We start from the raw sequence: 72089 nt of genomic DNA, 5'->3' as shown, positions 1-72089 counted from the left end.
TCAGCGCCCAGGCCTGGGCGCCGAAGACTTCGGCGCCCAGAGCCAGGCGTTGAAAATAGGGTCTGGGCTGTTTTCCTTAGTCAGATTCGGATTCCTAGAATCCGGAGTATTTGAGATTTAATTGAGTCCTTTAGTGCGTATTAACCTTGTGACGGGATGCGTCTGGGCCCGTTACGAACTCTAGGTTCGTTAGGATTTTAATTATTACGTGACTCTTACTTTCGAATCATATTACTAATAGGATTCTCTCGCAATTTTTATCTCATTTAGGATTTATGTGGAGTGCAACACCTAATTCTGACAGGTTTCTATCTTTTATGACTTGCCACTTTTAACAACTACCTATTATGGCAGTTACTATTTTTAGCAGGTTTCCATAAATAGCGAGTTTCGGGTGAAATGAAAAGGGGATTTGAGATTCATTATTTTATAGGAGATGCGTTGTCAAGTGGAGATTTATGTTCTCATCATCGAACCTTCCCTTCCGGGAATGGGGACAAAAGTAGGTGTCTACAGTTAGCCCCCACTTTGACTGAGTCTTGGAATAAGACGATGGTCAAAGTACTAGACGGAGTGCGTTGCATAAGCCATGGTGTATGTGACCTGTTTTGCGAGGGTCTCACGAGCCCCCGAGTGATAACATTTGACTTAAGGGTCATCACTTTGAAATGTCGACATATCCCTCACGTGTCATTGGGATTTGTCAACGGATAGTATAGAATACTCCCTCACTTTGTCATTGGAAGTATCTAAAGAGGCGTAGAAACGCCCTCACTTTGTCATTGGGAGTAGCTACAGATGTTTTCGAAATCAAAGCTATAAAGTGTAATTGGGCCTGGCCAAGCCCAACCACGAGGTAAAAATATTTTTTAAAGATTCTCATTTTCAAGGCTAGTTAAACGAGAAAACCCCATTGTTTTTATGGGACGTAAAACGAAGGAAAATCCAGCACATCGTTCTTTTTTGGAAAAACGGAAAACCAATCCTTTAATTTTTGGAAAAAAGGGAAAACCATTTTCATCGTTCTTTTTTGGAAAAACGGAAAACCAATCCTTTAATTTTTGGAAAAAGGGGAAAACCGATCCTTTAATTTTTTGAAAAAGGGAAAACCGATCCTTTAATTTTTGGAAAAACGGAAAACCGATCCTTTAATTTTTGGAAAAAGGGAAAACCGATCCTTTAATTTTTGGAAAAAGGGAAAACCGATAAAGGTTATCGCTGCAGCGACTAAGGACCTGCGCGGTTAGTCACGCAGACCCCGCCGGCTAAAGATGGTGAGCCTGTCCGCTAAGGGTAGACACCCCGTCCGATAGAAGTGGACGAATCTGTTTTTGAAATTTGAAGATAAGGACCTACGCGGTTTGTGACGTAGACCCCGCCGGCTAAAGATGGCGAGCCTATTTTGAATTTGAAGACTTTATTTTTCGAAAACTGAGGACCTGCGCGGCTTAGTGACGCAGACCCCGCCCGTTGAAGGTGGGCGAGCCCATTTGAATTTCTTTCTTTCTTTTCATTTTGCCTATGTAGAAGGGCTTTTGTGATTACAACCTGTTAGTGGGTCGCAATATTTCCTGATTAGGTGTGTCCTATAAGTGGGCCCACACTGAGTATATTTCTATTAGCGATATTTTTAAAATACCGTTTTTTTTCTTTTCTTTTTTGAGATTATCCAGACACGGGACTTGTGTATAGCGCAGCCCGGGAATGTGATTTTGATCGCGCGCTCTCTGTTGGAGTATACTTTTCGCGAGCCCCCAAGCACTCGGGCTTTGGTGGTCATTTTTCGCATACTTCACAACGTTTTTTAATCATGTTTGGGGTCGAGCTCGTATGTGCGAGCGACCTTTCATAGTGATGTGCTACTTTGGCGAAGTCATGGGGTGCGACTTCAGTCTTCGGGCGATGAAGTTTAATATTATTCAGTTCAGCTTGGCCCGATTTAACCCTATGAAAGACAGACATTTTTTATTTGAGAAACCAACGACTTAACAACATTTTTTTTGGTGTTTCGAAGAATGACCTTGATATTTTTTTTGTTTTGAAAAGTGTACATATATGTTTCTTGAGACAAGTCTAAGTTTCGACCAAGTTTTACCATTCATTTTTGCTATTTGGGAACTTAAGGGTGCTTTTGGGCTTGATCTTAATCGTACATAGGGCCTCGTGTCTAGCAACATGGTTTTAAGTCTGTTCCTATTCCGCGTTTTGTGAAATCTGGGCCTTGGGCTGCATTTTCGGCGCCCAAGGCTGGGCGTTAAATATTTCGGCGCCCAGCTTCGGGCGCTGAAAGTCTTTTCCTGGCGAATTTTGACTTTCGGATTTCTTAACGCGTTTCCAAATGGGGTCAGGATGTCACTTGATGCGTTCAGCTATATATAGGGGCTAGATACGTCCCTTATTTTCCATCACTCTCAATTTCCTTCTCTCTTTGCTGTGTTTTAATTACTCCCTCCTTTTGTCATGTCAATTCCCACTTTCTCACTCCAACGAGCTATTAGGCGTTAGCTACGGGCCCTTAATCCTACAGAAAAGGCTTTATTGAAAGAATACCACTTAGAGGCACTTTTAGGCTTACAACAAATTAACATTGACTATAATTTTCTGCACGCAGCCCTAAGCTTTTGGGATTCTGATCATCATGTTTTTGTCTTTCGGGGCAACGAAATATGTCCTTTGCCAGATGAATTTGCTGCGATCCTTGGTTATCCTACTAATGCTACCCCTGCCACTCCTGGCACTATTGAAGAGAGTAAAACAACCATAGGGGCTTTCCTAGGACTAGATGCTAACATGCTTGCTGAAGTTGTTGTAGGTGATGAAGTTAATTTGGCAAAACTTGTAAAACACCACTTTAGGCCTAGTAAGAATATGACCGAACAGAAATTGAATATTCGAGCCCTTGTATTTTGCTTGTTGAATCATTATTTGCTGTCGAATAACAATGGCGAGTTTGGTGACATAAGGTTGATCCCCTTGATTAGCCAGATGGAAAGTTGTTATTCCATTATGCCGTTGGTTGTTGCCGAGACTTTGCTGAGTGCGGATGAGCTGAAGAAGGATGCCAAATCTGAACATTTTAAGGGAAGCCCCCTATTACTGCAGGTAATCGATTTTTTCTTGCGCACGTATACACGTTTTTGTTTTTGTGTACACATTTTTATTCGTCCTGCCTTGGGGCTAAGTTTCAGCGCCCAGGGCTGGGCGCTGGAATTTTGGGCGCTTGGTCCTGGACGTTGAAACTGCGCCCCAGGAACCGTTTTCTTTTATTATTATTATTTTTGATCGTACCCGTTTTTTGCAGATTTGGCTCGTGGAACGGCTTAGACTCTTGGAAGCTCCTGCGGATCCTAAACATTATCGCCCTATAACCTTGGGTAACCGAAAATACTTGCACCAAGGCCAGGACGAGGCCGAATGGACCTCCTTTTTTACTTATGGCATTTGTTCTATTAAGTGGGTGGTACCATGGTGGGGTTTGACTACTATGACGGGGGGTTCTGATGTATCGGTTTATGTTTCTTTGTTGGGGCCATCTCGTCCCATTTATATTTTCCCTTGCCGAGTCATGCGTCAATATGGTTTAAGGCAGACTATCCCCTTTTCTGATACGGTACCACCTAAGGTAGCGGCCTTTTCACAAGCACGGGTTCTAGCGTGGGCTAAGTATTATGATGGTCTCCCGCGTTGGGCCGTAGCTACAAATGGCTTTGTGGGTCTTTCTGAAAACTACAAGTTGTGGATGAGCTCCGATGATAAAGCTGTGAGGACCGAGGCTCGAAATGGGGAGCCGGCTGAGCTTTTGATACCTCGTATTCGTGTTAAGTATGAGGGTCCTGATTCTGCCAAACCTCTTACCTATAGTATTAAGACTGTGAAAGCTCGTCCTGATCGAAAGCGAAAGGAAGTTCCTCGCCGTTCCAGTTTCAGGCCTAAAAAGATGCCTAACATGAAGGGGCCTGCTGTTGTCAAAAGAAATGCAAGCTCTCGCGGAGATCGTCGCCGGAACAATGTATGGGTTAGGAAGGCTCAGCCGCCTGTAGAAACAGTGGCTAGTCTAGTTGATGATGATAATAATCCTTCTCCCACCATTGTCTGTGCCCTTGAGGCTGAGCGGGCTATAACAGAGAATGTTTCTGAAGCCTTGGCATCTTTGGAAGTTAGTGTCCAGGAGCCGGTTCTTATGGAGATTGATATTGGGGTAGCGCAGAAGACTGTGGGGGTGGATCCTGCGAACATTGCCCTCTACAAGACCTTATTTGATGATCCGGAAGAACTAGAGTAGTGTAGTTCTTGCTAGGGTGTAGGTGCCCTTTATTTATTTCAGTTGTGTTTGTTTTTTCATTCCTTAGCACTTTGTTTTCCTTCTTATTATTTTTCAGTAAAGGTGTATTTTGTTTTTTCATTTTCATTTTTTGTTTCTCCTTCTTTTTATGTTTTTGCATGTCTAACACTTTTTGCACAATTTATGTATGTTTGTTTTTTGATTGGACCGAATACTTGGTAAGGATTGCCTACGTATCTTGTCAGAATCAGGTCGCGCGTAGTTCTGGCTAGAATAAGTTCTAGGATGCCAGATTTTAATAGATATGCCCTGAGGTGGTAGCATATTACTTAGTCCGTCAAACGAGTGAAGTATTATCATTATTTTCGTCAGCCGTTTTTTTTTTGCCGTAAGTCGCGTAAAAAATGAAATTCGACTACTTTTTGTATGGCTATATTTTTTGGTGAGCCTATTTGGATACGTGCTGTACCCCCAAGTGTTCGTTATTTTTCCATTATGTGCGGATAAAATGACGAGCACTTCTAAAAAAATTTAGGCAGGCAGAGAGTTTCAACGCCCAGGCTGGGGCGTCAAAGATTTCGGCGCCCAGCCCTGGGTGCTGAAAATGACTTGGGCGGTCAGTTTTGACGCTTTGCTTCACGTGTTCTTGGATTTATTTCTTTTTTTCCTTTTTTAGTGCTTTGATTTTGCTCGTATTTAAAATCAATTTTGAGGCTAATTCGGGGGCTTTTTGACTGTTAGCGTGAGATGCATTTTTGTCCGGATTAATTTTTTCTATCCGTGACTCGAAACGGTTTTAAAAATGGAGTTAGGGTGTGGAAGATATGAAAATCTTTGTGTAGGCTTTTTGGGTGGATTGAGGTGCGCGTTGTTAGTGAAGGGTATGATGGAATTATGTTTTATGAATCTGTTTTTTTTTGGTAATATTTGCATTGTTTTGGATTTTGATTTCTTTTGTTTTTTGTTTTTTTGGGTTGCATGGATTGACTCTTGTGGCAACACTGGTCGACTTTTTAGGTTTTTGGGGATATAAATGGGATGGTGCGGTTTATTTTGTGGGTTTCGGGAACTGGTTCCCATAGCACTATTTCAAGACCGAATGGGCCTCGTTTGTTGGGCCTTAGAGTGGGCCGCCTCTTTATTTTTGTGTTTTGCAAGTACATTTGGTGTTATTTGGTGTTAGAATAAAATTTTAGGAGAAATATTACGCCGTTATTAATTTGGAAAGTAAGGAAAACACACTGAAACAAACTTGACCTATATTCTAAGGGGTCTTAGGACCATCTAAAGTCTTTATTATTTTTCTACCAATCTAAAGAACTACGAGGCGCTTTTTACTACGGTGCTCTATGTGGCTCAAGCCTTGGGTTTAGTCTCGTAAAACTTTGGTCCTTCACCGGTACTCATCTTGAATTCTATTCCTTTTGCATTGACCCACTGATATGTCTTCACCCATCCGTTCTCGATCTCTTCTAGTGTTGATGCAGGAGCGATTAACCGGGTTGGATCGAAACCTTCATCTTGTAAAGCTAGGGTAGTCGTCACAGTCTCGTCCTTCATAGGCCTCGATTCGTTAAACAATGTCCATAGAGCCTGGTCGTCCAATATTTCAGTTGTTTTAGTCTTGGTGAGGTGGGGTGCCTCATCCAAGGTGTGGCAGTCATGGAAGATTTCAAATCCTAGTTTTAGCAAGCCATCCTGAACGAAGGGTTCAGGGAAATCACAACATGGGTGTCCTTCTCCTTCCCGAACGAACATCCCGTTAAGGGTTCTTTGATATGGGGAAAGGAAGGTGGTTTGTTTGGCCTTGTTAAGGCGTAGCCTAGACAGGCGGTCAGCAATATCTTCCTCCGTCGGTTCATAGCCTAAGCCAAAGGGAGTAGATTTGTTGGGTAAAGGATGGAATGTGCGTTCCTTCTTTCTTATGCCCAATGGGGTTCTAGGGAAATAACCTTGAGCTAACAGCATTCTAGGGATGACTCGGGATGCATGCGGGTCTAGGAATGCTGGATCATAATCTTGGATGAACTGGATTGTTTCTTCCATTTGAAACCCATAAAGGTCGTCTGCAGTTTCGGCCGTTCCAACCATAGTACAACCGACGTCGAGAGGAGGGGCGCGGATTTCTAGTATTACCCCGTTATGGTTAAGTTTAACCATTTGGTGCAAGGTAGAAGCCACACCTCCTAAGTCATGGAGCCAAGGTCGCCCCAAGAGGAGGTTGAAAGTGGGTTTGATGTCAATTATTTGAAACTCCGTGGTGCGTGCCACATGCCCGATTTGTATGGTGAGGTTGATTTTTCCCAACACAGGCATTCGGGAGTTATCATAAGCTCGTACCCCTTGCGTGGAGGTTTGGAAGTCATCATTTCCTAGTCCCAAGCAATGGGCGGTTCGCAATGGGCAAACATTGACCGCCGAACCGTTATCTATGAGTGCTAGGGGGATGTTTTGTCCTTTGCATCCAACCACTATATAAAGGGCTTTGTTGTGAGCACCCCCCTCTTTGGGCAAGTCTTTGTCAGTGAAAACTATGGCCTTTTCTCCGGCATCTCTCGTGACATGGCTAACCAGTGAGTCAGGTGTGATATCTGTAGGTACTGAGATGAGGTCGAGTGAGAGAATAAGCTTTTCGCGATGTTCCTTTGAAGTACACATGAGATTCCAGATGGTAATTTCGGCTTTGGTTCTTTTTAGTTGTTTCAAGAGAGGATTTTCAATGACTTCCGCGACGGTGGTGTGCCGTCCATTCTCAGGAGTTTGCCTAACTGGAATATCGCCCATAGGAGGTGGGTAAATATCCGGTTGATATATCCTTCCGGATCGGGTGAGGTTGTCAACCTCGGGCTCCTGAGGGGTGGTGTCAATGAGAGCATACCCGGGCCAAGTTTCAGTAAAGAGGTCCTGGCCCGACGCTTGAGATAGGTAAATATCTTCAACATCATCATCCCACACACCGCACACTTCTCTCTCGATTCAATCCATAGGGACCACAGCGGGTGGTGCACCTTGGGGCGTAATGTACACCGTAGGGTCGAAGTTCTCATTCTCTGGTTGGTCGAGAGAGATGTGACAAGAGCCGAGTGGGCTCTTGTTGTTGTTGGGTTTGCCAACGTTAGGGAGAGGTATCACTTCATCCTCTATCATGTCCTGGATCGTATGTTTTAGATTCCAGCAGTTTTTGGTGTCATGCCCATTTCCTTGATGGAATTTGCAGTAAGTACCTTCGACCCAATATTTGTTCTTGACAGGAGGGTCACGGGTGGGGCCTATAGGTCTCAACTTTCCTTGATTGGTTAGTCTTTCAAAGGCTTGTACCAAAGTCGACCCGAGTGGGGCAAACTTTCGGTCTCGGACCCATCTTCCAGGGCTTCTTCGGGCGGGAGTCTCTTCTACGGCATGGACTTCTTGGGCTTGGGATGTGTTGCCCCTGTTGTAGGTATTGCTTTTATATGCGGGTTTACTTTGTATTGTTTTTTCGAGATCATCCTCGATCTTTATTCCCACATCATAAACTCTTTTGAAAGTGTCAAGTCCCAGGTACCTAAGGTGCTGTCTGTAGGCCGGGTCCAGGTTGTCAATGAATTTTTGGACCAATTCTGTTTCGGGAGGCCTATTGATTAGATGGGCCGCCTGATCCCTCCATCTAGCAAAGTAGGTTGTGAAACCCTCATTTTTCTTTTGGAAGAGAACTTCCAGCTCGCGCATGGTGACTTGAAAATCCATGTTCGACGAGTATTGCTTGATGAAGACATTGACAAAGTCTTCCCAAGTGGGGAAGAGCTTAGGGTCCTGGTGATAGTACCATTTGAGCGGCACAGGTTACAAGGACAAAGGAAAGGCAGGTAAATACATGGACTTGTCCACGTCTTTCAAGTTCATGGCATTCACAAAGCCCAATAGATGATCACGGGGATTGTCCATGGCTTTAAACTTTGGTAAGTCAGATGGACTAATCTTTTCTGGTAGTTTGCCAGGAAAAGGTTCAGGATCGAGGGAGAAGTACTTGCTCCCCATGGTTTGCTGTAGGACCATTTTTCCAATCCTCTTCTCGTTATCGAGGTCATTTTTGGCTTGTGCAGCCGCTAAGGCTTCGTTTTCCATTTTCAGTTGGCCCATGAGTCGGGTCATTTGAGCCATCTGCTCTTGCAATTCTTCGATGGACATGTTTGAGGGTGCGAATCGAGGTTGGGGGAGCGGAGATCCTTGAAATGAGGGATGACGGACGGAGCTTGGAGTCACTAAACCTGGTGCTGGCGATGTATCTTCGAGGCGCACTAACCGTTGATTTCCTGATCGGCACCAAGTGGCAGGACCAGTCCTATGCATAAGATAAGCTAAAGTATAGGTCCCAAAGTTTCAAGTGTTACTTAGTCTAGACTTCGACTCTCTCTATTGGTTTTTCACTCTTTCTTTTGTTGGTACACTTTTTAGTTTTTTCTTTTGGTCATTCTTTGGATTTTCGAAACACTTGCCCGTGTGACATTCATAATTATTAGCATGTTCGGCTTTTAGTGCCGAGCATTGTCGTCGTAGGAGGCCTAACAACGACGCAAAGAGTTATTAATTTTTTACGAGTCGCTTTTGAAATCGAGTGCTTTTCTTACGTCCTCGTAGCAATTCTTTTTACGAACATTTTTTTGTGCTACGTATTTTCCTTTTGCGCGGGCACCGAGGCTCAGTGCCTGACCAGAAGGCCAAGCAGCAACTTCAGCGCCCAGCGAGGGGCGTGAGAAATTCTGGCGCCCAGCCAGGGGCGTTGAAAATGCGTCCCTGGCTGGTTCTCGTTTTCTGTTTGCGTCTACTTCTGTTTACGCGACTTTGATTTTGCGTGTTTGCTTAATAACGTCCTTTACGCGTTGTGCAGCGTTTGTAGGATTCGTTACAGGCCATCCCGAGCGTCGCTTATTTTTGTGGCGATCGTTCGGGTTTGCGGAACACGTGTTTCGGTATAACTCTTTGGCAAATTGGTTTATGAATGTTTGGGCAATTTTTAAGGTCGTTGGTTTTTCTAGAACGGTTTGTCACACACAATCACATATTTCGCTACACATAACTAGCATTCCATCATGAGGCAATAATAATATATCACGTAGTTTATGATAGGCTTCTACGGGTAGTTATTTGCGCCTGGCTTGGTACCTCTTCTATCGTAGATCCAACACATGCCCCGGTCGAGGTAGTGTCTTCAGCAGACGAATTTCGCTCAAGAGGCCAACCCGCAAGTGCAAGCCAAGGGTGCATGCAGGCGAGAGGGACCTAATGGGAGAGCGATTTGGTTCGGGATAGGTGTACTACCTGCACAAGTACCTAGTGGGCAACATGCGCGGCGTGTGCACCCCCCTATTGGCGAAAAAAGGTATCCTTAGTCCCAACTCCCGAGGGAGCCGAGCTTCGTTATGCGGTTCTGCCCGTTCACATTAATATGCTGATTTTCAGGTCGTCCCTAACTTGATTGGGAAATAAACGCGGGGTAGGATCGTTTCACCCTTCGGCTATTTTGATTACCTACAAGCATGAGTATTTCCTTCACTATCCCCAGTGGAGTCGCCACTGTGATGGGGTCGAAAAAGCACGAGGCTAATGCGTGACCTCGTCCCTCGTGGGCGTGACGTTTCTTTTTGTCAAATCAAGTGTAATTGGATTTCCTGTGAGTTTACACCCAATTGACTAGTAATATAGGAGTCGTCATTCAGTTTTTAACGACAATGAGAAAAACTGACAAAACCCGGTTATCGTGACATAAATGGAGTGCAATTATGTTTGACCACGACGGCCGTAGGTTCCCTTGTGATCCCTGGTGGTGGGGATCGCTCAACGTACACCTGCAGGGTAGAGATTGAGGGTTCGGGGGACTGTAACTACCGAGAGGAGTACTCGCTCTTCGATAACTCCAGAGGCAGGATATCCTTACTAGCTCAGCATAAATAATTGAAGGGACATGCGTTAACTATTAAACTAATCTGAGTTGATTTTATCAATATGCAACATATAGTACTAGATCGAACGCGATTATCTGATTTAGATTGTTTTAAGGGACCTAGCATGATAATCTAATTTCCCCAAAATATCATATTTATTAAGCGTGATCGAACAATTAGATTTTAGTTAGTTTAACAGTTCATAAAAGGGCGAGGAAAGCAATTAAACCATGGAAAAGGGACACATTACGACGCACCCTTGAGAGGTGCGTCACGGTTCTCAGACAACTAACCACTTTGACTTTGCTATATCTCCTTTTATTTAGCTAATCTCAAATTATGGGGCAGGATACGTTCTGTTCGATTTATGGATCGATTGCGACAGAACGCGTGATCAGTTTTGCAGCGTGAGGCTTAGGCTTAGGGGTTTAGAGTCAATACTCAGAATATAATTATGTGTTGTTGTGTGTTCTTTTCACGTCGAACTTAAGGGTCTATTTATAGGAAAGAGTTCGTGGAAAGATAGAATTGCAGAGCTCTAATCCACGAGGAATAGGAAAAAACACGTACCAGGTATTTTCAGCGCCCAGGCCTGGGCGCCGAAGACTTCGGCGCCCAGAGCCAGGCGTTGAAAATAGGGTCTGGGCTGTTTTCCTTAGTCAGATTCGGATTCCTAGAATCCGGAGTATTTGAGATTTAATTGAGTCCTTTAGTGCGTATTAACCTTGTGATGGGATGCGTCTGGGCCCGTTACGAACTATAGGTTCGTTAGGATTTTAATTAATACGTGACTCTTACTTTCGAATCATATTAGGAATAGGATTCTCTCGCAATTTCTATCTCATTTAGGATTTATGTTGGAGTGCAACACCTAATTCTGACAGGTTTCTATCTTTTATGACTTGCCAATTTTAACAACTACCTATTATGGCAATTACTATTTTTAGCAGGTTTCCATAAATAGCGAGTTTCGGGTGAAATGAAAAGGGGATTTGAGATTCATTATTTTATAGGAGATGCGTTGTCAAGTGGAGATTTATGTTCTCGTCATCGAACCTTCCCTTTCGGGAATGGGGACAAAAGTAGGTGTCTACATGACCATATACACATTTATGCATCTGAACATGTAACAATTTAACATAATCAAGTCATAGATATTTATGTCCAAACATACTTCGAGGACATACAGTTGGCATTTACACTTACTCATATGGGGATCAATATATTATCTTTCAATTTTGCAAACTTATTCTAGCTCGTCTCCCCCTAAGTTCGGAAAATATTTTTAATATATTATGGGGCATAAAATCTTTTACCAACTAATAATACACTTTTCAGCGTGTATTTTAATAAATGTTTAATACTTTCGTTCTTTTCTGGAGATCAACATTGATTATAGGGAGTAATGCAATATGCAGTTGTTTTTCTTCATATTTTATCTTTTCGTGCTGACGTATGATTTACCCAATCAAGAGATTTATGATACTTAAATCAATTACAAAACACTTGTAAACTTCTTGGTGATCTTCAAGTCACCTACTATCATTATGGTGAACTTCGGGTCACTTACTATCATGGTGAACTTCAAGTCACCTATCATATCATTATACAAGTTTTCAAAGTAAATAATATATCTTGTATTTATATTCTCAATCGATTCATTATATATATTTGATTGAAATACAACTCAACCTCATCATTATGTCTTGCCTTTGAATATATACAACATATGAGGGAATGTCAGCACATAAATTTTTATTTGACAAGGATTTTCAAATTCTCATGACGGGTTATCCTAAACCCGGATGGCCTAATCGAATTATCACATCGTACGTATATAATATCATATTCAAATACTTCATTCGATAACTACTGGTTATCTTCCCAAAGTGATCACTTTAATTATAAAATACTATAATTTGAACATATTGTGATGTGATATAACGACACAAACTGGTGTCTCATTTCTAATAGCAAGACAATTTAACAAAACTTGTGGAAAGATAGCGTGTACTCTTCTGGAGTATACATTGTAAATGTGGTACATATCAATTTCAATAAACATATACATCTTTCTTCATCTTCGGGATGATATCAATATCATAAGCTCATACTCGTATTCATAAAAGGAGTCATTGATTTATGAACAAAAACTAGTACCACATTTAACATCCATGTATCATTTTAATCCATATACCACTATTTTTAAACTAAAAAGCTATCTCCCACTGATCTTTATATATATTATATTCTTAACTATTGTAAGAAATATTGTTTTCCCCACTAAATACATCTCTTCATAATTATTCTCATTGATGTATGAGGGGACATTCATAAACTTTAATAACCAATTATTTTCTTCAGGAGTGGTGATCAAGAAATCAACCATGATCAAATGGTTCCAAAATCAATTTCTCCAAAATTACAAACATGATTTATATATCATAATATAAACCACCCAAAATAATACAATGTCTAACTTATATAAAAACATAAAATCACAATACAACCATAAGACTCACAACATAAAACCACAATTAGCGTAGGTAAACTATTGGTGTTTCATACTTAGAATTCAAGTGGCGGACTATTTTCCTTTTCAAGGATAATAGCAGACTAGTGGCGCATTATCACAAGAATTCACGATGAACAACTAAAAAAAATCAAAACTATGACAAAATTAAAAATAGTAACCGCAAATTATAAGAATTGTGAATACCGTAAATTAATAGCAACTTGGTATCAAAAAGATAATTACGGAGTAACTGCTTGCAATCGAGAAACATAATATTGGCAGTCCTAATGCACAATATTCTTGCAATATGATATTACCATCAATATATAATTGAACACAAGTTAGAGCAATCAAACAATCCACTTGCAATCCTATCCCCAAACGTAATTAGTACTTTCATACTACTTGTATACTAATACCGCCAAACAATTGCCGCAAGATATTAAGTGACCAAAACAACGAATCACATAACAATATCAATTGATTATTAATTAAACGAAAGATATTGACTTACAATTGTAATGGTGTTTCCTTCTATTTCCACTTTATTCAATCGAAGAAGATTTGCTTAACTTTTCCGACAATGAATTGGCTATGGTGCTGATAACTTATTATGAAATTAGGGAGAAAGGGGGAGAAAGGAAGAGAGAAACAGGCGGTTATAATCTTATTTCCATCTATATAATATGTACATATACATATATTATATAGGATACGGATGTCAGGGGTATAATGGGCATCCACAATACAATATATTTATAACAGGTATAAACTCTATCGCTAACTGCTGTATCCGGGTACAGCCAGCTCTGGCTATACCCAAAAATGACGCGCTCATATTGTTTGTTCATTCTTGTCGATTGTTTGTTCTTTTTTATTGTACGGTTTGTTCATTCTTATTGTACTGTTTGTTCTTTCTTGTTGTACTGTTTGTTCATTCTTGTTGTACTGTTTGTTCTTTCATGTTGTTTTTTAAATTTATCATCAAATTTTCATAATTGTTGTATTTTATGTTCTTTTTTATATTGTTTGTTCTTTCTTGTTTATTTGTTTGTTTATAATAATCATATGGTTAATGTTCATAATTAAACTCTTCATTAATATTTTATTCTTTCTTTTTGTATTATGTGTTCTTTCTTGTTGTACTGTTTGTTCTTTCTTGTTGTTTTTTAAATTCATTCATCAAACTTATTGTTGTATTGTTTGTTCTTTCATGTTGGCTTTAAAATTCATCATAAAATTGTTCATAATTGTTGTATTGTTTGTTCTTTTTTCTGGAATTTTATGTTCTTTTTTATATTGTTTGTTCTTTTTTGTTGAATTATTTGTTCTTTCTTATTAATTTGTTTGTTCATAATAATTATCTGCTTTATTGTTTGTTCTTTCTTGTTGTATTGTTTGTTCTTTCATGTTGGCTTTAAAATTCATAATGAAATTGTTCACTTCATTGGTCTTTTATGTTTCTACAAGCGCCTATATTGTTTATTTCCAAATAAATAAATAAATGTTCATTTCCAAAATAGTAAATGTTCATTCCAAATAAATTAATAAATGTTCATTTTCGAAATAGTAAATGTTCATTTTTATAGTTTATTTCCAAATAAATAAATAAATAAATGCTCATTTCCAAAATAGTAAATGTTCATTCCAAATAAATAAATGAATGTTCATTTCCGAAATAGTAAATGTTCATATTTGTACCAGTATTTGTTCTTTCTTGTTGTACTGTTTGTTCTGATCTTTCATGTTGGCTTTAAAATTCATCATAAAATTGTTCATAATTGTTGTATTGGTTGTTCTTTTTTCTGGAATTTTATGTTATTTTTTATATTGTTTGTTCTTTTTTGTTGAATTATTTGTTCTTTCTTGTTTATTTGTTTGTTCACAATAAATATATGGTTAATGTTCATAATGAAATTGTTCACTTCATTGGTCTTTTATGTTTTTACAAGGGTCTATATTGTTTATTTCCAAATAAATAAATAAATGTTCATTTCCAAAATAGTAAATGTTCATTCCAAATAAATAAATAAATGTTCATTTCCGAAATAGTAAATGTTCATTTTTGTACCAGTATATTAATGTTTATTTTAAACAACACAAAACGACATCGTTTCGGATGGGGGTACAGCCAGCTTTGGCTGTACCCGAGTATAGCCAAAAATTTGCGCAGGTATAAATATTTAGCCCATTTATTGTTTTTCAAAAGCCCAAGTAGTAACTTTCTTTTTCTATTTAAACTATTTATTCTCCTTTTTATTTTAAGTCAAATAAAGGTAGGCCATGGGCCTAGTTTTTATAAGGTAAAAGATGATTCATTCGGTTAAATGAAGAATAGTTTTCTTTATAAAACCCATTATCTATTTATAAATAAAGGTTTTCTAAAAATACTTTATTAAAAACATATTTGTTAGTCAAGAGTGTAATTGTTCGGTTATTATGGATAGTTTCTAATTATGGGTTCCTATTATGAAAATTATTAGAGTAATGAGTTCGGGAAGTTGGGTGGCCGTGAATAATTGGGATGAATCAAAGATCGTTGGAGGATTATGTCAAATGTTAAACGACGGAGGTAACTATTATGTCCAGCAATTATGTTTATATGCCCGTATATAAAAGTATTATATTATGTTATTGTAATTATTATGTCTAGCATTTTATCTTATATGCCCGTATATGTTATGTATTTTTTATGTCCATCATTTAAGTTTATATGCCCGTATGTGAAAATATGTAATTATATGTTTATATGTGATTATGTGACTATTATGTGACTTAAGTGCTACATGATATGATGTATGATTTAAAGTATTATGAGTATTTTATGATGATTGTTCGGAAATAATGATATTATTTATAAAGTTATTTTAAAGAAATACGATGTTGCTTTTGTCGGCCTGGAAAAGTGAATTGAACTAGTAAATGGGCGAGTTACAGGTAGAGGCAAGTTAAAGTTAAAGTTTGGGAAACAGTTCCCCCCTGAATGATGTAAGAAAAGTTCCGCCAAAGCCTGTACTTGCCAATGAGCTGTAAAGGAAATGATTCCTTGCCGACACAGGTTTCAAGATAACGAGATTGAGTTAGTTATTTCCGAACAATAAATGATAATGATTGATATGTGTCAAATGATTTTCAAAATAAAACCGTTTTGACGGGCTGGAGTAATATTACTGAGTTTTCCACTCATTTTTGGAATTTTCTGTGTTTTTCCTGTTTTCTATTTTTATACACAGGTTCGATTAAGGAGCTCAAGTTGCTCAAATGAGAGTTATTACAGGTTTTGGTTATTTATTATGGAGATATCGAGATGAGGAATTATTTATTACGGAAATCCTGTTACTGAGGTTGTTATAAGAATATTGATTTATAATTATTTTTGGGAAAGTTGTATTATTTATGGAATGTTATTAAGGATTAGTTTATTTGTGGGCCCATACCCACAGGTCCCAAGATTATTTTATGTCTATTTCCGCTGCTAATGATCAGTTAAGTGCGGTTTAGTACTGCTAATTAAGGAGCTGAAAAGTCGGGGTGTTACAAATTTTGTGCCATATTATTTTTGGTGATTAGTTGCAATAAAACAATTTAAAGTTTTGATATTATCTCGCACGCATCGCGTGCATATAAGACTAGTAAATATATGTTCAAAGTAATAACAAAATAATGCAATAACTATGTTCATTTTAAAAGTAGTAAATACTTGTTTCACAATCAGTAGATGAATGTTCATTTCTACATTGGTTGAATAAATGAGGATTGCCAAATAATTAGATAAACGTTCATATTCGAATGAGTAGATAAATGTTTATTTCCAAATAAATAAATAAATGTTCATTTCCAAAATAGTAAATGTTCATTTCCAAATAAGTAAATAAATGTTCATTTCCGAAATAGTAAATGTTCATTTCCATACCAGTATATTAATGTTTATCTTAAACAACACAAACAACATCGTTTTGGGTAGGGGTACAACTAGCTTTGGTTGTACCCGGGTACAGCAAAAATATTGTGAGAGATGTCGGAGTCTCTTTATTGTATATAAAATCTCACCTGATTTTTCAACTTGGGTCAAATTGGGGAGAGTATTTAGGCCCAGTTCTTTTGGAGTTAATTTTAGTTTCATTTAATTCAATTAAACTCCATTCAGTTCAGCGTTGTTCATCTTCATCTCTAATAATCTTATTTTATTATTATAATGTTAAAAATTACTATTATTATATTGCAACGTTCTTCTTTATTATAATAATAATAATAATAATAATAATAATAATAATAATATGTATTATTATTATAAAGCAAATGCTAACAAAGTCAAACATTTTACAAATAATTAGTGGGCAGCCGCGCTACAATCTGGGCCCCCACTCCTCTGGCTATAGCAAAACCTATTATGGTGAAAATATGAGCAGCAGCACGAGCCCCAATGTCCTGCGTCCTAGAAAACTTCTGAATCCGCTTCATGAACGCAACATCATCCTTATCAAGCTCCCCCAGAGAAGAGAAAGAGAACGGAAGGAAGCCATAACCAACGGCCCTGCAACGTGCTTCGTACTTGACCCGCTTCCGAATAGCCGCATCAGACACAAGCCGGCCCGGGATAAATCCAGACAACCCAGATTGTGTCAAAGGATATGATCCCGTCAAGTCAACACACACATCACAACCCTGATCCCAAGAGTAGAGCAACACGTCTGCTGGTCGGAGAGCTTCATCGTTCACTCCAGATAGACCAATATCAACCTCTTTCCGCGCCGAGATCCCAGAACGATAACAAACATCAATAAGTGTATCCCGACCCACACTATGCCGATGTTTAATACCCATGATTCCAGCACATGACACTGCATGTTCACCAAAGATGTCTCCCGCAAAGACCCTGAAGCAAGCACAACATGGCGTCGTAACAGAGAACAAAGGAACCCCCAACCTGTAACACAACACACATCGGTAAGCCTTAGCATTCATCGTCTGTCCCAAACCTGATATGGGGACCGCACGAAGCCAAGTAGAGGTGTGATCTCCCTGCTACGATTTCCATAACGCCGACTGTCGAGAAGATAAAGAGAAGGTGGATTCTGCAGATGCAGTAACCTTTGTGAAATATATATCTGCCAATTTCTTCATGAGTTCAGGGGCAGCGACCACACTATGAATCAACCACCACTCAATTAGAAAGGGTAAGAAAGGGTCGAACCCAAGAGAGGCTATGAATCAACCACCAAATGCTATCGAATATAAAAGCTAACTCATCAAGTCGGGGGTGTTTTGATTTGTTAAGAGTTCTACACTAATTAGGACAAACTAAGATAATTAAAGGATGAAAATTCAATTAAGAGAAACTAAGGTACGGGCAACACCACTCAATTTAATCATGAACGGTTCAAAAGCATGAGGATTAGAAGCAATATTAGGGAATAAATTAGTGGATAGTCATCTAAGGCACCTAACTACTCTATATAGCTAGAAAGGATAACTTGATCATGAACTACAACCTATTTTCATGGTGCAAAACATGAATTCAAGCAATAAAACGTAAGTTACGATGACAAAATAATCCCATAGACTTGGAAGCCCTATTTTCATGGTCTTTTAGTCTAGCAATCAAAAGGGAGCCTACAACTCAATTTCATCTTTCGATCCTTGGTTGAGGAGACTATAAATAAGTCTAAATGATGATCAAACATGAAGACTAGCAATAAAACCCTTTCAATCAACTAATAAACATCCCACAATTACTAAAATCCCACATGCATAAATCAATTGTTCATGACTCAAAAGAGGGGTTCACCCGAACCCTAGAAATTTACTACTCACAATCCATGGAAATCAAACCAACAACAACAATAATCGAGCAATACATGATAATAAGTTGATAAAGATTGATGGAAATCAATAACTAAGAACAAGAAATGAATAATACCACTACTTGATTAATTGAAATAAAAAGTAGAGAAGTTAGAGTTTACAAATGAAGCTTCAATGGAGGAAATTGCTGAAAATGTTAAATTACAATCTTGATTCTTGATCTTAAATTGGAGGATTTATCTAAATAAGCAAGTAAATTAAATCAACTAAGTATTTTTCTAGAGAGAGAATCTGAAAATATGAGAGAATGTGTTGTAAGTTCTAAGCCAAAAAACCATAATAATCCCCAACATTGGAGAATCCGTCAAAAAAATAAATTCGCAGAACATATCGTCCTGGGCGGGACGGGATTGTCGCGGGCGGGAAAAGAGAGCTGGGCAAAACATGCAAAAAGTTCCAGTAGCAAAATCCCGCCTGGGGTGAAAATCGTCGCGGGCGGGATGCCTTGTCCCGGGCGGGATGGGTCCCGGTCGGGGGCGAGGTGAGCTTTCTAGCGGAGAATCGTACATAGCCTGCTTCAAATGGCCATAACTTCTCCGTTACTCGTCCAAATAAGGTCTGTGACCACTCGTTGGAAAGCTCTTAGAATAAGATTTCATCTCCAACTAGAAGCACAAGAAAATATTAAGTAGAAAAAAACTTATTCTCGTTTTAGTATGGCAGTTGTGCACAAGTTCGACTCCTTGGCTTTTCCGGCTTCTCCGGCTCTTTTCTTTGCTCTTTGGCTCTTCAAAATGCTCATGGATCACCAAATACCTACAAAAAGGGAAAGGAAACAAGGGACACAAAGAAAAACAAAGTAGAAAATTGCCTGAAAACTTAAAAACTTATGAAACTAAGAAAAGTAAGAAAAATGGAGAAAGTAAGGAAAAAGAGATAAAATCCACTAAACTAACACTAAAGTCCACCTAAAAACACCATCCTTAGTGGGTAAAAACCCACTTATCAAACTCCCCCAAGCTTGCCAATTTCTTGTCCCCAAGCAATACACACGAACCTCAATGGAGTTGGAAAGTGTCCTCCTCAGGAATCACAAGTGCCATAACTTTTCAAAAACAAACATTGAGATCATTTTGAAAATCATTAAATCATAAGTTTTACAAAACCACCACAAATGCAACACATGGAACTATACAACCAATCTTACCACAATTCTCCCCCAAGCTTGACTCGATTATGTACAAGTAGCTTCTCAATTTAGTTGTGCAAAGTAAAAACAAGAGAGTCTCTCAAGTGTTTAAGGGTTGCAAAATTAATTAACAACACTCAATCAAGAAAAAGCATGTCCACTCAAGTAATTTTCCTTCCACGAATTTGCTTATTGCCTTTCTCCACTCATAAGTGAAACGATACGGGGATCATGAAATCCTTTAAATAGGAAAGGCTAAGGTTCTAAGGGCAAGGAAGATGTCATTTGGGGAATTGGAGGTCAGAAAAAAAAAAGCATATATACCAACAACATCCACTATCAATGAGATTACAATCCAAGCCAATACAAAAACCAACACCTTTTATTCGAAACTAAATAACAAAATTCAAAATTTTTTCGATTTTCTATTCCTTATTCTCTTTTTCTTTTTTTTGATTTTGATTCTTCTTTTTGTTTTTGTTTTTTTTTTTGAATAAATAAAGAGAAGGAACTAGAAAGCTAAAATATATACTCCGTACATTTATACATGTGTAGAATCCAAAATTTTCTTATTTCACTCCATTCTCTATATATGCTTCCAATCAAATCATACCTAGAATGTCAACTCGAACCAAGCTTAAGATGTCACAATGGCTAACAAAAAACGAAGAAGGCTCAACATTGGTAATCTTAGGGGAGAAAGTAAAGTGAAAAATAATTTTCCTAAAAATTGGGTTCTAAAACTAAAGGAATCAATCGTTTCCCCTTATGAAGGATCACAAGTCTCAAATAGGAACCAAAGAAAACTCAAGAATTCAATCACAATGAGGAGAAAATCCTAAGCACTCACGAAAAGCAAAACCGTATTTTACGTAACGGTCACAATAGGCTCAAGAAAATGTCACGGGCACGTAAGCCACTAGTACAAGGTGAGTCGGGGGAGACCAAACAAACCACAAACCATTAATTCCAAGTAAGCACAATGTGGGTTTTCAAACACGAATTTCAAATGAATTTTCTTTAAAAGCACACATGTGATTAAATTTCATCATTGGAGGCGGACCCTAGAAGCTAAACTAGTGGAAAGAAAAAGAAAAAAAAAGGAATATGTACACCTTTTTTTTAATGGGGGGGGGGAGGCTAAGAAAAACATGCAATTGCATAAAATAAAATAAACTAATCAAGAAAATTTGAGAAAAATGTGCAAATGTACAAAAGTAAAATAAATGTGTTTGCATTTAAGGGATTTGGATTTAAGGGAAAAGAGGGGGAAGAAAAATAAAAAGAAAGAAGGAAAAAGGGAAAACACACTCACAAAATCATTAGTAATGTTAGTGAAACAAAACAACGATCAAGATAAAACACAAAACATGAACAACCTAGCAAAACAAAAATGAACCAAACAAACACATCACAAGCACAAACAGAAACTCCATCAACAACCATCAAACAAGCAAACATTCATACAACAACCATGCAACACAAAAGACAATCATAGCACAAAGTCACTCAACAAGAAGAAAGGACCATTAACTACCCTACACCAAACAAGGAGTCCAATGATGGCGTAAGACACACAAACTCCCCCCAAGCTAAGATGGACTCCGTCCTCGGAGTCACTGCTGTGTATGGTCCTAGGAAGATGAAGTAGGAGGCTGCCAACCCTTATAAGTACTCCAAGGGATAGGTTGTGAACCGTATCCTCCATCCTCGTACCCTACGGGCCACCCGTAGTGGCCCCAATGCGTCATCTGCTGCTCCTCAGTAAGTGAGGGCATGGGGATTCACTGCACTGGATTTCCGTATCTAATGGCCGGATCACCTATTGGATTACTCCCCCCCGGTTGTCTACAGTCATATGGTAGGTAGGAGACTTTACCTGACCTAGGAATCAGACTCTCGGGGCCTTGCCAATAAGGGTAGGTGGGCTGACCATGTTGCCATTCGGGCACTGGACCTTCTTGAACTGGTCGGTTTGGGTAGTTAAGGTATGGGCCAATATTTCCACTCTCGACCTGCTAAGTGGACAACCGTTGGGCTACATAATTTTGGTACTCATTCTCCTCTAGGTTCCTCATCTGCAAAAGCTCTAACCCCTCTAAAGTTCTGGAAAAGTAATCATCAATAGAGGTAGAAGAAGAAGAGGGTCTCTCAGATGTAGGAATGGAGGAGACACTAACACGCCTTCTGGTTGGTTGCTCAAAGCTAATGGGTTGGTCACCGGGGTTCAAGGGTATAAAGGGTACCTCCGAAGTGGTGGCGGCCCCTACAGTCTGGGTGATGTCTGGGTGGGGGAGGACACAAAGGTGTTGCTTGGCTACTAACCAACTATACCGTTTACGTCCTCTCTGGTCAACAAACTCAGAAATGAAGCTTGCCTTCTTCATCTCCTTAATAGTGAAAGTCCACTCCCCGGAATTGGTTCCATCACATCTAGGTATCTCCCGTGACCCAACTCTCTAGCTATGTGTGTGATAAGCCCCCCACATTTGATCTCACCCCTTAACCTCTCACTATTCCTAATATCCAGATATCTTTTAATGAAATGGTAACCCGGGTTTACTAATCCGTCCTCAGGTATATTTTCAAAACAAGTGGCGGAGAAAAGGACTTTTAACTCGGGTTGAGTGAATTTTTTCATGTCTTCTTTAGGAAAAATGACCATATTTATCAATCTAGAGGCCGTTCTAAGAGGTGGACTCTTCACTCTATTAGCACTTACGTTCTTCCAATATAAGGATGGTTGGCCTGTAATGGCTTTCTACCAACTCAACTGATCATGCCCAGGGTAGATGCTGCTATCAATATCAAAAACAGTGTTGAGGGTGGGCCATTTGAGGATTTCGTTTAGTCTAGTCAAAGTTAAGCATGTTTGCTTATTGAAAAGTCTAAACTTAATCTCATACTCAGGAAACTCTTTATCATTGGAGATCTTGGTCCATTGTAGGGTGGATAGGAATTCTAATGTGGTTCTCTCATAGGTTGGTTATGCGATTTTGAGGAACTCTCCCCAACCTAAGGTCTCTGGGATTTTCCTAACTCCTACATCGATTCCAAGATGTTATTGATCATAGAAAAGAGTGGGGAACATATTTCGAGTGCTTAATTCTAGGTAGGCTTTCTTGTTATCACTTGGGAGGCTTAGTTGTGGTTCAATAGTTTGCTCATTTTCGCGGTCGGGTGTTTGTTGTGTGGAAGAAGAAGGATTGGTTTTTCGTTTTTTACTTGTCCCCCCTCTAAGTCTCATCATTCCCTTTTCTAATGCATCCATTTTAAACTGGGGAAAGGTTTGACACAAAACAAGGGTGACACAAGGTTAAACAATAAAAACAAATACAAACTCCAACTTCACTAAACACCACAACACACTCCCTTTCCTTCAAACCCCCAATTCAATCCAATGTACCTGTTTCAAATAATTCAACAATAATATTCAAGCACAATGAGGGGAGGGTTACCAACAACTAACAACACTATACAAAAATCAAACACAATTTCACACAACACACTTATATTTACACTAACTACAATAATCACAAAAATTCAAAACAAAACCACAATGTAGCAATTAAATATTTTTATTTAATTTCTGATTTTTTTGTATTTTCGGATAAAAATAAATATTTTAATTTTTTTTCAATAAATTAAAAAGCTACGAAAATAAGAAAGTTAATAAATTAAAATTAACAAACAAAATATCAACAAATGTATTAACCCAAGAAAAATTAACAAGTAAAAATTGAGGAAAAATTAAAAAAGAAAAGAGAGTAAGAATTATACCTCCTCCTTGGTGAGTGTTACTCCAAATCCAAGTAGAGCACCTTCTTGCTCCTCCTTTCTTCTAGTTATTTTCGAACTCCCCTTCGTTTTTAATTTAATTTTGAAATTTCAGATTTTTTTTTTTGGGTAAAATGAAGAAAGAAAATGAAAAATTGAGAGTTGTAGAGAAAAAAATTGGAAAAGGAATGTGTGTTTTTTAGTATGGTGGAATGAAGTTTGAATATGAGTTTGTTAATGGGGATGGGAATGGGGATGGAGGTTGAAGATGAAAGAGAATTGGGTTTGAGGGTTAGGTAGGAAATGAGGAAAGAGAAAAGGAAAAGAATGGGGGAGGTGGGTTGGGTCTGCCGTTTTTTTTTTCAGGTTCTTTTATTTTTTTTATTTTTTTTTATTTTTTTTTACCTGGTTCTGTCGCCGGCGGTACGGGCATTGTCGCGGGCGGGACGGGCCTCCTCGGCGGGACGCAATTTTCCGCGGGCGGGGAAAAGTTCCTGGAACTTTCTGAACTTTGGCTTTTGGGGTTCGTCGCGGCCAGGTAACATTATCCCGGGCTGGTCGAGCCTCCGCGGGCGGGACATGATTTCTCGCGGGCGGGGAAAAGTTCCTGGAACTTCCTGCCTTCCAACTACTCACTTTGTCGCGCCCGGGGAAGATTTTACTCGCCCGGGATGAACTTTCTTGCCCGAGCCCAACTACTAAATACTCGGGTTATCTCCCGAGAAGTGCTTTTGTTCAACGTCGGTAAGCTCGACGCAAAAACAAACACAAAGACTAACTCATGTTCGGAAGAACATCAAACTCATCTAAATGTACAACACTTGCTTGTTTAATTACCGAACCATCAAAATACATTTTCAATCTTTGCCCATTCACTTTGAATGATTCGGTTCCTTCATTTCCAATCTCAACCGCACCATATGGAAAAACTTTTTTCACAACAAAAGGACCACTCCATCTAGACTTTAACTTACCCGGAAAAAGTCTCAAACGAGATTTGTAGAGTAATACCTTATCTCCTACCTTGAACTCTTTCTTGATGATATGCTTGTCATGCCAAGCCTTTGTTTTCTCCTTGTAGATCCTTGCATTCTCATATGCATCTCTTCTCAACTCCTCCAAGGCATTGAGATCAAGCATCCTCTTCTCCCCGGCGGCTTGCAAATCAAAATTCAAGAGCTTGATTGCCCAATGTGCTCGGTGCTCAAGTTCCACCGGTAAATGACATGCCTTACCATACACAAGCTTGTAAGGAGTGGTACCAATTGGGGTCTTGAAAGCGGTTCTATAGGCCCACAATGAATCATCTAACCGACTAGAGCAATCCTTTCATGACCTATCAACCGTTTTCTCCAAGATCAACTTCACTTGTCTATTGGAAATTTCAGCTTGCCCACTGGTTTGGGGGTGGTATGCCAATGCTACCTTGTGCTTCACACCATATTTCTCAAGTAAAGCTTGGAAAGATGGCTTTGCAAAATGGGATCCTCCATCACTTATAATGGCACGTGGCACTCCAAATCTCGGGAATATGACTTTCTTGAACAATTTCACCACCACCTTTGCATCATTTGTAGGAGATGCAATTGCTTCTACCCACTTAGACACATAATCAACGGCAACCAATATATACTTGTTTCCAAAAGATGAATGAAACGGCCCCATGAAATATACTCCCCACACATCAAAAATTGAAGGAAATAATGCCCTTGGTCCAAGTATGCATTCAATGTTAAGTCTAATAAATGCGGTTAAGTATTAATTAACAAGTTAATAATTCAGTGAGATCAAGTGAGCTGAATGCCTAGCTAGAGGCCGCTTCAGTTCAAGTGGAATTAATGATATTAATCAACAGCTTACTCTTGACTGAACCCGTAGGGTCACACAAATAGTACGTAAACGGATCAAGTATTTAATGGCACTAAATACTCCATCTATGGATATTCGGAATCGACGGATCTTGGTTTCAGTGGGAGCTGAGATCGTCACAGGCAAGAAATGAATACTCCGGAAACGATGATATTGCCGGAAACGGAAATATGGATCGTATCGGAAATATAAATATTATCCAAGTCGTAGATGTTGCCGGAAACGGAAACATGGTACGTATCGGAAAATATTATCGGAAATGGAAATATTGCCGGAATCGGAAATATTGCCGGAAACGGAAATATTGTCAGAATCGGAAATATTATCGGAATCGGAAAATAATTCCGGAAACGGAAATATTAAATATTTGTTCGAAACGGAAATTGATTCCGGAATCGGAAATATTAAATATTGTTCGTATCGGAAATAAATTCCGGAACCAGGAATTTAATCGGAAGCGCATCGTACGAATAAACATCGGACGAGCTTTCTAGACGCAAGGCCTAGCACGAAGCTAGGCCCAACGCCTAGCAAAGCCCGCGCGCGACCAAAGAAAGCAAAGCCCAAATGCGAGAGCAAGGCCAGCAGGCGCGCGCCCCTCGTGGGCTGCGAGCACTTGCTGGGCCTGGGCTCAGCGCGCGCGCGCACGACGCCCCTCGTGGGCTGCTGCGCCTGCGTGAGTGTTTGTGCTTGCGTATGAAACCTTGATCGGTTAGGATTCGTATAAGATTAATTTCCTAAGTCTACTAGATAAATTGAGTGATTGAATTTTAGATTAATTCAGATTCACTAAATCGTTTCCTAGTAGGATTCTAATATCCGATACCCATGCCCTATAAATAGGTGATCAATGCTCACAATTTATATTGAGTATTCAAGTATTCAAAGTGATTTTTGAGAGCAAAAATTCAGTCATACACTTGCCTATATGTGCCGAAAATTCTAAGTACCTTAAGGGCGATCCTAGTTGGTCAAGCTTAAGGCGGATCCGGACGTGCTGTGGACTATCTACGGAGGGACGACACTTGGAGTCCTAAAGACTTGTTCTTGTTCGGTTCGGGCGCAGCTAGGGAAGGCACGCAACAAAGAGTATGCATCTAAACTATGCTAAATGATTATGTGTAAATAATATGCTTTCCTGGCTTTATGGTTTTTTCCGCATGATTTATGAATTGTCATATGTATCATAACCTAACAAAAATTTCCAATTCAATAATGTTGTTTAGTGGCATTTCATTCCTTCTTGAGATATTGCCGGTTCTTTGACACCGGTCACAAGCTTTGACTACACCCCACACATCCTTCAACATTGTGGGCCAAAAGAATCCGCATTGCAACACTTTTGCCATTTTCTTGTTAGCACTCATATTCCCTCCACAAGGTGAGGAATGGCACATGTTGATAACACTTTCAATCTCATTGTCTGGAACACATCTTCGAAATAGCCCATCAACTCCTTGCTTATATAACAAAGGATCATCCCAAAAGTATTGACGAACATCATGAAGAAAACTCCTCTTTTGTTGATAAGTGAGATCCGGAGGGAGAATGTTGCAAGACAAGTAGTTTGCAATATCCGCAAACCAAGGGGTCGGAGTATCAAGAATAGCAAAAAGTTGATCATCGGGGAATAAATAATCAATTGGGATTGAATCAATCACATTTTCATTCAAGGGCAACCATAAGAGATGATTGGCTACAACATTTTCCGCGCCCTTCTTGTCACGGATTTTAATATCAAACTGTTGCAGATCCACCTTATCAACCTTGGTTTAGCATCTTTCTTGGCAAGAAAATATTTCAAGGCCGAGTGATCGGTGAAGATGATCACTTTTGAGCCTACCAAGTAAGATCCAAACTTCTCCATAGCATGAACAACGGCAAGTAGCTCTTTTTCCGTAGTGGCATAGTTCCTTTGGTCTTCATCTAATGTCTTGCTAGTGTAATATATGGCATGGAGCTTGCCATCCTACCTTTGACCAAGAACCGAACCAACGGCGAAATCTGATGCATCACACATGAGCTCAAAGGGGAGCTCCTAATTTGGAGGTTGGATAATCGGTGCCGAAATCAAAGCTTCCTTCAACCTTTCAAATGCTAACAAACAATCATTAGTAAACACAAAGGGGGCATCTTTTACCAAAAATTGAGTGAGCGGCTTAGAGATTTTGGAGAAATCCTTTATGAACCGGCGGTAAAATCCCGCGTGTCCAAGAAAGCTTCTCACCTCTTTCACATTGGTTTGGGGTGGGAGGCGCTCAATTACCTCAAATTTGGCACGATCAACTTCAATGCCCTATTAGAAATCACATGACCAAGCACAATACCTTCTTTTACCATAAAATAACATTTTTCCCAATTCAAGACAAGGTTCACCTCTTGACATCTTTTTAAAACTTTAACAATGTTAGCAAGACAAATATCAAAAGATGAACCACAAACTGAGAAATCATCCATGAAAACCTCAATAGAAGACTCAAGCATATCGGAAAATATTGACATCATACACCTTTGAAAAGTCGAAGGTTCATTACATAATCCAAAAGGTATCCTTCGATAAGCATATGTGCCGAATGGATATGTAAAAGTAGTCTTCTCTTGATCCTCGGGTTGGATAGAATTTTGGAAAAATCCCGAAAATCCATCCAAGAAACAATAGTGACTATGACTTGCCAATCTTTCCAATATTTGATCAATAAAAGGGAGGGGAAAGTGATCTTTCCGGGTGGATTTATTCAATTTTCTATAATCAATGCACATTCTCCACCCGGTGACCGACCTTGGAGAAATGGCCTCACCTTTCTCATTCTTGATGATAGTCATGCCTCCCTTTTTGGGAACTACTTGAACCGGGTTACCCATTTACTATCGGGTATAGGATAGATAATACCCGCTTTAAGTAGTTTGACAACCTCATTTTTCACCACTTCTTTCATGTTTGGATTTAACCTTCGGTGTGGTTCAATAGAGGAGGCATGATCATCTTCAAGCAAAATATTATGCATGCACAATGAGGGACTTATCCCCTTAATGTCATCAATTGTATAACCAATAACACTTCGGAATTTTCTCAAGAAAGTCAATAGTTTTTCAAGAGAAGTGTTATCAAGCTTAGCATTAACATTAACGGGATAGTTCTCATTTTCATCAAGAAAAACATATTTAAGGGAAGGGGGAAGGGGTTTGAGTTCGACCTTATGAGGAGGCGTAGTCCTCTCCTCTTTTTCATTCGCTTGTAGCATTTCGATCTTTCCACGGTGGACCGGTGCTTCATCAAGGAGCATCTTGTACCCCTTTACTTCCTCACTTTCCTCAAAATATCTTCCCATTATGATAGCTTGCAATGGGTCTTTCACTTCAATCTTTTCTCTAAATTCCTTCAAGTCGTGTTTCAAGGTGTAATTGCGGTGGACTTCATTCATCATGGGTGAGCTCATTGCTTGTTGAAGAGTAAAAGTGATTTTCTCATCTCCAACATTTAAAGTCAACCGCCCATCTTTCACATCAATAACAACTCCCGTCGTAGAAAGGAAAGGCCTTCCTAGAATGAGAGGAACCTTGGAGTCTTCTTCCATCTCCATAATGACAAAAATTACAAGGCACAAAAACTCTTCAAACTTGTACCGGGACATCATCCAAAACTCCCAAGGGTGTTCTAACCGAACGGTCGGCTAGTTGAAGTGACATCCGTGTAGGCTTCATTCCCCCAATATTTAGCCTTTGAGCCATAGAGAAAGGAATAAGGCTAACATTTGTCCCAAGATCACAAAGGGCATTCTTTTCCTCAAGATCACCAATCTTTACCGGTATTGAGAAGCTACCCGGATCCCTATGCTTTTCTAGAAGCTTATTTTGAATTATAGCACTCACTTCCATAGGAAGAGAAACGGTTGCTTCTTCAACCTTTGCCTTGTTGGTAAGAAGTTCTTTCAAAAACTTTGCATAAGTTGGCATTTGTGCCATGGCATGGAGGAAAGGAATGTTCACTTGTAACCCTTTCATGACATCAAGAAACTTAGAATATTTCTCATTCAACTTCTTCTCAACCACCCTATGAGGAAAAGGGATGGGTGGCTTGTAGGATTTCATGAGATCTTTTTCACTCTCCTTAATAACAACCTCTTCACTCTTTGAGTTACTCTTCTGTGTTTGCTCACTTTTCTCACTTTGCACCCTTTCACTCTCAACTTTCTCCTCTTCTTCACATCCCTCATCTCTCTTTGTGGCTACCTCTTCTCTCATGACCGGACCTTCATAACCTTTTTCCGATCTCAAAGTGATTGCTTTTATGTGCTCTTTTGGGTTCAAAACAGTTTGGCTCAGAAGTTGAGGACAAGAACTTGAAGAACTTCCCACATGTAGTGCAATTTGACCCAATTGAGTTTCCATGATCTTGTTGTAGGCTTGGAGTTGTTGGACCGAAGAAGTTACCTCACTTAGGGGCTTGTCGATATCCACATTTGTCTTGGTTTGATGAGCAATGAAAGTCTCCATGATGGACTCAAGATTTGACTTTTGAGGAGGAGCTTGATTATTGAGGCTTAGGTTGAGATAAAGCTCCTTGATTGTACCCACCTTGGTTGTAAGCACCTTGAATGAAACCCATATGGTGGAATGGGTGTTGGGCGTTGAGGAGCTTGTTGTTGAGGAGGAGGAGGTGGTTGAATCCCTTGATTGTCCTTGTATGAGAAATTTGGGTGGTGTCTCCACCCCGAATTGTATGTTTGAGAATAAGGATCAAATCTTGGGTTTATGGCCGCCGCTTGCTCTATGGTGGAGTTACAATAAGAAGAGAGATGATCAACACCTCCACAAATCTCACAAGACATCACTCGGACCGGAACACATGTAGAACCCATGTTAGCTTTTTCAAGCCTCTTTTCTAGCATGTCAAATTTTGAGTTCAAGAAATCAATGGTGTCAACCTCATGCTTACCGCCAACACTTTTCTTCGGAGTAGCTCTTCTATCACTACCCCATGCATGGAGTTTTGCTATTTCCTCAATCATCTTCTCCACTTGATCCACCGGAAGCTTCTTAATTTGACCACCGACACCCGCGTCTAGGTGAGATCTCGATGTAGGATGTAGGCCATCATAGAAGCTTTGAACAACAAGCCATTGGTTGAAACCATGGTGAGGGCATGATCTAACATACTCCTTAAATCTCTCCCATGCCTCACTCAAAGTCTCATCCTCCTCTCGAGTGAAATTTGTGAGCTTCCGCCTCAATTCGGCGGTCTTCTCGGGTGGACAATATTTATCAAGAAAAGCCTTTATGACCTCATTCCAAGTAGTCAAAGAACCTTCCGGAACCGTTTTCAACCAATGCTTTGCCTTATCACGAAGAGAAAAATGGAACATATGGATCTTGACAAACTCATCGGTAACACCATTTTGCTTAATAGTAGTACAAAGCTCATAGAAGTTGTCCAAATGTGTGAAAGGACATTCGGTTGGTGCACCTCCAAATTGATCAAGCTTTATCACCCGGATTAATGAGGGTGACAATTCAAAGTTATTAACCGTCGTAGTGGGTAGCAAAATTCCACTACGAAGCTCAAAACTTTCCGGATGCCCATAGTCTCGGAGTAGGCGTGGCTCTGGAGGAGGCGGTCGTGGAGGAGGTCCATCATCTTCCATGATGTCTTCTTCTGATTCTGAATCGGTGTAAATAATTTGAGGTTGAGAAACACCTTGTAGTTGCCTCCTAACGATCCTTAAAGTTCTGTCCAATTCAAGATCAACAGGAATAAGATGTGATTGCTTGCTCTTTCGTGTCATGCACAATCAAACAAAGATAAAGAGATCGTTAGCATTGACAATCAAAAAGTATAACTCTTTATTTGCAAAAATAAATAAGAAAAATTACGATACAAAAGACTTAGACTCATTCAACGAATAGCAATTCAATGTGACTATTGCCTCCCCGGCAACGGCGCCAAAAACTTGATAGAGCGTCGGCAACCTATCAAATAATAACTTAACTCGGTATTCCTAACTAAGTAGAAAGGGTAAGAAAGGGTCGAACCCAAGAGAGGCTATGAATCAACCACCAAATGCTATCGAATATAAAAGCTAAGTCAAGTCGGGGGTGTTTTGATTTGTTAAGAGTTCTACACTAATTAGGACAAACTAAGATAATTAAAGGATGAAAATTCAATTAAGAGAAACTAAGGTACCGGCAACACCACTCAATTTAATCATGAATGGTTCAAAAGCATGAGGATTAGAAGCAATATTAGGGAATAAATTAGTGGATAGTCATCTAAGGCACCTAACTGCTCTATCGAGCTAGTAAGGATAACTTGATCATGAACTACAACCTATTTTCATGTGCAAAACATGAAATCAAGCAATAAAACGTTAGTTACGATGACAAAATAATCCCATAGACTTGGAAGCCCTATTTTCATGGTCTTTTAGTCTAGCAATCAAAAGGTAGCCTACAACTCAATTTCATCTTTCGATCCTTGGTTGAGGAGACTATAAATAAGTCTAAATGATGATCAAACATTAAGACTAGCAATAAAATCCTTTCAATCAACTATTAAACATCCCACAATCACTAAAATCCCACATGCATAAATCAATTGTTCATGACTCAAAAGAGGGGTTCACCCGAACCCTAGAAATTTACTACTCACAATCCATGGAAATCAAACCAACAACAACAATAATCGAGCAATACATGATAATAAGTTGATAAAGATTGATGGAAATCAATAACTAAGAACAAGAAATGAATAATACCACTACTTGATTAATTGAAATAAAAAGTAGAGAAGTTAGAGTTTACAAATGAAGCTTCAATGGAGGAAATTGCTGAAAATGTTAAATTACAATCATGATTCTTGATCTTGAATTGGAGGATTAATCTAAATAAGCAAGTAAATTAAACAAACTAAGTGTTTTTCTAGAGAGAGAATCTGAAAATATGAGAGAATGTGTTTTAAGTTCTAAGCCAAAAACCAAAATAATCCCCAACATTGGGGAATCCGTCAAAATAAAAAAATCGCAGAACATGTCGTCCCGGGTGGGACGGGATTGTCGCGGGCGGGACAAGAGAGCTGGGCAAAAATTGCAAAAAGTTCCAGTAGCAAAATCCCGCCCGAGGTGAAAATCGTCGCGGGCGGGATGCCTTGTCCCGGGCGAGATGGGTCCTGGTCGCGGGCGAGGTGAGCTTTCTCGCGGAGAATCGTACATAGCCTGCTTCAAATGGCCATAACTTCTTCGTTACTCGTCCAAATAAGGCGTGTGACTACTCGTTGGAAAGCACTTGGAATAATATATCATCACGAACTAGAATCACAAGAAAATATTAAGTAAAAAAATGTTATGCCCGTTTGAGTATGGAAGTTGTGCACAAGTTCGACTCCTTGGCTTTTCCGGCTTCTCCGGCTCTTTTCTTGGCTCTTTGGCTCTTCAAAATGCTTATGGATCACCAAATACCTACACAAAGGGAAAGGAAACAAGGGATACAAAGAAAAACAAAGTAGAAAATTGCCTAAAAACTATAAAAACTTATGAAAAATGGAGAAAGTAAGGAAAAAGAGATAAAAATCCACTAAACTAACACTAAAGTCCACCTAAAAACACCATCCTTAGTGGGTTAAAAACCCACTTATCAAACTCCCCCAAGCTTGCCAATTGGTTGTCCCCAAGCAATACACACGAACCTCAAAGGAGTTGGAAAGTGTCCTCCTCAGGAATCACAAGTGCCATAACTTTTCAAAAACAAACATTGAGATCATTTTGAAAACCATTAAATCATAAGTTTTACAAAACCATCACAAATGCAACACATGGAACTAAACAACTAATCTTACCACAATTCTCCCCCAAGCTTGACTCGATTATGTACAAGTAGCTTCTCACTTTAGTTGTGTAAAGGAAAAACAAGAGAGTCGCTCAAGTGTTTAAGGGTTGCAAAATTAATTAACAACACTCAATCTAGTAAAAGCATGTCAACTCAAGTGATTTTCCTTCCACGAATTTGCTTATTGCCTTTCTCCACTCATAAGTGAAACGATACGGGGATCATGAAATCCTTGAAATAGGAAAGGCTGAGGTTCTAAGGGCAAGGAAGATGTCATTTGGGGAATTGGAGCTCAAAAAAAAAAAAAAAATAGCATATATACCAACAACATCACCTATTAATGAGATTATAATCCAAGCCAACACCAAAACCAACACCTTTTTATTCGAAACTAAATAACAAAATTCGTAAATTTTTCGATTTTCTATTCCTTATTCTCTCTCCTTTTTTTTTTCTTCTTTTTTTTTTTGTTTTTTGTTTTTTTTTTGATTTTTTTTTAATAAATAAAGAGAAGGAACTAGAAAGCTAAAATATATACTCCGTACATTTATACATGTGTAGAACCCAAAATTTCCTTATTTCACTCCATTCTCTATATATGCTTCAAATCAAATCATACCTAGAATGTCAACTCGAACCAAGCTTAAGATGTCACAATGGCTAACAAAAAACGAACAAGGCTCAATATTGGTAATCCTAGGGGAGAAAGTAAACTAAAAAAAAAAATTCCAAAAAAATTCCTCGTATCAAGGATCACATGTCTCAAATAGGAACCAAAGCAAACTCAAGAACTCAATCACAATGAGGAGAAAATCCTAAGCACTCATGAAAAGCAAAACCGTATTTTACGTAACGGTCACAATAGGCTCAAGAAAATCTCACGGGCACGTAAGCTACTAGTACAAGGTGAGTCGGGGGAGACCAAACAAACTTAAGGAAATAATGCCCTTGGTCCAAGTATGCATTTAATGGTAAGTCTAATAAATGCAGTTCAGCACTAATCATGCAAGTTAAAATTTCAGTGAGATCAAGTGAACTGTATGCCTAGCTAGAGGCCGCTTCAGTTCAAGTGGATTAATGATATTAATCCACAACTTACTCTTGACTGAACCCGTAGGGTCACACAAATAGTACGTAAACGGATCAAGTATTTAATGGCATTAAATACTTTATCTATGAATATTCGGAATCGACGGATCTTGGTTTCAGTGGGAGCTGAGATCGTCCAAGGCAAATAAATGAATACTCCGGAAACGATGATATTGCCGGAAACGGAAATATGGATCGTATCGGAAATATAAATATTATCCAAGTCGTAGATGTTTCCGGAAACGGAAACATGGTACGTATCGGAAAATATTATCGGAAATGGAAATATTGTCGGAATCGGAAATATTGACGGAAACGGAAATATTGCCAGAATCGGAAAAATTATTGGAATCGGAAAATAATTCCGGAAACGGAAATATTAAATATTTGTTCGAAACGGAAATTAATTGCGGAATCGGAAATGTTAATTAATGTTCGTATAGGAAATGAATTCCGGAATCGGGAAATTAATCGGAAGCGCGTCGTACGAATTAGCATCGGACGAGCTTGCTAGACGAAGGCCCAGCACGAAGCCAGGCCTACGTCCAGCAAGCAATGGCGCGCCACACACAAACAGCCCAAGGCTGCGCCAGCCCCACCGCAAGGCAGGCCCAGCGCGCGCCTAAGGCCACAGGCAGCTTCGTGGATTGCGGTAGCTCGCATGGGCTTCGTGGCCGTCTGGGATGTGCGCGGGCATGGTCTGCACGCTTGCGGGTCATGCTCGTGTAGTGTTTGTGCTTCCGTACGAAACCTAAAACGTATAGGATTCGTTTGATGATTAAATTCCTAATCCTAAAGGATAAATTAATTAATAAGAGTTCTGATAGGATTCTACTTAATTAATGCGTATCCTAGTAGGATTTGATTACTTTTTCCATAGCCTATAAATATGAGGTCAAAGCTCATAATTTATATCGAGTTTTAAGTATTCAAAGGTGAGAATTTTCAGCAAAAAATTCAGTCACATTTATTACCCATATTGCCGAAAATATTAGTACCTTAAGGTCGATTCTAGTTAGTCAATCTTAAGGCGGATCCGGACGTGCTGTGGACTTTCTACGGAGGGACGACAATTGGAGTCCTAAAGACTTGTTCTTGTTCGGTTCGGGCGCAGCAAGGGAGGGTACGCTACAAAGAGTATGCATCCTAATTATGCTAATTGTTATGTGGCAATTAATTTGGAATTCTGGCTTTTATGGTTTTTCCGCATGATTTATATTCGTTTATATGTATCATAACTTAATAGTGGTATCACGAGCCTCTAATTAATTCCATAATAATTCCTTAACATGGTTAAATTTTACAAATTTGCAAAGAATAAAAAGGGGTGATTAATTTTCGTAATTGTTAATTAATTGCAAATCGCGTTTATTTAATTATATGTACGCAGTTTTTCAGCAGTTTCTTCGTTACTCAACGAAATCGAGTGATTTTTGTGTCAATTCCGCATGTAAAAGGCATTCTAAAATTTTGACAAAACTATTATTCTTTGGCCGAACCCAGAATTCCCAAATTCGAAGCCTAACTATGACTTTTCGGAGGTTTTAGTTTTTCGAACGCAAAAGTTTGTAATTTTAAAATGTTAAATCAAATATTTGCGATTCTTGTTGTTAAATCTGGAATTTTTGATTGACCTACTTTATATGTTTAACAATTTTGAATGCCTAAGCTTGTTAAATATACAACCTAATTTGTAATTGTAATTAATTTGTTGAAATTCGAATAATTTAGAATTGATTTGATTTTCATAATTAATTAACGATTTAATTAGGTATCCATGATTAAAAACCACCATAAAAATTGTTAATTTATGATAAATTTTAATTTTTTATGACCTAGATTTGAATCCATGATAATCGAAAATTAATTAATTAATAAATTTTCGATTTTTCGCCCTAAATTTATGAAATTAATATGATTTATTAATTTGTCAGTAAATTTGAATTAAAAAGTTTTAGTTTTTATGAAATTCGCTCATGAATGTTGCACGCACAAAGCAAAGGAAGCTACGTGTTACCCTTAAGGGGTGTTGTACAGTGCCGGCATGCGACGACGAGCAAGGGAGCTCGTCGCCCATGCGGTACGAATGCAACGAGCAACAAGCAATGGCGCGCGCGTGAAGCAAAGGTGTTGGGCGTGTGTGCTGCGCATGGGCGATGGGCGATTGGCAATGGCGTGAGCCAGACGAGCAGTTGCGTGTGGGCAGCGAGCGTGCTGCGCCACAACGCGCCCAGCCTCGCCCAGCGAAGCGACCAGACGCGTCGAGTGAGGCAGGCTGCGCGCAGTGTTGCCTGGGCTGGCTGCGATGCGTGTGGCCTACTCGTGGGATGCCGTGCGATCATTCGATGGGGCGCTGCTGCCTCATGACTAGATGGGGCTTGGGCGCAAGCCCAAGTGCCTCGTCTTGTTACGATTGATGAGCTTTGATTTTAATTTTAAATTTTCAGTTCGGAAACGATTTTAATTAATTTTAAAATTCGTAATTTAAATTGTTTTCTCGGAATTTAATTTGAATAATCTAATTATTATAAAATTTAATTTATACTAATTATTTTACTAAAATTAATACCTTGAATTAATTTAAATTCATTTAATTCAATTGAAAATAAATTAAATGGATTCAATTATAAATTTATACGAGCTTTAAATTTTAATTAAATTTGTATGTTTCCGGTTAGACTAGGAAATACATTTTTATGTTTAAAATTAGTAAAGCATGTGAATTTATTGGTTTAAGTGGGAGCATTTTTAGTCATAAACTCTTGATTAGGTCTACATTCCTTTATGGTTAAACAACTTGATTAGAATTAATAAGGACTGAATAATTGGTAGATTATTGGTGCCCTTGATAAATTGCTGCAAATATTTATGTGATGCATAACATGTTCTACTAACCAGCTATGTGGGCCATTCATGATAATGAATGGGTGAATGGTATATATTGTATATGTACTGTTTTGCAGGTTATTGAAAAGTGACTAGTATGGCCTAAATACGATAGAAAATATGGTCTGCGTACCATTAATTTGAATGCAATATTGGTCTAAAGTACCAAATTTTATTGCTTTTAAATATGGTCTGCGTACCATCAAATAGTTGTAATTAGTTTAATTATAGCTTATCCTATTTGAAGAAAATGGCGCCTTCCATGGTGAAATTCAAGACGGAGTTTCCAATCCATTTTTAAGACGGACTTTGAAGTTGAAGCTTCAAGATGAAATCGGGCCATACTAGATCACATTTATATCTTATGCATGTTTTAAGTTATTTATTGCTTTAAATATGTCTTAATTATGCATGAGATTATGGCTTGATTATGTTGCATGATTAAAGATTTTAGTTCACTTAAAATCTAGCCAACATAGTAAGAGCATTAAGTTCCAAACATAAAAATTGAGTTAAAAGGTGCCATGCCAAAATAACACTTACTTAGTTAACCTTTACATCAATCACAGTAATAGTTTTCCGCCATTGCGAGGTGTTACTTATTGATTCTAAAGGGGTAAGGTACACAAATAATTGTGAGTACATGTTAGTTTTGGTGAAACTCAACGATATAAGTAAGGAGTCCTTTTATGTCGTGGCAAATGCGATAGGTTTACCTAATAAGTTCTTAGACGTACCTATCAACCAAGAGTAGTTTCTAGACTATTAGCAAAGGCTTTGCTTAACTAAAATATTTTAGAATTGAGTCTAAATACATAATGTGCTTAATTCTTCAATGATTTAAGGGTCTTGGAATCATTTTATTCACACCTTCCGGAACACATAACTTGAATAAAATGCTTAATAAATGATAAATTATGCATGTTTGCTAGAATTTAAAAGTTTGTTAAGAGAAACTGTGAATGGTTATTTATTTGTTTATTCTTTTTCAATTGTAGTTTTAACTATGGAAAACAACAATCAAAACATCATCATGGGTTCTGAGCTTATGGTCAAGCTGAACCTAACGAATTTTCTTGAATGGGAAGCTAAGCTTATTGAAATAGTCAGACTCAATGGACTTGAGTATGTACTGTTACATCCCATGCCAAGCTACTATGCCAGAGACATGATGTAACACCCCGTATTTTTAGACCTCTTTTATTATTCTGTAATTACGATTATTAACGCAATTACGTCCTAAATTTTTCCGATATTATTTTATTTATCGTATTATGTCTATCTTTTTATTGTGAAATAAAACCAATTAATTGAGCCCAATTTATTTTTGTACAAGCCCATTTCATTACTCCAAAAATCTGATTTTTATTCTTTGATATGGAAATTGCAATTTTATCCTTGGTCAATTAGATGACTAAAATTCAATTCTTTTCTCTCCTTCCATACGTGTAAATGGTGGAGCTTGCCACCAATATTTCGACTCTCTTTTTTTCTAAAAGTTGTCCAAACTAACAGCAAAGTTCATTCTAACTTCTCCTTCCTTGCGTGGCTAGTAATTTGAATGCCAGATGTTCATGAATTTCTTCTCCTTCATGACTCATCCATGCCAATAACAGCTATAAATACCACCTTAATTTTCAGTCATTTTCAAGCTCAAAAACTCCATCCCCATTTATGAATTTGTTGAGTAAATTAACATTGTTTCTTCTTCCTTATTCTGTGGGTTATGGCTTTCATGGTAAATCCATTCAAGCTCTATATTTCACCAATAATACCCACGAGTGTAACAATTTAAACCCAGAAATTTCAAACACGAAACCCGAATTATTCAATTTTCTCTCACCTCTGTCTGACCACTGCCTCTTCTGCCACCACCTCCGCCGGCTTTGCCGTGTCCAGCCAACCACCTTGCTCGGCCTCCTCTGATGTACCTCCGCTGCCGAGGTGGCGGAGCTGCTGGCTATGTTTCTTCTGTTTTGGTTGTTGCATGCTACTGCTTTTCTTCCTCTTATGAAAATTATCCAAAAGAAAAGGGGATTGTTATGAATGGACCGTGAGGTTTAAATCAATGAAGACTTTTTCTTTTGGGCTTTCCCATGAATACAAAGGCTAAGATATTTAAAAGAAGTAAATGAGCAGGCATTTAGGCTTTTCAAAGCAAGTTTTGTATAACAAAGTTAATAAGTAAGTATTATGACTTTGTGAGTTATGAATTTTAAGTTGGAGTGTTTAATTAAAGATTTCTATTTAACAAATATTAATGATCATCATTGTTATAATTTTGAGGTTATCTTCCGGATTATTAAATTAATGATGGATCTTATGGATGCCGATAATTTTGGGATTTGAGGAAATAGTATGAACGGTCAAGGTAACTATTATGTCCAGCATTTAAGTTTTATATGCCTGTATGTATGTTATGTGTGATTATATAATTATTATGTGATTTATGTGCCAAATACATGATATATGATTTAAAGTTTATGAGTACAATTATGATAATATGTTATTATTTTATGACGTTGTTCGGAAATAATTATGATATTTATAAAGTTATTTTAAAGAAAGACGATTTTGTTTTTGTCGGCCTGGAAAAGTGAACTGAACTAGTAAATGGGCAAGTTATAGGTGGAGGCAAGTTAAAGTCAAAGTTAAAGTTAAAGTATGGGAAACAGTTCCCCCCTGAAAAGATGTAAGAAAAGTCCCGCCAAAGCTTGTACTTGCCAATGAGCTATAAAGGAAATGATTCCTTGCCGACACAATTTTCAAGATAACCAGATTAAGTTAGTTATTTCCGAACAATAAATGTTAATGATTGATATGTGCCAAATGATTTTCAAAATAAAACCGTTTTGACGGGCTGGAGTAATATTACTGAGTTTTCCACTCATTTTTGGATTTTTCTGTGTTTTTCCTGTTTTCTATTTTTATGATGATGTACAGGTTCAGTTAAGAAGCTAGAGTTGCTCGAGACGAAAGTTATTACTGGAGTCAATATTTTATTATGGAGATATCGATATGAGTAATTATTTATTATGGGAATCCTGTTATTGAGGTTGTTATAAGAATATTGATTTATATTTATTTTTGAGAAAGTTGTATTATTTATGGAATTTTATTAAGGATTATTTTATTTGTGGGCCCATACCCACAGGTCCCAGGATTAATTAAGCCTAATTCCGCTGCTAATGATCAGCTAAGTATGGTTTATTACCGATATTTAAGGTACCGAAAAGTCGGGGCGTTACACATGACCCCTGAAAGATTTTCCGCATGGGATGCGGATCTCAAAAAGGTTATGAGTCTCATGCTGAACAATATCCCTGATGAATGGGCTAGAAGAGTTGTAGCTTACAAACCTTTTACGCTCATCAAGAATCTGACGGATATCTGTCGTGGAAACACAGAGGACAGGGACCTAAATGTCCATGAGTTGATTGAATCAATGTCTGGTCTAAAGGTTGGTTCTCCTAACAGGTGTTATAGGATGGAGGTCCAAGAAACACATGTTCAGCTCCTTCGCACTAAACAGAGGGTAGGCGTCCCACTGAGGTTCCATGTGGAGCTTATGCTTTCATATTTTGTTCGCCTAAGTCTGCTAGGAACACCAATAAGCGAAAGGATGGCAGTCTCTATGTTACTCAATTCACTGCACAGTGGGTTTGGTCGCTTTAAGCAACTATACCTAAGTGAACCAAGAGAAGAAACAGTTTCAGAGTTTGTTCACCTTGTCAGAAAGGCTGAGATAGTACTCGACTCTGAAGCCAAAGATTTACTCAAGGCTAGAGGCAGACCCTTCAAGAAAGGTGGAAAGTCCAAGGGCAATGCCGAGTCAAGAAAGAAGATATAGCGGGACAAGTCCACATCAAGCTGTCTTTATTGTGATGGAATAGGCCATTACAAGAGAGAATGTCCAAAGATTAAGGAAGATCAGAAGAACGGAACAGTCGTTCCATCTTTCTCAAGTATTTTCGTTATAGACTGTATACTTGCTAATTCAACTTCTTGGGTGTTAGATACAGGTTGTGGCTCACACTTATGTTCCAATTCACAGGGACTAAGAAGAAGTAGAAGGTTAAGCAAGGGTGAAGTCGACCTACGAGTGGGAATGGAGCACGGATTGCTGCTTTAGCTGTAGGAACTTATTATTTGTCGTTGCCCTCTGGGCTAGTTTTGGAACTGGAAGATTGTTTCTATGTTCCAAGTCTTACTAAAAACATCATTTCTGTTTCTTGCTTAGATGCTAAGGGATTTTCCTTTTCAATAAAAGACAATAGTTGTTCGTTTTATTTTAAAGAGATGTTTTATGGATCTGCTAGATTAGTCAATGGACTTTATTTATTAGATCACGACAAACAAGTTTATAACATAAATACCAAAAAGGCCAAAAAGGATGATTCACATCTCACCTATCTGTGGCATTGTCGATTAGGCCATATTAACTTGAAACGCATAGAAAGACTTCAAAAGGAAGGAATTCTAGAACCATTTGACTTAGAGGATTATGGTAAGTGCGAATCATGTTTACTTGGCAAAATGACAAAGCAACCTTTCTCCAAAGTTGGAGAAAGAGCAACTGAACTATTGGGTTTAATCCATACAGATGCTAGAGGTGGTTTCAGCTACTTTATCACTTTCACTGATGACTTCAGTAGATATGGTTATGTCTACCTAATGAAGCATAAGTCTGAATCCTTTGACAAATTCAAGGGATTTCAGAGTGAAGTAGAGAATCAATTAGGCAAGAAGATTAAGGCACTGCGGTCTGACAGAGGCGGTGAATATCTGAGCTATGAATTTGATGACCATCTGAAAGAATGTGGAATTCAATCAGAATTGACTCCTCCTGGAACACCACAGTGAAACGGTGTGTCGGAACGGAGGAATAGAACCTTGCTAGACATGGTTATAACACTAGTGGAAAAAGGCTCATTTGCATCGCACATTTAAGTGCATTTGCGTCGCACATTTTGCGTGGCAAAAGCTCTCGACGCAAATGACAAAAAGTCATTTGCGTCGCACATTTGTGCGTGGCAAATGACCCTCATTTGCTTCGCACATTAAGCAAATGTGCGACGCAAATGACTTTTCAGGCACCATGTTGAAAAGTCATTTGCCTCGCACATTAGCTTAATGTGCGACGCAAATGACTTTTCAAGCACCATGTTGAAAAGTCATTTGCCTCGCACCTTAGCTTAATGGGCGACGCAAATGACTATTTGAGCGCCAAAAAACTAAGTCATTTGCGTAGCAGATTAAGGTAATGTGCGAGGCAAATGACATTTTTAGCGCCAGAAATTTGGGTGGTGTCTCCACCCCGAATTGTATGTTTGAGAATAAGGATCAAATCTTGGGTTTATGGCCCCCGTTTGCTCCATGGTGGAGTTACAATAAGAAGAGAGATGATCAACACCTCCACAAATCTCACAAGACATCACTTGGACCGGAACACATGTAGAACCCATGTTAGCTTTTTCAAGCCTCTTTTCTAGCATGTCCAATTTTGAGTTCAAGAAATCAATGGTGTCAACCTCATGGAGAAAGAGCAACTGAACTATTGGGTTTAATCCATACAGATGTATGTGGACCAATGAGTACAAATGCTAGAAGTGGTTTCAGCTACTTCATCACTTTCACTGATGACTTCAGTAGATATGGTTATGTCTACCTAATGAAGCATAAGTCTGAATCCTTTGACAAATTCAAGGGATTTCAGAGTGAAGTAGAGAATCAATTAGGCAAGAAGATTAAGGCACTGCGGTCTGACAGAGGCGGTGAATATCTGAGCTATGAATTTGATGACCATCTGAAAGAATGTGGAATTCTATCAGAATTGACTCCTCCTGGAACACCACAGTGAAACGGTGTGTCGGAACGGAGGAATAGAACCTTGCTAGACATGGTTATAATAATTAGATCAATGATGGGTCAGGCCGAACTTCCAATAGAGTTTTGGGGACATGCACTAAATACAGCTGCACTCACTATAAATAGAGCTCCATCTAAAGCTGTTGAAAAGACTCCATATGAGTTATGGTTTGGAAAGGCTCCAAAAGTGTCTTTTCTTAAGATTTGGGGATGTGAAGTATACGTCAAACGATTAATTTCAGACAAACTTCATCCAAAATCTGACAAATGTATCCTTGTGGGCTATCCAAAGGAAACAAAGGGGTATTACTTCTACAATACATCTGAGAGCAAGGTGTTTGTTGCTCGAGATGGTATCTTTTTGGAAAGAGATCACATTTCCAAAATGACAAGTGGGAGAAAAGTAGACCTCGAAAAATTCGAGTCGAATAACAAACTCTAGAGAATGCTCAAGATGACATTCAGGATGAAACTCAGAGATCTTTAGAAGTATCTGGTGAGAATCAAGGACCATCTAGAAATGTAACCCCGCGTAGATCGCAGAGATATAGATCTCAACCGGAAAGGTACTTAGGTATTTTGACGAACGAGAGCTATGAAGTTCTATTACTTGAAAGTGATGAACCTGCGACTTACAAACAAGCTATGACGAGCCCTAGCTCCAAGCAAAGGCAAGAAGCCATGCAATATGAATTAGACTCCATGTCTGAAAACCAAGTTTGGGATTTGGTCGATTTGCCAGATGGCTACCAAGCCATTGGAAGCAAATGGGTTTTCAAACTGAAAAAGGACAAGGATGGGAAACTTGAAGTTTTCAAAGCTAGATTGGTTGCAAAAGGTTACAGGCAAGTCCAAGGTGTGGATTACGATGAAACCTTTTCACCAGTTGCAATGTTAAAGTCTATTCGGATAATGTTAGCAATCGCTGCATATTATGATTATGAAATATAGCAGATGGATGTCAAAACCGCTTTCTTAAACGGCGTTTCAACAGAAACTGTGTTTATGACACATCCTGAGGGTTTTGAGGATCAAAAGAATGCTAAAAAGGTATGCAAGCTTAAGAAATCAATTTACGGATTGAAGCAAGCATCAAGGAGCTGGAATATACGTTTTGATGAAGCAGTCCGTGACTTTGGTTTCATCAAGAACGCAGACGAATCTTCTGTATACAAGAAGTTCAGTGAGAGGAAATTTTCTTTTCTAGTATTATATATCGATGACATATTACTTATCGGAAATGACATGCCTATGTTAAACTCTGTTAAGATTTGGCTTGGGAAATGTTTTTCGATGAAGGATCTAGGAGAACCACAGTACATACTGGGCATCAAGATTTACAGAGATAGATCTAAAAAGATGATTGGACTCAGTCAAAGCACTTATATCAATAAGGTGCTTGAAAGGTTAAATATGGCAGACTCCAAGCGAGGTTACCTACCTATGTCTCATGGAATGACTCTAAGCAAGACTCAGTGCCCAAAAGCACTGGATGAGCGTAGCCAAATGAATGGGATTCCATATGCATCATTGATTGGTTCAATAATGTATGCTATGATATGTACACGCCCGGATGTTGCGTATGCACTCAGTGATACGAGCAGATACCAGTCAGACCCAGAAGAGGCACATTGGACTGCTACCAAGAACATTCCGAAGTACCTGAAAAGGCACAAAGATGACTTCCTGGTCTATGGTGGAGATGATGAATTAATTGTAAAAGTCTATACGGACGCAAGTTTCCAAACCGCAAAGATGATTTCAGATCACAGTCTGGGTTTGTCTTCTGCCTCAACGGAGGTGCAGTAAGCTGGAAAAGTGCTAAGCAAAGCACCATTGCAGATTCTACAACTGAAGCGGAGTACATTGCTGCACATGAAGCAGCAAAGGAAGCTATATGGCTAAGGAAGTTCATAGGTGAACTTGGTGTAGTCCCCTCCATTAAAGGACCAATAGCCCTGTATTGTGATAATAATGGAGCTATTGCATAGGCAAAGGAGCCTAGACACCACCAAAGAGTCAAGCATGTTCTTCGTAGATTACACCTTCTACGAGAGTTCGTTGAAAGAAAAAAAGTCAAGATAAGCAAGATTAGAACTGATGACAACATCTCAGATCCATTGACTAAACCTTTGCCGCGGGCGAAGCACAACTCGCACACTGCAGCTATGGGAATCAAGCATGTTGGAGAATGGCTTTGATCTCCTTATTTAATGTTTTAAAGTTTTAGAGTTTAATACTTTGTAAAACATTATTGGTTAATCATTCACATTAATGAATAGAATTCATTTTTCCATTTAATTTGTGGTTTAATAAATGATGAGTCCCTTCAATTTGACGATATATTCAAGATAGAATGTTAGGACCAGTCCTGTGACTAAGAAATGTCTATCAAGTGAACTTGAATGTTAAAAGTTGAAAATGGTCCCTGGTCGGAGTTTTCTATAAAGATGGACGCATAGAAAACGTTAGACGACTAGAATGCAAGATGACTAGTAGTTCTGTTTCTTGAACTATGTGGACATGGAAATATCGTAATCATTTGCATAGATACTTACTTTCGGAAGACTAGTATCGGACAGACCTATGAAACTTTACTGTAAGAGATGAAAGTCTGTCATAAGTAAATTTCATTAAAGTTATTAGACACTAATCCTCAATACCTGAGATTACTTGTTTGAGAATTGCTTACTTTGACATTGTCAACCGTCGCACCGTAAAAGGAGGCTATAAAGGCAACGCTCGGGTAATCACCTATCAAACGAAGTCTAATCTCAAGATCGCAAGATTGGGATTGTCCTCCCATAAATCGGGATGAGATGCTGAAAGTTGTACAAGGCCACTCGGAGAGCTAGAAACTGTAATATGCATGGCCGTGCTCAGATGAATCATAGGCTATGATTATCTGTTTATTTGATCAGTTGAACTCTGAAACCGAGAAACACCTCTGGACATAATAAGGATGACAACTCTTACCTTATGTTCAAAAGCAAGCATCGAGGGACAAAGGATTTAGGAAATGCACACTTGTCCCTAAGGACAAGTGGGAGACTTAAGGAAATAATGCCCTTGGTCCAAGTATGCATTTAATGGTAAGTCTAATAAATGCGGTTCAGTATTAATTATGCAAGTTAATAATTCAGTGAGATCAAGTGAACTGTATGCCTAGCTAGAGGCCGCTTCAGTTCAAGTGGATTAATGATATGAATCCACAGCTTACTCTTGACTGAACCCGTAGGGCCACACAAATAGTACGTAAATGGATCAAGTATTTAATGGCATTAAATACTCTATCTATGAATATTCGGAATCGACGGATCTTGGTTTCAGTGGGAGCTGAGATCCTCCAAGGGAAATAAATGAATACTCCGGAAACGAAGATATTGCCGGAAACAGAAATATGGATCGTATCGGAAATATAAATATTATACAAGTCATAGATGTTGCCGGAAACGGAAACATGGTACGTATCGGAAAATATTATCGGAAATGGAAATATTGCAGGAAACGGAAATATTGTCAGAATCGGAAATATTATCGGAATCAGAAAATAATTCCGGAAACGGAAATGTTAAATATTTGTTCGAAATGGAAATTAATTCTGGAATCGAAAATGTTAAATATTGTTCGTATCGGAAATGAATTCCGGAATCGGGAAATTAATCGGAAGCGCGTCGTAAGAATTAGCATCGGACGAGCTTGCTAGACGAAGGCCCAGCACGAAGCCAGGCCCGCGTCCAGCAAATAATGGCGCGCCACACACAAACAGCTCAAGGTTGCGCCAGGCCCACCGCAAGGCAGGCTCAGCGCGCGCCTAAGGCCGCAGGCAGCTTCGTGGGCTGCCGTAGCTCGCATGGGCTTCGTGGCCGTGTGGGCTGTGCGCGGGCATGGCATGCACGCTTGCGGGTCATGCTCGTGTAGTGTTTGTGCTTCCGTACGAAACCTAAAACGTATAGGATTCGTTTGATGATTAAATTCCTAATCCTAAAGGATAAATTAATTAATAAGAGTTCTGATAGGATTCTACTTAATTAATGCGTATCCTAGTAGGATTCGATTACTTTTTCCATAGCCTATAAATATGAGGTCAAAGATCATAATTTATATCGAGTTTTAAGTATTTAAAGGTGAGATTTTTCAGCGAAAAATTCAGTCACATTTATTGCCCATATTGCCGAAAATATTAGTACCTTAAGGGCGATTCTAGTTAGTCAATCTTAGGGCGGATCCGGACGTGCTGTGGACTTTCTACGGAGGGACAACACTTGGAGTCCTAAAGACTTGTTCTTGTTCGGTTTGGGCGCAGCAAGGGAGGGCACGCTACAAAGAGTATGCATCCTAATTATGCTAATTGTTATGTGGCAATTAATTTGGAATTCTGGCTTTTATGGTTTTTCCGCATGATTTATATTCGTTTATATGTATCATAACTTAACACAAAACACAAACCATTAATTCCAAGTAAGCACAATGTGGGTTTTCAAACACGAATTTCAAATGAATTTTCTTTAAAAGCACACATGTGATTAAATTTCATCATCGGAGGCGGACCCTAGAAGCTAAACTAGTGGAAAGAAAAAGAAAAAAAAGGAATATGTACACCTTTTTTTTTTAATAGGGGGGGGGGGGGGAAGACTAAGAAAAACATTGAATTGCATAAAATAAAATAAACTAATCAAGAAAATTTGAGAAACATGTGCAATTGCACAAAAGTAAAATAAATGTGTTTGGATTTAAGGGAAAAGAGGGGGAAGAAAAATAAAAAGAAAGAAGGAAAAAGGGAAAACACACTCACAAAATCGTTAGTAATGTTAGTGAAACAAAACAACGATCAAGATAAAAACACAAAACATGAACAACCTAGCAAAACAAAAATGAACCAACCAACCAACACAAACTCCATCAACCACCATCAAACAAGCAAACACTCATACAACAACCATGAAACACAAAAGGAAATCATAGAACAAAGTCACTCAACAAGAAGAAAGGACCATTAACTACCCTACACCAAACAAGAAGTCCAATGATGGCCTAAGACACACAAACTCCCCCCAAGCTAAGATGGACTCCGTCCTCGGAGTCACTGTTGTGTATGGTCCTAAGAAGATGAAGTAGGAGGCTGCCAACCCTCATAAGTACTCCAAGGGATAGGTTGTGAACCGTATCCTCCATCCTCTTACCCTACGGGCCACCCGTAGTGGCCCCAATGCGTCATCTGCTGCTCCTCAGTAAGTGAGGGCATGGGGATTCGCTGCACTGGGTTTCCGTATCTAATGGCCGGATCACCTATTGGATTACTCCCCCCCGGTTTTCTATAGTCATATGGTGGGTAGGAGACTTGCTCTGACCTAGGAATCAGACTCTCAGGGCCTTGCCAATAAGGGTAGGTGGGCTGACCATGTTGCCATCCGGGCACTGGACCTTCTTGAACTGGTCGGTTTGGGTAGTTAAGGTATGGGTCAATATTTCCACTCTCGACCTGCTGAGTGAACAACCGTTGGGCTACATAACTTTGATACTCATTATCCTCTAGGTTCCTCATCTGCAAAAGCTCTAACCTCTCTAAAGTTGTGGACAAGTAATCATCAGTAGAGGTAGAAGAAGAAGAGGGTCTCTCAGATGTAGGAATGGAGGAGACACTAACACGCCTTCTGGTTGGTTTCTCAAAGCTAATGGGTTGGTCACTGGGGTTCAAGGGTATAAAGGGTACCTCCAAAGTGGTGGCGCCCCCTACAGTCTGGGTGATGTCCGGGTGGGGGAGGACACAAAGGTGTTGCTTGGCTACTAACCAACTATACCGTTTACGTCCTCTCTGATCAACAAACTCAGAAATGAAGCTTGCCTTCTTCATCTCCTTAATAGTGAAAGTCCACTCCCCGGAATTGGTTCCATCACATCTAGGTATCTCCCGTGACCCAACTCTCTAGCTATGTGTGTGATAAGCCCCCCACATTTGATCTCACCCCTTGACCTCTCACTATTCCTAATATCTAGACATCTTTTAATGAAACGGTAACCCGGGTTTACTAATCCGTCCTCAAGTGTATTTTCAAAACAAGTGGCGGAGAAATGGACTTTTAACTCGGGTTGAGTGAATTTGCTCATGTCTTCTTTAGGAAAAATGTCCATATTTATCAATCTAGAGGCCGTTCTAAGAGGTGGACTCTTCACTCTATTAGCACTTGCGTTCTTCCAATCTAAAGATGGTTGCCCCGTAATGGCTTTCCACCAACTCAACTAATCATGCCAAGGGTAGATGCTGCTATCAATATCAAAAACAGTGTTGAGGGTGGGCCATTTGAGGATTTCGTTTAGTCTAGTCAAAGTTAAGCATGTTTGCTTATTGAAAAGTCTAAACTTAATCTCATACTCACGGTACTCTTTATCATTAGAGATCTTGGTCCATTGTAGGGTGGATAGGAATTCTAATGTGGTTCTCTCATAGGTAGGTTGTGCGATTTTGAGGAACTCTCCCCAAGATGTTGGCAAGCCTCTTGATCATAGAAAAGAGTGGGGAACATTTTTCGAGTGCTTAATTCTAGGTAGGCTTTCTTGTTAGCACTTGCGAGGCTTTTTGCTCATTTTCGCGGTCGGGTGTTTGTTGTGTGGAAGAAGGACTGGTTTTTCGTTTTTTACTTGCCCCCCCTCTAAGTCTCATCATTCCCTTTTTTAATGCATCCATTTTAAACTGGGGAATGGTTTGACACAGAACGAGGGTGACACAAGGTTAAACAATGAAAACAAACACAAACTCCAACTTCACTAAACACCACAACACACTCCCTTTCCTTCAAACCCCCAATTCAATCCAATGTACCTGTTTCAAATAATTCAACAATAATATTCAAGCACAATGAGGGGAGGGTTGCCAACAACTAACAACTAACAACTAACAACACTATACAAAAATCAAACACAATTTCACACAACACACTTATATTTACACTAACTACGTAATAATCACAAAAATTCAAAGCAAAACCACAATGTAGCAATTAAATATTTTTATTTAATTTCTGATTTTTTTGTATTTTCGGATAAAAATAAATATTTTAATTTTTTTTTCAATAAATTAAAAAGCTATGGAAAAACAAAATATCAACAAATGTTTTAACTCAAGAAAAATTAACAAGTAAAAATTGAGGAAAAATTAAAAAAGAAAAGAGAGTAAGAATTATACCTCCTCCTTGGTGAGTGTTACTCCAAAATTCCAAGTAGAGCACCTTCTTGCTCCTCCTTTTCTTCTAGTTATTTTCGAACTCCCCTTCTTTTTTAATTTAATTTCGAAATTTTTGATTTTTTTTTTTTGGGTAAAATGAAGAAAGAAAATGAAAAATTGAGAGATGTAGAGAAAAGAATTGGAAAAGGAATGTGTGTTTTTGAGTATGGTGGAATGAAGTTTGAAGATGAGTGTGTTAATGGGGATGGGGATGGAGGTTGAAGATGAAAGAGAATAGGGTTTGAGGGTTAGGTAGGAAATGAGCAAATGTTTGCCGTTTTTTTTTCAGGTTCTTTTTTTTATTTTTTTCTTTAATTATTTTTTTACCTGGTTCTGTCGCGGGCGGGAAGAAATTTTCCGCGGGCGGGGAAAGGTTCCTGGAACTTTCTGAACTTTGGCTTATGGGGTTCGTTGCGGCCGGGAAACATTATCCCAGGCGGGACATGATTTCTCGCGGGCTAGGAAAAGTTCCTGGAACTTCCTGCCTTCGAACTACTCAGTTTGTCGCGCCCGGGGTGGATTTTACTCGCCCGGGATGAACTTTCTTGCCCGAGCCCAACTACAAAATACTCGGGTTATCTCCCGAGAAGTGCTTTTGTTCAACGTCGGTAAGCTCGACCGAAAAACAAACACAAAGACTATCTCATGTTCGGAAGAACATCAAACTCATCTAAATGTACAACATTTGCTTGTTCAATTACCGAACCATCAAAATACGTTTTCAATCTTTGCCCATTCACTTTGAATGATTCAGTTCCTTCATTTCCAATCTCAACCGCACCATATGGAAAAACCTTTTTCACAACAAAAGGACCACTCCATCTAGACTTTAACTTACCCGTAAAAAGTCTCAAACAAGAGTTGTAGAGTAATACCTTATCTCCTACCTTGAACTCTTTCTTGATGATATGCTTGTCATGCCAAGCCTTTTTTTTTCTCCTTGTATATCCTTGCATTCTCATATGCATCTCTTCTCAACTCCTCTAAGGCATGGAGATCAAGCATCCTCTTCTCCCCCGCGGCTTGCAAATCAAAATTAAAGAGCTTGATTGCTCAATGTGCTTGGTGCTCAAGTTCCATCGGTAAATGACATGCCTTACCATACACAAGCTTATAAGGAGTGGTACCAATTGGGGTCTTGAAAGCGGTTCTATAGGCCCACAATGCATCATCTAACCGACTAGACCAATCCTTTCGTGACCTATCAACCATTTTCTCCAAGATCAACTTCACTTGTCTATTGGAAATTTCACCTTGCCCACTTGTTTGGGGGTGGTATGCCAATGCTACCTTGTGCTTCACACCATATTTCTCAAGTAAAGCTTGGAAAGATCGCTTTGCAAAATGGGATCCTCCATCACTTATAATGGCACGTGGCACTCAAAATCTCGGGAATATGACTTTCTTGAAAATTTTCACCACCACCTTTGCATCATTTGTAGGAGATGCAATTGCTTCTACCCACTTAGACACATAATCAACGGCAACTAATATATACCTGTTTCTAAAAGATGAAGGAAATGGCCCCATGAAATCTACTCCCCACACATCAAAAATTTCCAATTCAAGAATGTTGTTTAGAGGCATTTCATTCCTTCTTGAGATATTGCCGGTTCTTTGACACCGGTCACAAGCTTTGACTACACCCTACACATCCTTGAACATTGTGGGCCAAAAGAATCCGCATTGCAACACTTTTGCCATTGTCTTGTTAGCACTCATATGCCCTCCACAAGGTGAGGAATGGCACATGTTGATAACACTTTCAATCTCATTGTCTGGAACACATCTTCGAAATAGCCCATCAACTCCTTGCTTATATAACAAAGGATCATCCCAAAAGTATTGACGAACATCATGAAGGAAACTCCTCTTTTGTTGATAAGTGAGATACGGAGGGAGAATGTTGCATGACAAGTAGTTTGCATTATCCGCAAACCAAGGGACCGGAGTATCAAGAATAGCAAAAAGTTGATCATCGGGGAATGAATCATCAATTGGGATTGAATCAATCACATCTTCATTCAAGGGCAAACGTGAGAGATGATCGGCTACAACATTTTCCGCACCCTTCTTGTCACGGATTTCAATATCAAACTCTTGCAATAGAAGGATCCACCTTATCAACCTTGGTTTAACATCTTTCTTGGCAAGCAAATATTTCAAGGCCGAGTGGTCGGTGAAGATGATCACTTTTGAGCCTACCAAGTAAGATCTAAACTTCTCCATAGCATGAACAACAACAAGTAGCTCTTTTTCCGTAGTGGCATAGTTCCTTTGGGCTTCATCTAATGTGTTGCTAGTGTAATATATGGCATGGAGCTTGCCATCCTTCCTTTGACCAAGAACCGAACCAACGGCAAAATCCGATGCATCACACATGACCACAAAGGGGAGCTCCCAATTTGGAGGTTGGATAATTGCTGCCGAAATCAAAGCTTCCTTCAACCTTTCAAATGCTAGCAAACAATCATTAGTAAACAAAAAGGGGGCATCTTTTACCAAAAGTTAAGTGAGCGGCTTAGAGATTTTGGAGAAAGCCTTTATGAACCGGCAGTAAAATCCCGCGTGTCCAAGAAAGCTCCACACCCCTTTCACATTGGTTGGGGGAGGGAGGCGCTCAATTACCTCAACTTTGGCACGATCAACTTCAATGCCCCTATTAGAAATCACATGACCAAGCACAATACCTTCTTCTACCATAAAATGATATTTTTCCCAATTCATGACAAGGTTCACCTCTTGACATCTTTTTAAAACTTTAACAAGGTTAGCAAGACAAATATCAAAAGATGAACCACAAACTAAGAAATCATCCATGAAAACCTCAATAGAAGACTCAAGCATATCGGAAAAGATTGACATCATACACCTTTAAAAAGTACGTCGAAGGTGCATTACATAATCCAAAAGGAATCCTTCGATAAGCATAGGTGCCGAATGGACAAGTTAAAGTAGTCTTCTCTTGATCCTCGGGTTAGATAGGAATTTGGAAAAATCCCGAAAATCCATCCAAGAAACAATAGTGACTATGACTTGCCAATCTTTCCAATATTTTATCAATAAAAGGGAATGGAAAGTGATCTTTTCGGGTGGATTTATTCAATTTTCTATAATCAATTCACATTCTCCACCCGGTGACCGACCTTGTAGAAATGGCCTCACCTTTCTCATTCTTGATGATAGTCATGCCTCCCTTTTTGGGAACTACTTGAACCGGGATTACCCATTTACTATCGGAGATCGGATAGATAATACCCGCTTTAAGTAGTTTGACAACCTCATTTTTCACCACTTCTTTCATGTTTGGATTTAATCTTCGTTGTGGTTCAATACAGGAGGCATGGTCATCTTCAAGCAAAACCTTATGCATGCACAATGAGGGACTTATCCCCTTAACGTCATCAATTGTATAACCAATAACACTTCGGAATTTTCTCAAGGAAGTCAAAAGTTTTTCAAGAGAAGTGTTATCAAGCTTAGCATTAACAATAATGGGATAGTTCTCATTTTCATCAAGAAAAACATATTTAAGGGAAGGGGGAAGGGGTTTGAGTTCGACCTTATGAGGAGGCGTAGTCCTCTCCTCTTTTTCATTCGCTTGTAGCATTTCGATCTTTCCACGGTGGACCGATGCTTCATCAAGGAGCATCTTGTACCATTTTACTTCCTCACTTTCCTCAAAATATCTTCCCATTATGATAGCTTGCAATGGGTCTTTCACTTCAATCATTTCTCTAAATTACTTCAAGTCCTCTTTCATGGTGTCAATGCGGTGGACTTCATTCATCATGGGTGAGTTCATGGCTTGTTGAAGAGTAAAAGTGATTTTCTCATCTCCAACATTTAAAGTCAACCGCCCATCTTTCACATCAATAACAACTCGATCCCACCGTAGAAAGGAAAGGCCTTCCTAGAATGAGAGGAACCTTGGAGTCTTCTTCCATCTCCATAATGACAAAATCACAAGGCACAAAAACTCTTCCAACTTGGACCGGGACATCTTCCAAAAATCCCAAGGGTGTTTTAACCGAATGGTCGGCTAGTTGAAGTGACATCCATGTAGGCTTCATTCCCCCAATATTTAGCCTTTGAGCCATAGAGAGCATAAGGCTAACACTTGCCCCAAGATCACAAAGGGCATTCTTTGGCTCAAGATCACCAATCTTCACTGGTATTGAGAAGCTACCCGGATCACTATGCTTTTCTAGAAGCTTGTTTTGAATGATAGCACTCACTTCCATAGGAAGAGAAACGGTTGCTTCTTCAAGCTTTGCCTTGTTGGTAAGAAGTTCTTTCAAATACTTTGCATAAGTTGGCATTTGTGCCATGGCATGGAGGAAAGGTATGTTCACTTGTAACCCTTTCATGATATCAAGAAACTTAGAATATTCTCATTCAACTTCTTCTCAACCACTCTATGAGGAAAAGGGATGGGTGGCTGGTAGGGTTTCATGAGAGCTTTTTCACTCTCCTTAATCACAACCTCTTCACTCTTTGAGTCACTCTTCTCACATTGTGTTTGCTCACTTTTCTCACTTTTCACTCTTTCACTCTCAACTTTCTCTTCTTCTTCACATCCCTCATCTCTCTTTGTGGCTACCTCTTCTCTCATGACCGGACCTTCATAACCTTTTCCCGATCTCAAAGTGATTGCTTTTATGTGCTCTTTTGGGTTCAAAACAGTTTGGCTCGTAAGTTGAAGACCGGAACTTGAAGAAGAACTTCCCACATGTTGTGCAATTTGACCCAATTGAGTTTACATGATCTTGTTGTAGGCTTGGAGTTGTTGGACCGAAGAAGTGACCTCACTTAGGCACTTGTCGATATCCACATTTGTCTTGGTTTGATGAGCAATGAAAGTCTCCATGATGGACTCAAGATTTGACTTTTGAGGAGGAGCTTGATTGAATTGAGGCTTAGGTTGAGATGAAGCTCCTTGATTGTACCTGTTAGGGGGGAAAATACCCTCTTGGTGACATGGGCATACGTGGCAATCATTGCTTACGTGGCTGCCAACAAGGCGCAAGGTGGCATTATTCGAACGATATTCCCAACTGCTGGGCTCAAAACGGACGTTACAAACCCTTGATGAAGCCGGCCTTCATTACGTATTTATTATCTAATTATGAGCAATTATTCCATAAACGTTACATTCTTGTTGTAAATGCCTATAAAATGGCTTAGTCTTGTCTATTTTACACACATGATTTCCAAGCAATAAACCTACGATTATCTTATGCTACTACAACTTGCTCTCACCATTTTCAATTATCTAGCTCGATCGATTGTTAGCACCTTCATCAAGGCAAGTTCGTCTCTAAGTCAAATTTTCCCAAAACAATTTGGCGCCCACCGTGGGGCTGACAATCAAAAGCAGCTCGATAATACCATTCCGATCACCATGTGCTGGAAATGCTAGCTCATCCGATGATATCACTCGTCGCTTCGAAGCCATGGAGCAGCGCATCAACATCTTCCAAAAGGAGATTGAAGCGTTGCACTCTCAAGTGAGGTCCACCGCCTCCATCGCCACCGGATCCAGGTTCCAGTACCGACGAGACACCTCCGGGTTAAATCGCCACTTGGATCTTGACGCCGCTCCAGATCACCCCCTCCATGTACCTTTTGGCGAACCTAGGTGTCCCGTACTCCAGCAGATCCGCGAATTCGATCCATTACCGAATCAACCCCGTTCTAACCCGAGTTGGCTTCCCCCGCCTCCAAATCAACCATCTTCTGCAGGTACATCGGCGACAGTTGCCACCACAACGGCTGCTCGGGTAACCCCACCTCAGGTCGGCATGACGACATCCACCATGGTGATGGCTCCCACTTCCGCTCCGGTGTCTCGTCCGCTGCCTCCCCCAGCGGTGACCATGTCAATTCCCCTGCCTGTTACGCTCCCGGCGCAAGGATCAACGCCAGCAGTTCAAATGCCATGGGATCAACTTTTCTCTCAGCAAGTCGTCCAACCTGTTGTCAACCTGGTCACTTCGGCGCCAGGGGCACCTCCCCAGTTGATGACGATTCCTTTGGCGAGCCAGGCGCCGCAAGCATCATTTCCCAATGCCCTAATGCGACCCGACTCTTCTCGAAACTATTCTCCATACACTCCTCTTAACAGGTCAGTCGCTCCAGTTAGTCACGGTTTCGTAACTCCTTTCCCTTATGTTGCAGGTACCCACGTTACTCAAGGAACACCCCCTAACATGCAACAAGTGGTGCCGCAGTTCACTCCTAACCAACCTCATGGCGTACACCCGCAGAGTACCTATTATCAACATCTCCAAGCCACCCTTCCCGAAACGTTTAGCCCCCTTGTCCCGGTGCTCAACAGCATCTGTGAGAACACCAATCACCAACTCCAACAAATCATGACCATGATAAACAAAATTCCTGGTGTACCAACACCAATCAAAGAAGCTAGCCTAGACAGTTATGCCGACTCCCCATATGCTGATCCCTTTGATGCAATAGACATCCCGAAACGATTTAGCCCACCCAACATGCCCATGTACGACGGGACAACCGACCCAAGAGAACATATCTTGACCTACAAACAACGCATGATGACCATTCCAGTCCCCAAACACATGAGAGAAGCCAGCCTTTGCAAAGGGTTCGATTCGACATTGGTTGGGCCCGCCTTGAAGTGGTTGACTAGCCTGCCAAATGGATGCATTACCTCTTTTGCTCACCTCGACAACATGTTTAACCAACAGTTCGCTAGCAGCAGATGTCTAGAGAAGCAGACAAGCGACTTATACCGAGTAATCCAACGTCCTGACGAACCCCTAAAGGATTATATAGCCCGGTTCATCAGGGAGAAGGTGACTGTTCCTGAAAATGATGTCCCGACAGCCATCGAAGCGTTCAGACAGGGATTATATGGCGAAACCGACCTCTGGAGGGATTTAATCAAATACCCCTGCAAGACGTTCGAAGATGCTGAAGCCAAAGCAATGGCCCAAGTGAGGTTGGAAGAAACTCTCCATTCTCGGAAAGGGGGCAATGACTACTCAAAGACGGAAAGACGGCTGCCCTACCCCAAGAGGAGCAACGACCGCCCTGCTCCTTATTCCCGACCTCAACATGTAGCAGTGGTGGAGGAAGACGACGACTCCGACTGGAAGAACAGCCCGGATCTGCCTCCAAAAATTAACGAATATTCTTTCTGTGTTGACACTGTAGGTCTGATGAACCACCTCTCGAAGATGGGGAAAGCAGTAGACAATGGCCGCCGAAGTCCAGCAAACCCGAGTCCAAGAAGGATCCCTCTAAATGGTGTGATTTCCACGCCGACATCGATCACACAGCTAACGACTGCGTCGCGTTGAGGAGAGAAGTAGCCTACCTGCTGAAAAATGGTTACCTCAAGGATGTCATGTCAGATAAAGCTCGTGGCGTTGTCAACAAAGACAACTCTAACTCTCCATCTCGACCTCCTCCACCTTCCCCTCATACTAAAACTGTGAATTTCATTGCTGGAGGTTCTGACATTTGTGGTTTAACTTATTCTGCAGCGAAGAGACACGCCCGAGAAAACGAGATAGACAGACCAGTCCGAGCTGTAGCCGCCAAATACCTAACCCCTATATCTTTTGATGAATCTGATGCAGGGGACATCTCGGACAAACATCATGACGGCTTGGTGATATCTATTCCTGTTGGAAACTGCATGATCAAACGAGTCCTTGTCGACAATGGCAGCTCAACTAACGTGATGATGCTCGACGCCCTCAAGGAGATGGGGCTCAACCCAGACACATACGTCGTCAAAAAATCCACCGTGCTAATAGGGTTCAGTGGCGAAGCAAAAACCACCTTCGGAGAAGTTACCCTACCCGTTTACGCACAAGGGATCAACCAACAGCTAATTTTCTGCGTTATTGATTGCCCTTCATCTTACAACATTATTTTGGGCAGGCCCTGGATCCATGACATGAAGGCCATCCCTTCGACATATCACCAAACCATCAAGTTCCCGACTCGATGGGGGGTTCAAGAAATCAAAGGAGACCAGCAAGAGTCCAAAGAATGCTATAAGGCGGCCCTAAAGCCATCGGCCACAAATAAATCCTCATTATAGCAATTACAGTCCAATTCCGAACCAGCAAGCTACGAAGAACCCAAATCTGAACAACTCGACGAGATCATCTTGGATCCTGCGAAACCAGAACAGGTCGTCTTTATTGAATGTGATGTACCCGACGACATCAGGTCGGAGCTCGTTAAATTTCTCAAAGCCAACGCGGATTGCTTCGCATGGTCACATGAAGATATGCCAGGCATCAGCCCAAACGTCATCACTCACAAACTCAGTGTCGACCCCGGACATAAGCCCTTCAAACAAAAGCGGCGGAAGTTCGCTCCAGAACGCAACCAAATTATCAACGAAGATGTTCAACAACTACTAGATACAGGAAAGATCAGGGAGGTGAAATATCCAGACTGGTTGGCCAATGTCGTCGTAGTCAGGAAGAAGAATGGGAAATGGCGAGTGTGCATAGATTTCACCGACATCAACAAATCATGCCCTAAAGATTCTTTTCCCTTACCCCACATCGACGCCATAGTTGATGCTACTGCAGGACACGAGATGCTCACATTCATGACGCGTTCAGCGGCTACAGCCAGATTTTGATGCACCCAGAAGATCAAGAGAAAACCGCCTTCATCACGGAGCGGAGAACTTATTGTTACAAGGTCATGCCGTTCGGATTAAGGAACACAGGCGCCACCTATCAGCGCCTAGTCAACAAAATGTTCAGAAAACAACTGGGCGACACAATAGAAGTCTACATCGACGACATGCTTGTGAAATCCAAGAAAGCCTCGGATCACATCACGCATCTTCAGCAAGCCTTCGACGTGTTGCGAGAGTACAGCATGAAACTCAACCCCACCAAATGTTCGTTCGGAGTCTCTTCCGGAAAATTCCTAGGTTACATGGTTACTCAAAGAGGCATCGAAGCTAGTCCTGATCAGATCCGCGCAATCATCAACTTACAGTCACCTCGAAACCAGAAAGACGTACAAAAATTAGCAGGCAGAGTGGCTGCCCTCAACCGCTTCATCTCCAGGTCGTCCGACAAGTGCAAATTGTTCTACGAAATCCTCAGGAAAAATGAGAAGTTCAGCTGGACTGACCGACACGAAGCCGCACTACAACAACTCAAGCAATACCTGTCCAACCCCCCGTTACTGTCCAAACCAAAAAACAATAAAGTGCTACAAGTATACCTCGCAGTTACAGAGTCGACCATCAGTGCAGTGTTAGTACGGGAAGAAGACGGAAAGCAGCTACATGTTTATTACGTTAGTAAGTCTTTACTTAGCGCCGAAACAGGGTACTTTCATCTCAAAAAACTTGTCCTTGCTTTAATCGTTGCTTCAGTTAAATTGCGTCCTTATTTCGAATGTCATCCTATCACTATTCGAACAAACTATCCCATGAAGTCAATCATGAGGAAACCTGAGCTGTCTAGCAGGATGTCCAAATGGGCTATACAATTAGGTTGTTACGACATCCGGTACGAACCTCGCGCAGCCATCAAGTCGCAAGCCCCGGCTGATTTTGTGGCTGACTTCAGCCTGAGCCTCCAACACGAAGTCGATCACGAATTCAACACACTGACCAACAATGGATCCTCGTCAACATGGACCCTACATACTGACGGCTCCTCCAACATACGGGGGACAGGCCTCGGCATCGTGCTAAAGTCGCCACAAGGGGACACCATAGTACAATCCGTCTGTTGCGAGTTCAAAGCTACCAACAACGAAGCAGAGTACGAAGCTTTGATCTTGGGGTTGTCATTAGCACTCGACATGAATATCCGCCGACTTGAGGTACGTTGCGATTCTTTATTAATTATCAGCCAGATTAACCGTTCGTATGCAGCGAAGGACTCCAAGATGCAGGCCTACATGGAAATAGCAAAAAGGCTCGTGAACAAGTTCGACTCATGCACCTTACAACAAATACCAAGAGACCAAAACACCCAGGCTGACGCCTTAGCCAATCTTGGCTCAAACATCAAACCTAAACTCACCTCCATCCCCGTAGTCCACTTAATGTATCCAGCCATCACCAAAGATAACCTACCCATCGCCGAACAATCTCAACTTACTCAAATTCCCTCATGGCGCGACCCTTACATACATTGGCTTAAACACAACACTACCCCACCTGGAGTCACCCACGAAAAAGCCTTCCGCATGAAAGCCTCCAGATTTATCCTAATCCATGGAATATTGTTCAGAAAGTCGGTTGTAGGACCGTACCTGAGATGCCTTGATCATGACGAGATTGAGTCGACATTGCGCAACATACATTATGGAGAATGTGGAAACCACGCCGGAGGAAGAAGCTTAGCTCACAAAACCCTTACCATGGGCTATTTCTGGCCCACCATGAAGAAAGACGCAATCACCTTTGCTAAGAAGTGCGACTCCTACCAGCGGTTCGCGTCCATCTCTCATCAACCTTGTGAAGTACTCCATCCTATCTTGTCCCCTTGGCCCTTCACGAAGTGGGGGATGGACATAGTAGGTCCCTTACCACAAGCGTCAGGACAACGCGTTTTCATGTTGGCAATGACCGATTACTTCTCCAAATGGATCGAAGCAGAAGCTTTCAAGCGAGTTCGAGATACTAAAGTCATTTCTTTCATCAAACGAAATATCCTTAGTCGGTTCGGTATCCCTTCCGAGATCGTCTGCGACAATGGTTCTCAGTTCATCAGCAACAAAACCAAAGAATTCTGCAGTAGGTATAACATCACCTTGCACACCTCAACACCAAGATATCCTCAAGCAAATGGCCAAGCCGAGTCAAGTAACAAAATCATCATAAATAACCTCAAGAAGCGCCTCGATGACGCCAAAGGAAGATGGGCAGACGAGTTACCTATGATCCTTTGGGCCGACAGGACGACGCCAAAAACGGCGACCAACCACACTCCTTTCTCCTTGGTCTTCGGTTGCGAGGCAGTCATCCCTCCCGAAGTCGAACTCCCCACAACAAGAAGCAGTTTCATGGCACCAGGAATGAACGACTCAGTCTTGGCTTACGACATCGATATTGTTGACGAACTTAGGGAAGCAGCATTGGTCAGGATGGCCTCCTACCAGCAAGCCGTCGCGAACAGCTACAACAAGAATGTGAGGGTTCGGATATTTCAGCAGGGAGATTGGGTTCTGCGCAAGGTCTTCCCAAACAAAAAGGATCATCGACACGGCAAATTGGCCCCGACATGGGAAGGTCCCTACCAAATCGTGAGACGAACATGACATGGCGCATACGAGTTGGTCGACAAAGACGACACACCCATCCCAAGAAGTTGGAATGCGACACACCTAAAACTGTATCATTTCTGAACACTCGAATAATTTTTGCTTTCTAGCTTTTCTAAAAACTACAGGTACTCTAGCATTCATCACCATTATGTCGATACCCCCGAGACAGAGTGGGCATGACGTATTACGAAGTGGAGAACATCTCGAACTATATACACTTATAAGTAACAAGAAGTAAAGTTCCCCTCCTCTATCTTTTTTCCTTTCCTCCTTGTATGTTATCACCATTATTGACTTAGGCATCGGAGGGCCGTTGGCTCCACCAACGGCCAACCCTCACGCCATTGTCTTGTTTTGCAGACAACACCGTGGCGACATCATAATTATACACTTAGGAGGAATAACGAACATAAAGGCTCGACTCGACTTTGTCCCGTATTTCTCCTTGAACTCTTTCTTTCTTTTTTCTCCTCTCATTTTTATGTTGCTCCATACTGACTTAAGCATCGGAGGGCCGTTGGCTCCACCAACGGCCAATCCTCACGCTCTGCTGTGTTAACAGTATAGTGCCTACATGGTGGCGAATTCGACAAGGAGAAAACAGATGAAGCAAAGTGTACAACACAGCGTACAGGAAAACAAAAGTTGAAATCGTGCACGCATGTTTAGAAAAACGAAGTGAAAGGAAAACAATGTTCTTTTATTCAAAATGCTTGTATACATTACATATTACAAATCTTACAAACTACAAAACACATTTTAGGCCATTACAAAAACGCCTGGTACACTACAATGTACACTACATACATAATGGAATGCAGATCTACATTTTTTCTACAACATACATTTCTTGCAGGTTCCCCTTTGACAGGATGGAGGCGTCACCAAAGTGGAACTCGAGGTATGTGCCCAACCTGCAAAACAAAACACCAAACCAAACACATTTTTCCAAAAACAAAGCAAGCAACACAGAATTCGCAAACCACAAATATTTACATGACTTGCCCCCTTGGACAAGCCCAAAAACATTCAAAAGACTGCCGCCTTCAAGGCGAAACACAGCCACAAATATCTTTTCGACCTTCCCAAAGGCCGAACACACAAAACATTGTTTAAAAAAGCCATTGTTTAACTAACACAACATTCAAATTTTATATTTTTTAAGGAGGGGGGACAGAACTACTCCTGATGGTCTGCTGGGCCTGCATTCTCCCCTTGTTCGCCATCGCCTGGTGCCGCCATCGTCTCGACATCGGGGCTGGTTGCAGTTGCACCCTCCTCGACGTCTTCTTCATCGCTAACGGCACCAGGGGGGATATAGTCCTCGGGGAATGCAGTGTTGAACTGAGCAATGTCTTCGTAGGAGTCCAGTTCACATGTTTTCCCGCCTTGAACTCCTCCATCATCTCGGCCTTCATTTTCCAAGTGTAGTAACCAGCACACTCGTAAATCCTCGCCTTGACTTTGGAGAGAGACGTCTTCAGCTCGTCGACCTCAGCAACCATCGTCTCCTTCTCAACGTTCAACTGTGCGACCTCAGCAGCCCCCTTCTCTTGACTCACCTGCAGCGCTTCAGCCCTTGTTGTCGCCTCCTTGGCCACACCGCCAAGACGACCAGCCTCCTGCTTTGCCTTCTTCATGTCATTTTTCAGTTTTACTATTTGATCTTCTAACACGATGACATGATGACGTGTGGCTAGAGCAGATTCCAGGGCCTGTGCGAAAGCAAATCATTTAAGAGTTTTTAAGAGTGGCGAGATGAGGATGGAAGAGGCGAAGAAAATAAAAAAGAAAGAGCAGACACATACCCTCCATGCATCCGAGACGCTCTCGACAGTTGTAGCTACTGGGGACAAAGATTCCTGGCGCTCCCGGCTTGACGGCATCCAGAGGCGGTCGACTTCAGGCCAAAGCTGAACCCGTGGCGCATCTGCCGACCCGTAGTCGTCAGGGAACTCCACTGCAAGCTTCCTCTTCCGAGATGGAGGCGGCAGCTTTTTCTCAGCAGGCAGAAGCGAGCTGGTTTCCCCCGTCACCGTGGTGTCAGTTGAAGCCTTTGGCGGCCTCAGTGGTGACAACACAGTGATGGGTTTGGCTCGAGACACACTTCCCAGTGACTCCAGCCTCTTCCTCAGCAATGCATCCGCAGATGGGGCTTTGCCAGAGCGTGTCGACGGGCCAATACCTGTTGATAGCATTTATTTGACGACTCAGTCTCGTCACATCAGTTGTAAATTATATTTCGTATTGAAAAGGGCGACGAACCCAAACAAAATGTAAGCTAACCCTAATCCATGTTTACCTGTTGATGTCGACATGTTTGCAGGTTCAGAAACTTCTTCTTCTTGAGAAGGCTCTTCGCGTTCAAACTTGAGGCCGATGAAAGCTCTGTCCTTTAGAGGGACCCATAACAGCACAGCAGTCTTTTCTATTGCTTCGGCACCGACACCAACTGTGTCGAAAGATGCACCTACAAAAACACAAAAGTGAGACAAAGTCATATCAACAAGCCCAAAAAACACCAAAAACAAACAAAATACCTATAGCCATCCACTCCCCCGTCAAGAAGTCGGAGTCGGGCCCTAAACTAGCCAACTCCACAAAAAAGAACCGACCCATCCACCCGCGGTCGTTCGACTTGTCCGCACCAAGAAGAGCCTCCCTGTCGTCCTTGACATGCAGCAAGTACCTACCAGCCCCATAATTTTGGACCTTGTAGGTATACACAAGGTCCTCAACCCGGAACTCCATGTCCAGTTTGCCGGCCAGATGGTCGACCAAGTGCATCACCCTCCGAACCTGCGGCATCAGTTGCGCCGGCGGCACAGCCAGTGCCCTTAGAACTCCTCGCACCAGTGGCGAGAAGGGATAAGTATACCCAATTCTGAAGGGATACTCGTAGAAGCACACCTAGCCATCCGATACCCAATCGGCCCATTCGTCGGGCTGCAACAAATGAATCACCGCCGACGGAGGAAAACCACACTCCTCCCTGAGCGCCTCCACATCCTGCTTCCCCCAAGTGGCCGGCCGAGCATTCTTCCTGTCCAGAATGTGGGTAGGGCTGAAAATCGGCCCCTCAACCAGATCGCACTCCACCACCACTCTCTTGTTCTTCGCACGGGTGGATTTTGTCCCCATTCGTTGCGACATAGAAGGAATCAAAGAAAGAAAGAAGAAGAGAAGAAGATGGAAGCCGAGCAGTTACCTGAAAGAAGGAGAGAGAAAGAGCGCCGATCGTTTTTTCTGCGAAAGAGAAGAGAGAGATTGCAGAAGTGATTGCGGATGGTTGGAAGCGCAGTCCTACTTATTGGCGCAGATGGACGGTTGGCGTCTCCAAGGTAAAAGTCATCATGATCCTAACGCCGTCAGTGTTGGGGAGGTTAAGAGGCGGTTTCCGTTTTTTCCTTCCGTGAAACCCATTTCTCCTTTTTTGAACTTCCCGGAATAAATTCAAAATGGGTTTGGGGAAAATTGTTAGGGGGAAAAATACCCTCTTGGTGACATGGGCATACGTGGCAAGCATTGCTTACGTGGCTGCCAACAAGGCGCAAGGTGGCATTATTCGAACGGTATTCCTAACTGCTGGGCTCAAAACGGACGTTACAAACCCTTGATGAAGCCTGCCTTCATTACGTATTTATTATCTAATTATGAGCAATTATTCCATAAACGTTACATTCTTGTTGTAAATGCCTATAAAATGGCTTAGTCTTGTCTATTTTACACACATGATTTCCAAGCAATAAACCTACGATTATCTTATGCTACTACAACTTGCTCTCACCATTTTCAATTATCTAGCTTGATCGATTGTTAGCACCTTCATCAAGGCAAGTTCGTCTCTAAGTCAAATTTGCCCAAAACAGTACCCACCTTGGTTGTAAGCACCTTGATTGAAACCCGATGGCCTATATGGTGGAATGGGTGTTAGGCGTTGAGGAGCTTGTTGTTGAGGAGCTTGATGTTGAGGAGGAGGAGGTGGTTGAATCCCTTGATTGTCCTTGTATGAGAAATTTGGGTGGTGTCTCCACCCTGAATTGTATGTTTGAGAATAAGGATCAAATCTTGGGTTTATGGCCGTCGCTTGCTCCATGGTGGAGTTATAATAAGAAAAGAGATGATCAACACCTCCACAAATCTCGCAAGACATCACTTGGACCGGGGCACATGTAGAACCCATGTTAGCTTTTTCAAGCCTCTTTGCAAGCATGTCAATTTTTGAGTTCAAGAAATCACCAAAACTTTTCTTCGGAGTAGCTCTTCTATCACTACCCCATGCATGGAGTTTTTCTATTTCCTCAATCATCTTCTCCACTTGATCCACCAGAAGCTTCTTAATTTGACCACCGGCACCCGCATCTAGGTGAGATCTCAATGTAGGATGTAGGCCATCATAGAAGCTTTGAACAACAAGCCATTGGTTGAAACCATGGTGAGGGCATGATCTAACATACTCCTTAAATCGCTCCCATGCCTCACTCAAAGTCTCATCCTCCTCTTGAGTGAAATTTGTGATCTTCCGCCTCCATTCCGCGGTCTTCTCGGGTGGACAATATTTATCAAGAAAAGCCTTTGTGACCTCATTCCAAGTAGTCAAAGAACCTTCCGGAACCGTTCTCAACCAATGCTTTGCCTTATCACGAAGAGAAAAATGGAACATATGCATATTGAAAAACTCATCGGTAACACCATTTTGCTTAATAGTAGCACAAAGTTCGTAGAAGTTGTCCAAATGTGTGAAAGGACATTCGGTTGGTGCACCTCCAAATTAATCAAGATTTATCATTCGGATTAATGAGGGTGACAATTCAAAGTTATTAACCGTCGTAGTGGGTAGCAAAATTCCACTACGAAGCTGAAAACTTTCCGGATGCCCATAATCTCGGAGTAGGCGTGGCTCCGGAGGAGGCGGTCGTGGAGGAGGTCCATCGTCTTCCATGATGTCTTCTTCTGATTCTGAAGGTGTAAATAATTTGAGGTTGAGAAACACCTCGTAGTTGCCTCCTAAAAATCCTTAAAGTTCTGTCCAATTCAAGATCAACAGGAATAAGAGGTGATTGCTTGCTCTTTCGTGTCATGGACAATCAAACAAAGCTAAAGAGATCATTAGCATTGACAATCAAAAAGTATAACTCTTTATTTGCAAAAATAAATAAGAAAAAGTTTGATACAAAGGACTTAGACTCATTCAACGAATAGCAATTCAATGTGACTATTGCCTTCCCGGCAACGGCGCCAAAAACATGATGGAGCGTCGACAACCTATCAAATAATAACCTAACTCGGTCTTCCTAACTAAGTAGAAAGGGTAAGAAAGGGTCGAACCCAAGAGAGGCTATGAATCAACCACCAAATGCTATCGAATATAAAAGCTAAGTCAAGTCGGGGGTGTTTTGATTTGTTAAGAGTTCTACACTAATTAGGACAAACTAAGATAATTAAAGGATGAAAATTCAATTAAGAGAAACTAAGGTACATGCAACACCACTCAATTTAATCATGAATGGTTCAAAAGCATAAGGATTAGAAGCAATATTATGGAATAAATTAGTGGATAGTCATCTAAGGCACCTAACTGCTCTATCGAGCTAGAAAGGATAACTTGATCATGAACTACAACCTATTTTCATGGTGCAAAACATGAATTCAAGCAATAAAACGTAAGTTACGATGACAAAATAATCCCATAGAGTTGGAAGCCCTATTTTCATGGTCTTTTAGTCTAGCAATCAAAAGGGATCCCACAACTCAATTTCATCTTTCGATCCTTGGTTGAGGAGACTATAAATAAGTCTAAATGATGATCAAACATGAAGACTAGCAATAAAACCCTTTCAATCAACTAATAAACATCCCACAATCACTAAAATCCCAAATGCATAAATCAATTGTTCATGACTCAAAAGAGGGGTTCACCCGAACCCTAGAAATTTAATACTCACAATCCACGGAAATCAAACCAACAACAACAATAATCGAGCAATACATGATAATAAGTTGATAAAGATTGATGGAAATCAATAACTAAGAACAAGAAATGAATAATATCACTACTTGATTAATTGAAATAAAAAGTAGAGAAGTTAGAGTTCACAAATGAAGCTTCAATGGAGGAAATTGCTGAAAATGTTGAATTACAATCATGATTCTTGATCTTGAATTGGAGGATTAATCTAAATAAGCAAGTAAATTAAACCAACTAAGTGTTTTTCTAGAGAGAGAATCTGAAAATATAAGAGAATGTGTTCTAAGTTCTAAGCCAAAAACCATAATAATCCCCAATATTTCGGAATCCGTCAAAATAAAAAAAATCGCAGAACATGTCGTCCCGGGCGGGACGAGATTGTCGCGGGCGGGACAAGAGAGCTGGGCAAAAATTGCAAAAAGTTCCAGTAGCAAAATCCCGCCCGGGGTGAAAATCGTCGCGGGCGGGATGCCTTGTCCCAGGCGTGATGGGTCGCGGGCGAGGTGAGCTTTCTCGCGGAGAATCGTACATAGCCTGCTTCAAATGGCCATAACTTCTTCGTTACTCGTCCAAATAAGGCGTGTGACCACTCGTTGGAAAGCTCTTGGAATAAGATTTCATCTCCAACTGGAATCACAAGAAAATATTAAGTAGAAAAAATTTATGCTCGTTTTAGTATGGCAGTTGTGCACAAGTTCGACTCCTTGGCTTTTCCGGCTTCTCCGGCTCTTTTCTTGGCCCTTTAGCTCTTCAAAATGCTCATGGATCACCAAATACCTACACAAAGGGAAATGAAACAAGGGACACAAAGAAAAACAAAGTAGAAAATTGCCTTAAAACTATAAAAACTAATGAAAGTAAGAAAAGTAAGAAAAATGCAGAAAGTAAGGAAAAAGAGATAAAAATCCACTAAACTAACACTAAAGTCCACCTAAAAACACCATCCTTAGTGGGTTAAAAACCCACTTATCAAACTCCCCCAAGCTTGGAAATTGCTTGTCCCCAAGCAATACACACGAACCTCAAAGGAGTTGAAAAGTGTCCTACTCAGGAATCACAAGTGCCATAACTTTTCAAAAACATTGAGATCGTTTTGAAAATCATCAAATCATAAGTTTTACAAAACCACCACAAATGCAACACATGGAACTAAATAACTAATCTTACCACAATTCTCCCCCAAGCTTGACTCGATTATGTATAAGTAGCTTCTCACTTTAGTTGTGCAAAGTAAAAACAAGAGAGTCGCTCAAGTGTTTAAGGGTTGCAAAATTAATTAACAACACTCAATCTAGTAAAAGCATGTCGACTCAAGTGATTTTCCTTCCACGAATTTGCTTATTGCCTTTCTCCACTCAAAAGAGAAACGATACGGGGATCATGAAATCCTTGAAATTGGGGAAGGCTAAGGTTCTAAGGGCAAGGAAGATGTCATTTGGGGAATTGGAGCTCAAAAAGAAAAGCACATATACCAACAAAATCCCGCCTGGGGTGAAAATCGTCTCGGGCGGGATGCCTTGTCCCGGGCGGGATGGGTCCCGGTCGCGGGCGAGGTGAGCTTTCTCGCGGAGAATCGTACATAGCCTGCTTCAAATGGCCATAACTTCTTCTTTACTCGTCTAAATAAGGTGTGTGACCACTCGTTGGAAAGCTCTTGGAATAAGATTTCATCTCCAACTAGAAGCACAAGAAAATATTAAGTAGAAAAAAAACTTATTCTCGTTTTAGTATGGCAGTTGTGCACAAGTTCGACTCCTTGGCTATTCCGGCTTCTTAGGCTCTTTTCTTGGCTCTTTGGCTCTTCAAAATGCTCATGGATCACCAAATACCTACAAAAAGGGAAAGGAAACAAGGGACACAAAGAAAAACAAAGTAGAAAATTGCCTAAAAACTATAAAAACTAATGAAACTAAGAAAAGTAAGAAAAATGGAGAAAGTAAGGAAAAAGAGATAAAATCCACTAAACTAATACTAAAGTCCACCTAAAAACACCATCCTTAGTGGGTTAAAAACCCACTTATCAAACTCCCCCAAGCTTGCCAATTGCTTGTCCCCAAGCAATACACACGAACCTCAATGGAGTTGGAAAGTGTCCTCCTCAGGAATCACAAGTGCCATAACTTTTCAAAAATAAACATTGAGATCATTTTGAAAATCATTAAATCTTAAGTTTTACAAAACCACCACAAATGCAAAGGACGAGCAATACCAGGGGGAAAGATTCCCACAAGCCTACTTCGAGAGTCCTTTGTAGGCCAGAAAACCTCGGTCTTCTCCACATTAAGATGTAACCCGAGACCAGGCCCATCCTCCATAATCAACTGCATAACCTTCCCCACCACCAAGGTGTCACCAATAACAGTGCCGTCATCCAAAAACCATGCCTGAAGACATACATCAAAAGCGTCCCTAATTTTACAAACCATGGGTTGTAAAACCAAAGCAAAGAGCAGAGGACCAAGGGGATCACCCTGCTGCACCCCCTGAGACGACCATAACGTGTGCTCCCCATAATACAATCAGGATGGAGTAGAGTAGCAAAATTCAACCCATCGTGAAATTCCCGGACAACTATGGCGAACTTCACATTACATGGCCGCTCGATCAACTAAATTGAAGGCATTTTGAAAATCCACCAACAACATTGGAAGACCCACATCTGAACCCCGATCCTCAATCAACTGGTTCATAGCATGAAGAATTGCCTCACCACCCGCAGATATCCCGACACCAAATTGAAGACAATCAAAATAACATCCCAAAGACGGACCAACCATAACAGCACCAACCTTCGAAACCAGAGTCGCCAAACAGTACCCACAACAATAGGACGAATACCACCACCGGGCTTGACAAGAGATGTGAGGGGAGCACTAGCAACATACTCTCCCAAACCCATAAGACATTTCCCAGCTAAAAATAGATTAACCACCCCAGAAATGGAGTCAACAAACTCATCTGAAACAACCACAACAACATCACTCAAACAATCCATAAGGTGTTGAGCTCGCAAACCGTCCCTCCCACAAGATGTGCCACGTGGAAAACTCCTAATCCGGTCCAAAACAACAGCAGAAGTAGCCATGAGCTGATGGTGATCAACATGAATATCAGGCAAGGACGGAGCTGGAGAAGAAGGGTGTTTTGACTGTAAATCCGCAAGAGTTGCCTCAGTATAAGGCGCAATGCCAGAAGAAGAAAGAACACAGACTACAGCAGTGTAATGGCCGTCACAAATCTTCCTACGACACTGCTTGATATTACGTTCTGCCAAATCAAGATCCTGGTCGGCATCCATCAAAGTAGGGGATCGAGCTTCCAAAGCTTTTTTGCAAAAGCAACATATTACCACCCGACTCACTCCAAGTACGAATAGCATTAGCAATTATCTCTTCCTGCCGTTGCCGCCTAACGACAGATGAGCACTCGCGATTACTCCTCGGACTAAAGATCTTAAGGATACATAGAGGCAACACGAGAAGACTAACCCAACAAGAGATGTCGTCAGGCTTGCAAATCACCTTATCAAGCGCGCCTTTTAATACCCGGGGAAACCCAGACGACATTTAGGTGGGATTGATTTCACAGTGCAAAGACGTTTAGAAAGAAATCTGTCAAGGAGAGTGACGGTAAACCACATTCCTGTTCTCGCACTGCAGTATCCACATGAACATCAGAAGCAAGTGACGGCTTAGAAAGACCATAGAGCACAAAGCGAACAACCCCATCCCCAACATCAGGTGGGGCCTGTTAGGTTATGATACATATAATTGAATATAAATCATGCGGAAAAACCATAAAGCCAGGAATCCAAATTAATTGCCACATAACAATTAGCATAATTTAGGACACATGCACTTTGTAGCGTGCCCTCCCTAGCTGCGCCCGAACCGAACAAGAACAAGTCTAGGACTCCAAATGTCGTCCCTCCATAAATAGTCCACAGCACGTTAGGATCCGCCTTAGATTTAATTAACAAGAATTGCACCTAAGGTTCTATGAATATGTTCGAATATTTTAGGCAAATATTAGACTTAGTTTTAATCCTTAAAACTAGGTGAATAATTGAAATTATGTTGTTCATAAATTTGTGAATGCCATCACATATTTATAGAGTAGGAATATGGAATTAGAAGTCTACTCGATTCAAGAATTCTAACTCTATTAGAATTAGAGTTTACTAAAAACTAGTAACTTAGAAAATTAATCTTTTAATCTAATCCTAATCGCTTAAGGATTCGATGTATGCACAAACTCCAACACGCACACGAGCATGGCCCACAAGCGAGCAGGCCATGCCCGCGCGCATGAGAAGCCCATCGTAGGCGCACAGCCCACACGCTGCCTTGCAGCCCATGTGCTGCTTCGCAGCCCGCATTGCTCGCAGCCGTGGCACGCTGGGCCTGGCCTTGCGCTGGGCCTGGCGTGCCTTTGGCTTGCTGTAGTGCACGCTGGGCTTGTTCAGCGTGTGCCTGGCTTCGTGCTGGGCCTTTGTCTAGCAAGCTCGTCCGATGCTTATTTCGTACGACGTAATTCATTTCCGATTCGAACAATATTTACCATTTCCGATTAATTT

At 40.6% G+C, this 72089-nt stretch overlaps 2 protein-coding genes, 1 non-coding gene and 2 pseudogenes across 3 annotated transcripts; 2 read left to right on the top strand and 3 right to left on the bottom strand.

Annotated features, from left to right (window-relative positions):
• Positions 1 to 28970: 28970 nt before the first annotated feature.
• On the bottom strand, positions 28971 to 29852 carry LOC110774759 (uncharacterized). The gene has a single exon (XM_021979337.2). It carries the CDS (start codon positions 29850 to 29852, stop codon positions 28971 to 28973), a length of 882 nt encoding a protein of 293 aa, XP_021835029.2.
• Positions 29853 to 30485: 633 nt separating this feature from the next.
• LOC130462356 (uncharacterized) lies at positions 30486 to 30580 on the top strand (annotated as a pseudogene).
• Positions 30581 to 51294: 20714 nt separating this feature from the next.
• LOC110774760 (uncharacterized) lies at positions 51295 to 53974 on the bottom strand (annotated as a pseudogene).
• A 139-nt stretch (positions 53975 to 54113) lies between these two features.
• On the bottom strand, positions 54114 to 54611 carry LOC110774761 (uncharacterized). Its single transcript, XM_021979339.2, has one exon. The coding sequence runs from the start codon at positions 54609 to 54611 to the stop codon at positions 54114 to 54116; it is 498 nt and encodes a 165-aa protein (XP_021835031.1).
• An 11361-nt stretch (positions 54612 to 65972) lies between these two features.
• Positions 65973 to 66079, top strand: LOC130462340 (small nucleolar RNA R71). Its single transcript, XR_008922436.1, has one exon. It is a non-coding gene; the product is annotated as a small nucleolar RNA R71 (small nucleolar RNA).
• The last annotated feature ends 6010 nt before the right edge of the window (positions 66080 to 72089 follow it).

This window comes from Spinacia oleracea, chromosome 5 (genome assembly GCF_020520425.1).
Source record: "Spinacia oleracea cultivar Varoflay chromosome 5, BTI_SOV_V1, whole genome shotgun sequence".
Lineage (NCBI taxonomy): Eukaryota > Viridiplantae > Streptophyta > Magnoliopsida > Caryophyllales > Amaranthaceae > Spinacia > Spinacia oleracea.
The sequence above is the reverse complement of the archived record's forward strand: the minus strand, read 5'-3'. Positions and strand labels throughout refer to the sequence as shown.

Coding starts and splice junctions, on each gene's coding strand:
- LOC110774759 (XM_021979337.2), bottom strand. CDS start 29,852: ATGGAGACTTTCATTGCTCATCAAACCAAGACAAATGTGGATATCGAC.
- LOC110774761 (XM_021979339.2), bottom strand. CDS start 54,611: ATGAAAGGGTTACAAGTGAACATACCTTTCCTCCATGCCATGGCACAA.